This window comes from Castor canadensis, chromosome 2, assembly GCF_047511655.1.
Source record: "Castor canadensis chromosome 2, mCasCan1.hap1v2, whole genome shotgun sequence".
NCBI lineage: Eukaryota > Metazoa > Chordata > Mammalia > Rodentia > Castoridae > Castor > Castor canadensis.
In genome coordinates, this window is record NC_133387.1 from 177,050,332 (window position 1) to 177,122,420 (window position 72,089).

General features: G+C 34.8%; 2 protein-coding genes and 1 pseudogene across 2 annotated transcripts; all 3 read right to left on the reverse strand.

Moving 5' to 3' along the window:
* Positions 1–10,411: 10,411 nt before the first annotated feature.
* On the reverse strand, positions 10,412–18,542 carry LOC109677213 (olfactory receptor 8B8-like). Its single transcript, XM_020153325.1, has 2 exons — positions 18,478–18,542; positions 10,412–11,354 (listed from the first exon to the last, which is right to left on the reverse strand). The coding sequence occupies exons 1-2, from the start codon at positions 18,540–18,542 to the stop codon at positions 10,412–10,414; spliced, it is 1,008 nt and encodes a 335-aa protein (XP_020008914.1).
* Positions 18,543–33,006: 14,464 nt separating this feature from the next.
* Positions 33,007–33,941, reverse strand: LOC109677203 (olfactory receptor 8B3-like; annotated as a pseudogene).
* Positions 33,942–46,407: 12,466 nt separating this feature from the next.
* On the reverse strand, positions 46,408–47,854 carry LOC109677205 (olfactory receptor 8B8-like). Its single transcript, XM_020153321.2, has 2 exons — positions 46,917–47,854; positions 46,408–46,432 (listed from the first exon to the last, which is right to left on the reverse strand). Exons 1-2 carry the CDS (start codon positions 47,840–47,842, stop codon positions 46,408–46,410), a joined length of 951 nt encoding a protein of 316 aa, XP_020008910.1. The 5' UTR covers positions 47,843–47,854.
* Positions 47,855–72,089: the final 24,235 nt, after the last annotated feature.

A 72,089-nucleotide genomic window follows, 5' to 3' on the forward strand; every position in this document is an offset into this window, starting at 1 on the left:
AGCAGTCCCCATAATTTTCCAAATGAACAAAAGTGGAGAAGAAAAACATCTGCATTACACTCACAAAATCATTAGGATAAGTAGTAGTTCATGATGATGGCAAAAAGATAATCAATTCACTGGAACAGAATATAGAATTTGGAAAAAGAAATTCAGAAACAGAAATACAAAGATCATTGTTGCAAAAGTTCTCAACTGAATAGTAGCAAACTGACTCATCAGCATATATACACTGAGTTAAATATCATGCAGTGCTCACATTTATGAAAATATAACATGGTATGTGATAAATATGTGCATTTTTATATTTCATGTGTGAATTAATATACATTTAAATTTTAAAACTGGGGAAAAATAAGAAGAAAATAATTATACACCATTACACCTGGAACTTATTTGTACATTCCAATGACAGTTTTATGCATATGACACCAAGGCCACCAGAAAAAAGTGATCTTATTTCCTTTGGGAAAAATGGATTGGAAAAGAGAAAGAAGTGGAGATTGTGTAGGGAACAGCTGAAGAGAGCCTAATAACTTTCTAAGTATGCAGTACAGGTGGAAGTTGCTCAAGAGATTGTGAGGTGAAGGGTGAATGTTAAAAGTCATCAGATTTTCAGTTGATAGCTCCAAAAATGACAGAAGAGAATGATCCAGATTGAGAGCAAGAAGAACAGAGAGAAAGAGAGAGAAAAAGAGAGAGAGAGAAAGGTAGTACTAGAATTTTTGTACAAATGAGTGCTTTCAGACCAGTTCCTGGGACGACAACACTGTATGATTGAGGTATCTGGAAGGAGACCTACCTGGAAGAAGAACAAAACTTCCGTCATGTCTTCCATCTAAACTGAAGTTGCCCTCATGGCTGACCGGTCAACAGAAGAAAGATGATTTCTTCCATGAACTACAGATGTTGAAAAGCAACATGTTTTCACACTGCTTGCCTAACATAAGGATGACAAAACGGTGATTACTGAATACCCCTACTTAGGTTCGATAAGCAAACTGAAAGAAAAACTAAATTTTTCTAGATTTTGAACTGTGAACACATGGCAGCACAGACTGCTGCTGTTCATAGATTATATCCATATAGTTGGGTATCTGCACCACAGGCTTTGGGCACACTGGTCATTCGGTCCATCAATGACTTGCTCCAAATACTGTCACATTTTCTGTTGACACATGACTTAGGCATGTGGCATATGAATCAGATGCCTTGTTCCTGGTGACTCATCTCATAGCTGGATGACATTTATTACATGTGGTCATGGGAGTTTTGTGGGAATCTTGGGCTATTGAGCAAATGTGGTCCTTTTGAAAAGACCTTTTATAGAAGATATCTTATGCTTATGTGATCACAATATCAACATCTGGAAGAATCTAGATGTCTCCAGGTTCCTTTGCAGACATGACCAAAGGAGTGATATGGAAAAACCCACTATTGAGGATATTCTAGACAAATATCAGTGGGTTGCGAATACTTTTAGAGATACTGTGATGTTTCAGACAAGAAATCACACAAAAGTAAATTAAATATCGAAGGATGATGTTAAGGATTGAATAGATTTTATAGCAGTTCTATTCTGATAATTGAGTTTTTAACTCAAGTTTACCATTTTATTAGTAATTGTTACCATATTTTTTTAAGGTTTTTATACCATCTAGAAGATGGAAGTTTGTAAGTAACAAATGGCCTAATTTAAATCTGGCTTCAACTTTCTAATGCTAATTCCTTCCTAGTGAAGATTGAGGGAAGCAGTGAATATAGTCAATATTTGAAGACGCTAACAAAAATGTTCCTCAAAAAAGATCAAAATAGATTTCATACTTCTACCTCTAAATGTATACCAAGTGCAATTGAAAATATATCTCCACATGAAAGAAAACATATGTCTCCATTGTCTCTCATTGTTCATATCTTGCCATAAAAGACAAAAGGTAAAAATATTCAAATTTTCATCAATTAATGAATGAATAAACAAAACATGGCATACCTATTCAATGGAATGTTATTCAGCCTTAAAAAGATGATGTGCTGATACATTCTATGACATGGATGAATCATGAAAACATTATGCTAAGTGCAAGAATGTAGAAAGAAAAACACATGATGTATGATTCTATTTCCATGAAATTCCAAAATAGGAAACTCCATAGAAATAGAAAGATTAGAGTTTCTAAGGGGTTGTAGAGGATGGGAGTCAAAGAATAATAATTTAGCCCTAATGAGTCCAGAATTTTTGTGGGTAGTGATTAAATTTTTCTGAAATTGCCAGACAAGGAGGTGTATACCTGTAATCCCAGCTATTTGGGAATTGGAGGTAGGAGGATCACAGTCTAGGAGCAGTCTTGGCAAAAAGGAGAGACATTATCTTAAGAGCAAAAAGGATGGAAGGAGTGGCTTGATTTATATAACACTTGCCTAGCAAGCATGAGACCTTGAGTTCAATCCCCAGTACTTCCCAAAATTTTGGAAAATATATAGTGGTAATGATCACAAAACTCTGTAAGTATATTAATTATCCTGAAAGGATAAATTTTATGGTATGTGAATAATATATCTATAAAGCTGAATTTAAATCAAAGCATGGTAAACATCACATTGAGAGAATATAGGGAAAAACATGATTATCTTAATGGATACAGAAAAAGCATGTGATAAAACTCACATAAAATTCATCATTTCATCACAGTATATTAATAAAATGAGAATATAAAGGAAGTACCTTAACATAATAAAAGCCATTTATCATAATTTATATTAAAAGACTAAAATCTTTTCCTTTAAAATCAAGAACAAAGCAAGGATACTTCTTTTATCATCTATTTAGCATAGTACTACAAGTATCAGCAAGTACAATTATGTTAGTAAAAGATGTTGAAATTGGGAAGGAAGAAGAAAATTATATGTTAGCAGATGAGATATAGGGATCTTAAATAACTCACAAATGTAAGAGAACTAATAAATAAATTCAGCAAAGTAGCAGGATACAACAAAAAAAATCAGTTACATTTCAATACAAGAACAATGAGCATTTGAAAAGACAATCACCATCATTTAAATACTTTAAAAACAATGAAAAATTTAGGAATTTACTTAAAAGGAAGTGAGAGACTTATATAATTGAAACTATAAGTATTACTAAGATAATTCTAATAAATAAATAGAAACTTGTGTACTCTATGTTCATAGATTGGAAGAATAAGTACTGCCAAGATATAAATACTAACCAAGGAAATCTAGAGATTCAGTGCATTCCCCTCTAAAATCCAAATGATATTCTTGGCAAGAGTAGAAAAATGATCATAAAATTTGTATGGAATCTCAAAGAACTCTAAATAGCCAAACTCTTAAAAATAAGAGCAAGGCTGGAAGACTCACACTATCTGATTTTATCCTTCAAAATTAAATGACATATTAAAACTTCCTCTAATAAACAAAAACCAAAGGAAATCATGGCCATCAAAGCAGCATGTCAGAAGATACTTAAAGGAATCCTACACATAGTAAATGAAAATACAAGAAAAACAAACATCACTAAGCAAGTACATTTCCAAATGAGGTATGTAAAAAGAAAACATTACAAAACAAAATGACAGAAAATACTATATACCTTTCAATATTAATACTGAATATTAATGATCTCAATTCTTCAATCAAAAGATATCAGGTGGTAAGCTGGTTTAAAAAGTATGACCTAACCATTTGTTGCCTGCAAGAAATGTGTCTCACTGACAGAACTAAATATTGGCTTATAATGAAAAGGTGGGAAAAGATCCTCTACCAAATGGACCCCAAAAGCACTAAGGAATATCTATACTGATATCTGATAAACCAAGTGTCAGACCAAAATTAGCAAGAAGAGATGAAGTTCATTTCATATTAATAAAAGGAACAATACAGCAAGAGAAAATTCTATTTCTTAATGTCTATGCACTGAATGTTGGTGCACCCAAACACTACTAAACTCAAGGCACAGATAGACACAGACAAAAAAATAGTGGGACTTCAAGGACCCACCAATAGAAAGGTCATTCAGACAAAACACTCAACAAAGAAACATCAGAATTAATGAAAGACCAAGTGAATTTAAATGATATCTACAGAGTGTTTCAGAGGCTACACAATATACATCCCAAAATTCCATGTAACTTTCTCTAAAACAGTTCATATTTTAGGATATAAAGTAAGTTATAACAAATTATAAATTTCTATAAAAATTAGAAATAGCTCCCTGTATTCTATCAGGCCACAATGGAATAAAACTAGAAGTCAACAGCAAAAGAAACTTTAGAAAATATTCAAACACATCAAGACTGAACAATACATTGCTGAAAGGTCAGTGATTGAAAAGATAAAGGGGGAAATCCAAAGTTTCTAGAATCTAATGAAAATGAGAATACAATCTACCAGAAAATTTGGATACATCAAAGGCAGTGATGAGAGGAAAATTATCAGCTTTGAGCACATATATTTAAAAAAATACAAAGAGAACACAAATAAATATCCAAATGCACCTTAACTTTTTAGAAAAATGATAAAAGCTCAATCCCAAAGTAAGATCGTGAAAAGAAATGAAAGGATTAGAGTGGAAATTAATAAACTAAAGACTAAAGACACAATACAAACAATTGAAGAAACTAAAAGTTGGTTCTTTGAACAGATAAATGTTTAGCTAGACTAATCAAAACAAGGTGAGAGAACACCTACATCAAAAAACTTAGTTAGACTTGAGGAAAGGGATATCACAAGCAACATGAGCATAATCCAAAGGATCACCAGGGGATACTTTGAAAACTTATATTCTAATAAATTGGAAATGTCTAGAAAATGAACACGTTTCTAGACTCACATGATCTTCCTAAATTGACTCAAAGATAGCAACCACTTAAATAGCTATATAATGAGCAATAAGATTAAAGCTGTAATAAAATTTCTCCCCAAAATGAAAAGATCTCAGGACCAGATGTATTTACAGCTGAAATTTGGCAGACCTTTAAAGAAAAGCTATTGCAATTGCTATACTCAAATTATTTCATAATAGAAAGGAAAGGAACACTACCAAAGTCATATTAGGAGACAGTATTACCCTGGTACCAAAACCAGACAAAGGTACAATAAAGAAGAATATTATAGATCAATTTCTTTAATGAATATAGATGCAATAATTCACAATAGAATATTTTCAGATTAAATTCAACAGCATATTAAAAAGATCATACACCATGACAAAGTTGATTTGATTCCAGGAATATAAGGATGGTTCAATGTTTACAAATCAATAAATATAATATGCCACATAAGTAATATCAAGGGAATGTCACATGATCATCTCAAAACATGCAAAAATAGCCTGTGACAGAATTATACTCCCCTTCATTATGAAATCCCTGAGGAAACTGGAAATAAAAGAAATGTACTTCAAAATAATACAGGCTGCATATGACAAAACTATAGCTAACACTGTTCTAAATGGGGAAAAAACTGAAGCCATTTCCTCTAAAGTTATGAACAAGACAAGGGTGTACACTCTCCCCACTTTTATTCAATATAGTGTTGGAATTTCTATCCAGAGCAATAAGGCAAGAAAATAAAGAGATACAATTAAGAAAGGAATGAACCAAATTTTGCTTATTTGCAGATGATAGGATTCCACACTTAAAAGACTCCGTAAAGACTCCACCAAATTCTCTTAGACCTGATAAGCATCTTAGGCAAAGTAGCAAGATATAAAATTAACACGCACACACACACACACACACACACACACAAAATCAATAGGTATTCTATACACCAACAATGAAGAGGTAGAGAGAAATCAGGAAACTAGTTCACTTCCATAGCCTCTAAAAAATAAAATACCTAGGAATCAACTCAAATTGGTGAACCCCGGCAGGCATTCTAGCAGCTCCAAGCCCATGCTCACTGCACACCCGACCAGAGCCATAGTGCCCTGAGGGTCCCGGAGCCACCAGCCAAGCTAGCCCGGAGCCTGGCGGGAAGGAGAAATCATTCTGCTCTGAAGGCAATCATTACCAAATGAGAAGGAAAGGATGATATCATCCAGGCTCTGCAGCAAGACATCCTCCCTCCCCATGAAGTGTTAAACAGTCCCCACTAGAGAAACACTGACCCACGCTCAGGATTGGCGCTTTCTGAGTGGAGTTAGTGCACCTGGAGCAGTGCTGCGTGGGCATCTGTCTTATCAGTTGAGCCGCAGCCTCACTTCTTTGATCTGTAGTTTTCGAAAAAAGACTGCTGAATGTTTAGTAATTTTGTAAATCATGTTCTTTAGAGTACCACTTATTTAGTAAGTCAGGATGTAAATTTACAATCACAAATGTGTATTCTAAAAAGGAAAATGATTGTTTTGAATGGCATTTCTGAAGAGAGGAGGGGAATAAATGCATGCTGTGTGCACCACTTGCAAATCCCGAAAAACACTCTGCCAGCTGAAGCCAGACAGGGCTGCTCTCTTTGTCTTGCCTGTCCAGCCCCTGCAGGAGAGGCTCCCAGAAAATTATTTATGGTAGAAAGTGTGCCCATTTTGTTTATAATGAAAAATGAATTTGCAAAGGTATATTGAGATGTATTTTTATACAGGCACATAATTCAACTTGGTTTGAGAGCAGAATGTGTGGCATGGTTATATAAATTGACTTTGGCCTGTGTGTGTTTTAATTTTGTAACTTGTAATCTTTTGTTTACAATGAGGAACTTTCTGTAATTTGTTTTAATTTAAAACACTTTGGTAGCAATTGAACTTTGGATACATTTTTTTTACATGTGATGTATATAGAATTAGTACCTTATTTTTATTTTTAAGGGTAATAAATTATGTTAGGGGGAAAAAGCAGGGTGGGTTTCCAAATTTGTATTTTTTATATTAAAAATAAAGAGGAGATTTGGATTGTGTGGCCATTTCATTCTTGTATCAGTAGGAGGCTGGGCAGGCAAGCACTTAAAACACAAGGCAAACCTCTATGCTGTTGGATTTGGTAGTGAACACACATTCTTCATGTGTTTATTAGCATTTGTACTTCTTCTCTTGAGAACTTTTCAATTCTTTTGCTCATTTATTAATGGGATTATTTGTTCTTATGGTGTTTAATTTTTTGAGCAATTTGTATCTTCTGAATATTGTGCATTTCCCTATTGAATATCTGGCAAAGATTTTCACTCATTCTGTGGGTTGTTTTGTGTTTTTGGTAACTGTTTCTTTTGATGTGCAGAAGCTTTTTTAATTTGATGCAATCTTATTTGTCAATACCTACTCCTATTTCCTGTGCAATTGGAATCTAATTCAGAAAATAATTGCCCATGAAAATATTTTCAAGGATTTTTCCTGTTTTCCTGTAGTAGGTTAAAAGTTTCAAGTCTTATATTAGATTTTTGATACATTTTGAGTTGGTTTTGTACAGGTTAAGAGATAGTGGTCTAGCTTCTGGCTTTTACATATGGATACTGAGTTTTCCCTGCACCATTTGTTGAAGTGGCTATCTTTCCTCACATGTATAGTTTTGACTCCTTTGTCAAAAATCTGATGACTATAGCTGAATGGGCTTATTTTTGAATCTGTTGTTCTATGCCATTGGTCTTTGTGCATGTGTTTTAGTGTCAATGAAATGCTGTTTTTACACTTTGTCTCTAGAATAATTCAAAGCCCAATATTGTGATACCTCCACCATTGCTCTTTTTGCTCAAAATTTCTTTTACTATTTTGTATATTTAATGTTTGCATATGAACTTTAGTATTGAGTTTTTCCCCATTTCTATGAAGAGTGTTGGGATTTTGATAGAAATTTCACTAAACCTGTAGCTTGGTTTTGGAAGTATAGCCATTTTCACAATATTAATAGCCATGGTAAGCCATGAATACAGGAAGTCCTTTCACTTTAGGGTGTCTTCTTCAATTTCTTTCTTTAAGGTTTTATAGTTTTTGTTGTAGAGATCTTTCACTAACTTAATGAAGTTTATTCCTAGCATTTTTTCTGAGGCTATTGGGAATGGAATCGCTATTCTGATTTCTTTCTCAGCCTGTCCATTGTTGATATCAATATTATTTTCTTTCTTAAGTACACATTTATTTAATTTTACCAAAAGGGACAGTAATAGAAAACTTAAAAAGCTTCCAACCAAATTCATCTCTTTTATATAGGTAAAACTCAATGAGGAAAAATCAAGCATGGTGATATTGGATCCATTTGATGGGGAAAAAGTGGACATTTCAAACCATAAATCAAGCATTTAGTAAGTCTGTACAGTTAGCAAATGAGTCAACAAACCACTTATGCTAAATTTCACAAAACAGAAGCACTGAATGAACAGTACAAAATGGGATAGTATAAACTATTATACTTAGGAAATATTTAAAATATCACTTGGAAACAGAGTAAGAGTTTTTGGGTTACTAATCTTTTTGCCTATTTTCTCAAAAGGAAAAATTAAACTACTCTCAAAAGGCTTTTTCACAGTTTCATTCAGCAGATATAGCTTTCAAATTCTCATTGCTCTCCCAGCTCTCTGAAATACAAGTTTTTAATACTTTAAATTCCACATGGGAACAATTTATAAAAACTAAGAAAATCAGGGAGATTGAGATATTTCTAGGTCTTTCTGCCCTCTCAGCATAAGAAAGCTTTCTTTTTTTGTGTTTGTTTGTTTTATTATTTTGCTAGGTGGGTGTACATTATGGCATCTACAAAAGTAACTTTATTTAGTATCAAATAACATAAGCTTATATCATATCCACAGAAATCCTGTAATTCCTAAATATTTCTTGAGCTTTCCACAAAAAGAAGAGAGAGCATGAACTCCATTCTCCCATTGTCTTGCTCTCTAAGTTCCTACTTCCTAACCTAAGTTTTAACTGGCCCTCTCCATTTTATCTCCTGAATTGTCCTCTAACTTCATTCCCTACAATGTCCACAGCATTTTTACTCTCATTCCCCCAAAAACTGTTAACCTATAGATATCATGGACTGTGTACCTATCATAAACCAAAAGCTTATGAACCATGGAGTGCAGCTACTGAACTACAAACTCATATAAAAATACTGTGAAAATTTTCATTGATTGTTCTCAACAGAGAGATCTCTGATATATTGAACATGTTTCTCTTTGGTTCCTGGATTATGAGACCTATTTTCACACAAGCTCCTATTCTTTCTACTAGAAGACCCTGAATAAATTTTAAATTTATTTCTCCAGAAAAGTCAGTCCTGAAGCCCAGTATATTGGCTCATTCTTTTAATGCTAGCACCTGGGAGGTGGAGGTAGGATGGTTTAGAATTCAAGGTCAGCTGGCTATGGAATGAGACCCTGTTTCAAAAAGCCAAAAAAAGTCCATCTTAATTCTAGGCTTGTCTGGTGGTACATGCCTTTCATCCCAGTGTTTTGGAGGTTGTGAGAGAAGGATTGCAAGTTGCTGAGTAGCCTTGGACTCTAGAAAGATAGCCTCAAGGAAGAAAAAAGAAAAAGAAAAGGAAGGAAGAGGGAGGGAGGATGGAAAGAAGGAAGGAAGAAAGGAAGGAAGGAAAGCATAAGTTCCCACCTTGAACCAATCATCTTTCAACAGTAATTGTGATGGTCCAACACACTTTCTCTTTCCCAAGAAAAAGAACCATCAAAAGGTTTACTTAAACAAACAAAAAAAATTAATGCAAAGAAAAGCCTTGGATTAATTCAAGAACCATTCAGGAATAAAGCACAAATTTCAAAGTAGAATTGTTACCTCAGATTTTGTTCTCAGTTAAATAAAACCAATAAAGTGAAGTACACAGAAAATAGATTAGAAAGGGTGGTAGAATTGAAATCAAGACACTAACAGTTTATTCTGGACTTCTTGTTTAGAAAGCTATATGGCCATAATTAAATTTTTAATCTTTTTGAGCTTCAGAATCTTATTTACACATTATGTTCATGGTAAATATAACATGAATGGCAAATATTTAATGCATAGTATTGACAGCTGCAATGTGGGATGTATTTAATAATCCACACAGAAACAACTGTATTGTGAAATATTCACATGTGAACATAACTGATTTCTGCCAAGCAAAGGATGCCAGAGCAGAGGCACACTTTCTGACTAATGCTTGACTTCAAGTGGGAAATGAGAACTGTTCTGCCTACTGTCAACTAATACTCTATCTAATCACAGGTAGAACTGTTCATTAGTTTTTAGGATGTAATCCATAACAGCAATACAAAAAGAAATGAATGACATACTTATTATTTTTGGACAGGTAAAATGGTGAAAAGAAGTTGTAAATAAAAATGAAAAATACACTGCAAAATTAAAACAAAACAGTTCCCAGTTACCCTTCATGCAGTAAGAAAGATGTAAGGTAAAAATCTCCCAATAAAAAGGTGTTAATTAAAAACACAGAACCTGGAGAGATTCAATTTCTTATCAAAACTTTCTTCTGCTCAGGGTTTTTCTCAGAGCAATTTTAACATCTTTATTCCTCAAGCTATAGATTAAGGGGTTCAACATGGGAACCACAATAGTATAAAAGACAGAAGAGATCTTTCCTTCATCCATAGATAGAGCTGATGAGGGTTTGAGATACATAAATGCACCAGATCCAAAGAATAGAGAAACTGCAATTATGTGGGAACTGCAGGTGCTGAAAGCTTTGAACCTACCCTCAGTAGACCTTATTTGGTAAATGTTGGGAAGGATGAATCCATATGAGATAAAGATTATGAAGGTAGGCACAATGATGTCTTTTCCTCCGACAATGAAAATTTCTACTTCATTGACATAGGTGCTGGTACAAGAGAGCTGGAGCAGGGGAAGCATATCACAGAAATAGTGGTTGATGATGTTTCCATCACAGAAGGTCAGTGTCAGCATGCTTCCAGTGTAAATCATGGCATCAAAAAATGCCATCAAGTATGAAGCAAATATAAGGTAGGAACACACTTTAGGAGACATGGCAGTGTTATACAAAAGTGGATTGCAAATGGCCACATAGCGATCATAAGCCATTGATGTCAGCACATAGCATTCAGAAATGGCAAAAAAACAAAAACAGTGAAGCTGGGTCATACATCCCATGTAAGAGATAACATTCTTGCTTAATAAGTTTACCAGCATTTTGGGTGTAGTCACAGAAGAATAACAGAAGTCTATAAAGGACAAGTTAAAAAGAAAAAGGTACATTGGGGTGTGAAGGTGTGTATTCATCACAATTAGGATTATCAAACTCAAATTTCCCAATGCAGTGACGATATACATCACTAGAAATAGGATCCATAGGGGAATTTGGAGGTCAGGTTCTTCTGTTAGCCCCATTAGAATGAATTCCGTCACAAATGAACCATTTGTAGGACCTATTCTGTAAAAGAATCTGTGAAGATAGGAAAAAGTTTGACATTAGAGGACAATTCAGCCCATCCAACAATATCTTCTCCCACAAATGTGAGAGATATGCTGAAAATGACTGAAACTATCAAGCTGAATGGTGAGAACCTATCTCTACTTCTACCATGATACTTAGTGACATTGTCTTACCTCTCTTAATGTTTCAACAACTAAATACAGTTAAAAGCATCACCAAGTTAACTTAAAGAGTAAAGCCAGTGCTGTCATATGGAAATCAATTGTTAGAAAAACCAAAGAAGAAGATGAAAGAAGCTGGGCCAGGATTGGACTGCCCTTCTCTCACCTCACATTGATTTCATTTCTTCAGTCCTCCCTTCTCTAATAAAATTGCAGGCAGAAGCACTAGAAACCTGATGCTGACCTCCAATGCAGATCACACTCTTGTGGCATTGGACCATGAGCATTGCTTCTAATCTAAAACAAAGGAAGCTGAGTCTAGAGAAGGTTAATTTACTTCCCATGTCTCAGAAAAATACACAAATCTAAAAAAGCAGGAGGTTTGTCTGTGGAGAGGGAACTTATGATTACTTCACTGCAATCCCTGTGTCTGTCCACTGATTCTCTCAACATTCTTTGCTCCCCATTCAAAGGGATTCATCTACCAATTTTACTTGAATCATAAAATCAAACAAAATGGAAAGAAAATGCAATATCTCTTATTCCCTGGACTTCATCTTAAAAGAGGAGGGTATTATGCTAACATATAATAAGCAAGATACTGGAGGAGAGAAATTGTGCATATCTCTCCTATATGTACAATCTAAAACAGTTACATTTGTTTAAGCACAGAGTAAGATGTTGGTAACCATGACCAGTGATAGAGAACATAAGTGATATTGCCAAGGGTAAAATGGTTCATTTATTAGCATCATTAGGTGTGGTGATCTAATGCACAACATGTTAACAGTAAGTAAAAACACTCTATTGTATACTTGGAATTTAATAAAGAGATATATCTTAAAATTAAAATGTGTATACACACTTACAAGAAATACACACCAGGATAATTACACAGAGGTTATGGATATGTTAATTAGCATTGTTTTTCTGTCATTTCACAATGCATATACTATTCAAAACAACTTGTATTATTTCATAATAACATTTATGTTTCAATGACAGCTCAAGTAAGCCATTAATTAAAAAGTAAGATATTAATACAAATAGATTTCAAAACTTACCCTCCTTAATAAGGAAAACTTTGGTGCTTCCTTGTCACTGTGATTTACCCCTGTGGGGTTGGCAGGGCAATATCAGACTCTAAAGCTTTATTTCTTTTGTTCTAAGAAGAGCAGCAAAACATACTTTCTCATATACCCTGGAAATCTTTCTCAGCTACTGGTAAATAATTTATAATGGTAACTCTTAGTCCGTTAAAGCATCAGTGAAAAATGAACAGCTCTTTATATTTTCACATTCACCATCTGATGAGACAACAGAACTTTTTACAAGAATTTAATAACATAGTGGTCTTGGCTACAAGCAAGGTAAAAGTATCCCCAGTCTCTTTCCTGAGGAAATACTCCAAGTTTAAAAGGTAAATGAGGTGATTGTGTTTATGTATTAGTCCACGATGTGTCCTTTGTTCCTGAGGGACTCCATATTTCATTCAAGTATTTGACTCTCTTTAGAGATTGTACATCCTCTAGGGTTGAGACAATGTTAAACTCCCATTGCCCCATCACCTTGATCTCTTAAGGGAAATCTACTGTTTTTACTCTTTCTCTGTTCTCACACTTTTAATGACAATATTCTACAGAATTTACCCCCAGACTTCCTCAGATCTTGATCTAAACATTCCAAGAGTTGCAGCAACTCACTTCAGGTATTATCTGTCCTGAGATATCTTCAGAATCACCTCTAATTGTTGCATTCCTATTAAAGGTTATTTAAGAAGACTTAACTGAAATTTTCCATGATAATCCTGCTGAATCCTCATTTGTAACACTTTAGTGATGAGGTCAGCAATTTCTAAACTCCTCATAGAAAATAATGCAGGATAAAAAGTAACAGAGTCTCTGTTTCAATGTTTCCCCTACACGTCTTTATTATGATAACTTGGACAAATTATATAACATCTCTGTTCCTCATGCATACCTTTGCAAACCTGGGATGACAAAAATAGTCTATCTATCATTGGTTTGTTATAGCATTTAAACAGAAAAAGATGAGGATATGATTTATATAATAGCCTGTATATGAGGAAGAGTCAAATGTCATTTATAAGTACAGGTGCTCTTGCACTTATGAAGAGGTTATGTATAGAATGATTCATTGACAATTGAAAATATCCTAAATTCAAAATGTTTTTACTACCTCTAACCCACCTACTTTAAATGTGCTCTGAACACTGATGTTACCACATGATTGCATATCACAATATTATATCACTTTTCACTAACCAGGGAAATGATCAAAATTAAAATTCAAAGTACAGTTTCTACATTTAGTAGAAACATGCATTTAGCATGCTATTTTCACTCTATCACAAAGCCAATAATTATAAATAGAATCACTGTAAACTGAGGATCATCTATTTTTTATGTACTCATTCTTTCCCAGACATGCTCCATCATATCACTTATTAGAAATGACTTTTCCCTTTTAAATCCCTTTGTTATTCTAAAAAGTATAACTCTACAACTCTTTAAAGCATTTTATTTGTATATGATAGTTATACAGGGGTTTTCATTGTGTCATTTCCAAATGTATATGTATTATACAACTATTTGGTTCATTCTCTCCATTATTCTCCCTCCCATCTCATCCTCCTTTTTAAAGTGACATCGACAGATATCAATGTTCCATATTCACATTTTTATAGAAAGAACATCAATTATATTCACTGTCTTCATTTACTTTTCTCTTTCCAAAAGTGCCCCCACCTTAACCTGAACTATTTTGCATTCCTGACCTTCATTGTTTTTAAAAAAGTCTGTTCTTTGTTCAGTGAGGATTTTGCATTGGTACTTTACCTGTAAATATACTGTGCTTAAATAAGCCTAACTCCCTTGACTACTATGCCCCACTCTTTCCCTGCCACTCTGCATTGTTCAACAGTTTTCAGTGTGTTTTGTTGTTCCTTATTCCTACACAGATGTGATGTATTTCATAATTTTTCACTATCATTCTTCTTTTCCTCCTCGCTTAGGCACCTCTAAAAGTTTCACTTTTGGAAACATCTTTTGTATATGTTTATATACAAATTAAGCAAAAATTGCATCAAATATGCACAAGGCCTAAACTTATAAAATCCTCTTAAAAACCTTATAAGGCAAAACTTTATGCTATTGGATTTGTCAGTTATTTGTTGTGCAGGACACCAGAGTTACAAGCAATGAAAGATGAATAGTCAAGTTAGACTTCTTGAAAATATTTTATCAGGATCAATAATCATTAGAGAAATGTAAATCAAAACTATAATGAGATAGAACCTTAATCCCAGTAGGGTAGCCACTAGTTTTTAAATGGTGGAACATAATTGTTTTTTAAATCATGGAACATAACATTGTTGGCAGGGATATTAGAAATTGGTACCATTTTGCGTTCTTTGGTGGAACGTAATATGGTACGCAAACTTTGGAAAATTTATATCATAGCCAAAAGCCTGCAAAGCTATTACAATGTGGAAAATAATATGGCAACTCCTTCAAAAAAACATAGAATTAACTCTTGATTCAGCAATTCCACATTTAGGTACATGTTCAAATGAATTAAAAGAAGGTATTCCAAGGTGTATTTGTACACATGTTAAACAGCATTATTCACTATAGCTAAAACATAGAAGCAAACTAAGTGGTACTTTTAACATATGAAGAGATAAGCAAATGTATAGTATGATATGTAGCACATGGATAAGCTTTGGAAACATAGCAAGTGCACTAATCTAGCCACTTCTATGAGGTTTTTATAGTAGTCAGTCAAAGAGTCAGAAATTAGAATAGTGGTTGCCTTAGGCTGGGAGGAGGGAGGAAAGGAAAATTAATGTTTAGTGGATACAGAGTCCCAATTTTGCATGATAGAAAGAATATTGCAGTTGGTTAGTGGTAATGATTGCACAATATTATGGATATATTTAATGCCACTGAACTATATATTTAAAATTGTTAAGATGATACATTGTATATAAAATATTTAATCACAATTTAAAAATTGGAGCAAAAAGAAAGGAACATGAGAATGATAACAAATAATATTTTAAGAATTCCTTTTCATTGGATGACTTCTGAGAAATATTGAAAGGGTAGAAAAGATGAAATTACCTAATGTGCAATAAGAAATATATCCTCTTTACTCTATCACTAACCTAAGCCCAGTGATATTTAATGCCCTAGAAATCTACACCATCATGGTACACTGACTTTCACACATCCATAAAACCCACATTTGTGGAGTTTCACATTTGATATGGTAAAGGGAATAAACAGTCCATGTCCTGGCCCAGTCTAGATTTCTTTGTATATTTTACCTGCTGGCCATGTCCTAAATGAGACATTTTCTATGAGGAATGCATTCCCAGAGAACCTTATTCTCATTCCTTGTTTATGGATTATTATATTACTCACATGGACCAGAGCCCTAGTCAAAGTTCTATAACCTATTAATTGTGAAATTTACAATAAATGCAAATAGAAAGGCACATTAATTTATCCATTTACTATAAGTACCTAAAAATCATAATACATATCTATAAATAGAATATTGTGAGTAACCCATATCCCTTGATTTGTCCATTCTTGATTGTGGCTCTATCCATTCTTCCTTGTCCATACTGGTTGTGTTAAGTCTCTGGCTTTGCTTTATAGCTTCTTTACCTACATGGGGTTCACATTCAGCACACAGACAGAAAAAGTGAAAGGGACACCACCGGGTTCTGGAACAATGTCCATCAAATTTCAAACTGTCTTAGGCCACATCACAGAAGGAGACACTGGGGAATATGTGTTCTAGAGGATGAGGTGAAGAGCAGTCATCTCTGCAACATTGGACCACTCATGTTGGTGCCAAATGTGATGTGAGATTTGATGAGATATTGAATGCATGGATTTATGGCTGCCCCTATGACTGAATAGACACGCAAAAGCAAAAATGATGACAGAGGTCATTCATCTGTTTCTGTTTAATGGATAGGCAAGTATGAGATAATGCTGTATTTATACATTCTAAGTCAAGCAATAGAGCTATGAAAGACGAACTGTGGAGAAGGCCTTCTGGACATGTTTTAAAGTGGCATATTTAGTGCTTATAGGGTTTTTTATTCATTAAATCATTTTTTCATGTTGCACTAAATTAAAAAAAATATAAATTTTCTATAATTGTAAAATACCTTCTTTGTGTGTATATACTGTATTTTTATTTTTTAATTTTTTTCTTTATTCATTTATTCATATGTGCATACATTGTTTAGGCCATTTCTCCCCTCACCCCCCTCAGCCCAGTATCAGCTAGTCAGCACAATAGCTTGCAAATTATGAGTTTCAATAAGTCATGAAAATATCTGAGCATCAAGATTATTGCATTCTAAATGGGAGCAATGATCCCTGCCCTTGCTATTTTCCACATCTGACCTAAGGAGCGTAGAAACTGGCAGATGGGACAGTGAAGAGGAAACTGTGCCCAACACTGCTCATGGGGGCACTGTACCATAGGCACGTGTATCAGCACTGAGTTTAGAAGTTGGTTAACACTATGTTTGAGAAGATTTTTAATCTGTGCAGGTGATTCTACCAGCCACACACACTCACTGAAAAAGATGAAGTCTCTGCCTTCAGAAGAGATTTCAATGTTAAAGGTGCATGTTTTGTATAAAACAGACCAGCAGATGAACCACTCCCTTCATCTAGGTTCTGCTAAATACTGAGATATCCCAATGATAAAAACAAAAACCAGTAGAGCCAGACTTCTGGAAAAATTCCATGTTGGTCCTCACCATGATTATTATGCCAGCAGAATTAATTTTCATTAATACTGACTATAAAACCATTTGGAATTTGTCCCATGCAGGAAATCACTGTATTATGTGGCATTATGAAAATTTACCTGTGAAATTTTCTCTGACCACATTTTATTTTTGTTGGTGGCATACATACCCAAAGTGAAAGGTTTGATGATATATATATATAGAAAAATTAAAACAACTAGTAGGAGGATACAAGATGACAATTAGTAGCAAGCAGCCCTTTCCAGCTCCTCAATAGCTCAGGATCAAAACAGCCAAGAAAACAGATTCTTAGAGAGATAGCCGACTGAGTGATGCAGCAAAGTTTAAAATTGAGCAAAAACTTGGACAGACCCAGAGACTTCAGTTATTGGCACAGAGGGCAAAAAATAGCACCTTAACATTAACCTCAAGTGATCAAGCGTCATGGCAGAGGGGCACAGTAACAGAAAGGAACCGAACTAAAGACCTACTAGGGAAAAACTGACACAGACACAGAGGCTGAACAGAAATGCATCTGAACTCAGCTGATCTGAGAGCTACACAACATGCTGGTACTTGAGAAGTACTCTGTGTACTTCAAGGCAAAAGCCTGGTGCTGTAATTGGGAAAATTGCACCCAAGTTTGGTCTTCTGGAAAACAATACCATACATTCTTCTCTCATTTGGAACTCACATCCATTATTGCCATATCATCCCAGAGAGCATCTACCTTGTGACCAAGTATAGCCCCAGTAGAACATAATCAAGGAAAGTTCATTGACAAGTTATATGAGTCAGAGACAGGAAAAGGAGTGGAGCCCACTTTCCCTTTTATGACTGGCAGCTCTGGCAGCCAACTTAAAAGGATTGGGAAACTGTCCAGACAGACAGGATTGCCTTCAGGAACTGTGCCTCAGAAAACCATAGTGGACAGGTGGAAAGCATAGGACCTCCTGAACAATTTCCACTTTTAGTTGCCTCACTGTGGAATCTGAGATCCAGGCCCACAGTGGAGCTTGATGTCAGTCATGCCCTGGGAGTATGTAGAGCTGATCTGTCTGAAGTAAACTCCAGTGTAGGAAACTGGTTCCACACTACTTATGCTAGGAAGCAGGGACTGAATGCTATTCTCACCATATCTGGTCTCAAAGGATTCCCATTGACTTACTGGTGATCATAAAAGTCAGAAGAAGGAGTGAATTTCTCACCCTTTGCTCTGTCTAAGAGGCGCATAGCCTGAGAAGCAGAAACAAGTGGAGGTTGGAAGAAACTGTGCATATATACTCATGATTGACTGACCAGCCCAGTGTAGAAAATGCCTTCTTGCCTTTATATGTTTATTATTTTTTATTAAGACTTTTTATTGTATTTGCTGATTGGAGATTGGTATATGTATGCAAATGTGTGTGTGTATGTGTGTGTGTGGAGAGAGAGCGAATGTAATAGATGTACAAAAAAGTAAGATTATCTAGATAGATATCAGGATAGATAGATATCTAGACAGATGATAGATAGATAGATAGATAGATAGATAGGTAGATAATCTTTCTTACATTTTTGCAATTATGGCCCTCACTTTCCACTTTTCCTTCTTTCTCCCTCTTCACTGTTTGAATATTCAAACATGTCTTTTGTTTTCCATTACATAATTATTTTTTCTCTAAGCCTAAACTTCATTATTTTTGGTGTCAAAGAAAGAGCCCGGGTACAGAATCTCAAAGTATGCAGGAGTAGCTACACTCATGTTGGGAAAAACAGATTTCAAGTCAAAACTTGTCAGAAGAGCAAAAATCTCATTAAATATTGGTAAAAGAACAATACCTCAAGTTATGTAAGGTTTGAAAATGAAAGCTGCTGCACATAATTTTCTAATACAAACCAAAATGCATATAAAAAGACAGAAAGCCTCCACCACAATAACAGTGGGTGAATTAAAAACCACACTCACACCAATAGATGGGTCATCCTGACAATAAATCAACCAAGAAGCTTGAGAGCTAAACTACAATGTAGGACAAATGGACTTAACAGACATTTAAAAAATATTCCATCCAACAATTATGGAATACACATTTTTTTCAGCATCTCATTGAGCTTTCCCCAAAATAAGCCACATTTCAGGCTATAAAACAAATCTTAACCAATACAAAAGAAAAGAAAAAATTTCTGATATCTTATCATGTAATACTGGAAAAAAACTAGAACTCAATAGCACAAGAAACTGCAGACATTGTACAAAAGAATGACAATACAACAATATAGTTTGAAATGACCAGTGGGTGACTGAAAAAGTCAAGATGGAAAGCAAGAAATTTCTAATATTAAATGACAATGAAAACACAAAACATCAAAATTGGATGGAAACAGCAAAGGGAGTTTTAGGATAGAAGTTTGCAGTTTGGAGTCTCTAAATTAAAAGAGAGATTTCAAATAAAACACCTCAACATCTTAGGAAAAGAACAAGTAAAAAACAAAAACCATCAATAGAATAGAAAGAAACAAAATCAGAGCTGAACCTATTGAAAGTGAAATCAAAAGAATAACGTGGAGGATAAAGGAAATAAAGAGTTGGTTCTTTGAAAGTGTTAATAAGATTAACAAAATCTTATCAAAACTAACCAAAAGAAACAGAGAGGAATCTTGAACTATAGAACTAGAAACAAAAAGGAACTATTACAACAAGTATCATAGAAAAAACAGAAGATCAGTAGGGATTATCTAGAGAACTTATGCTCCAATAAATTGGAAAATGTAGAGGAAATTGATAAATGTCTGCAAGCAGAGCCACTGATAATTTCTAGGCACATAGATCCAAGAAAATTAAAAACCAAACCAAATCAGTAACAAATAATGAGATTGATATAGTAAGAAGTCTCCAAACAAAGACATATCCAGGACTGAATGTATTCACTCCTGTACCTTACCAGATCTTTAAAGAAGAACTAACACTAATATTTCTGACACTGTTCCATGAAGTAGAAAAAGAATGCTTCCAAATTCGTTCTATGAATACAGCATTACCCCAATAACAAAAATGAATAAGAACACAACCAAAAAATGAAAGCCATCTACCAAAATTCTTGATGAGCATGGACATAATTATCCACATTAAAACACTTTCAGCCTAACTTCAACAGTGCATTAACAAATCAATAAGTGTAATGATGGGAATCAGTGTGGAGTTTCCTAAAAAATTATAAATAGAGCTTTCATATGATCTAGTCACACCACATCTGGATATATATCCTACAGTGTCAAAGTCAGCTTATTGCAGAGATTCCTGCAAACTCCTGTTTATTATGGCACTGCTCAAATTGCCACATGGAATCAATCTCAGTGTCTATCAACAGATGAATAGATAAAGAAAAAGTGGTATAAACACACAATGTAGTTTCACTAAGCCATAAAGAAGTATGACATATGTCACTTCCTAGAAAATTGATGGAACTGGAGGTCATAATACCAGGTGAAATAAGCCAGTCTCACAAAGGCAGGCACTGCAGTTCTTCTCCAATCTGTGGAAGCTGGGGTAAAGAACATAAAACAAGGTTATGAAAGTAAAATGGGGAATACTGTGAGGTAGAATGGGCGGGGAGAAGCAGAAGTGGGATAAGAAACAGTAATAGAGGGCATGAACGTGATCTGAGTGCATTGTATGTGTGCATGGGTACATCACAATGAATCCACTCAGTTTATACAATTAATATGCACAAATAGAACAAAAAGATGCATGAATGGGTCAACATAGGCAAACCAATAAATGTAACACAGCACATAAAACAGAATCAATGACAAAAGTCACATGATCATCTCGATGCAAAAAGAAGAGCAGAATAGTGACAAAATTTACCAACCTTTCATGATAAAAGTCCAGAGTAAACTACAAATGTAAGTTTCACAGCTTAACATAGTAAAGACTAGCTATGACAAACCCATAGCCAAGATCATACAGAATAGGCAAGAGTAAAAGCATTTCTTCTAAAATCAAGAAGACAGTGTTTATATTCAAGCTAGAACTGGAATTTTTAATAGAACAATACAGAAAGCAAAAGATAAAAGGGAAGCCAGACATGAGGGTTCACGCAGGCAACACATGTTTCTTAGGAGGTTGACATCATAAGAATTATAATTTCCCAGCCAGCTCAGGCAAAAGTTAGTGAGACCCAATCTCAACTAATAAGCCAGGCAGGGAGGGAAATGCCTGTGATTTCAGCTACATGGGAGGCTATAGATAGGAGAATCATGGTCTAGACTAGCAAAGACAAAAACAGGAGATGCTACTAGAAAGATAACTAAAGCAAGGAATCAAAGAAAGGCTATGGGCAATGGTAGAGCCCCTGCCTAGCAAGCATGAGTCTCTGAGTTCAAATCCCCATATTGCCAAAGGAAAGAAAGAAACAGGTAAAAAGAAATAAAAGTGAAGCAAACAGAAGAGGAAGAAGTCAAATTATAGTTACTTGTTGATATGATCCTGTATTTAGAAGGCTGTGCAAAGACTACACCAAAAAATTTTTAGATCGGATAAACAAATACAAAATAAAAGCAGGAAAGAAACCCAACATACAAAAAAAATGGTAGCTATTTTATAAGCCAATAACTAAATCACAGAGATAGAAATTGGTAAAATAATCACATTAACAATAGTTTTAAGAATGAAAATACTGAGCAGTAACCCTAATTCAGCAGGTAAAATTCCTTTAAAATAGAAACTACAAAGCAAAGCAATAAGTAAATTGATGAAATAAGACACAAGAAAAATGAAACTACTCTTCTGTTCATTATTGGCAACATTAATACTGTGAAAAATGGTTATATCACCAAAAGTGATAGGTAGATTCTATGCAAAACTCACAAAAATTCCAATAACATTTGTCACAGAATAGCAAACCAACACTAAAATTCATATAGAAGCACAAGAGACCCTAAATAGCCAATGCAATCTGGTGCAAAAAGACTAATGTTGGAAAGTAAAACAATACCCTATTTCAAAGTATACTACAGAGCCATATTAAATAAAATATCATAGTACTCTCAGAAAACTAGATAATACACTAATGGACTAGAACAGAGGACTGTTCTATTTCTCAATAAAGTTGTCAAAAACATACATTGGAGAAAAGACAGCCAGATTTGCACATGGTGCTGGATAAACTGGATGTTCACATGTAGAAGACAAAAACTAGATCCCTGTATAAAAATATATTAAAAATGGATCAAATACCTTAACTTTTAAAATCACTACAAATAAACATGGAGGGAGCATTTCAAGATAAATCAACAAATCAGATAAACTAAAAATGGATAAATTCCTGGGAACCTGTGATCTACTAAAATTGAACTATGAGGAATTGGGAAAATCTAAATAGACAATCAGTAAGATGATTGACATACTAATGAAATGTCTTCTAAAAAAATTCAGGATCTGATGGCTTTACCACTAAATTCTACCAAATATGTAAAGTAATAATAATGATTTCTCACAAATTTTCCAAAAACTGAAACAGAAAGGAAAATTTCCTAATTCATTTTATAAGGCCAGTATTATTAATACCAAAACCAGTTAAGGACATTACAAGTAATAAAAGGTCTGGTCAATATCTTTCAGCTTAATAAAATAAACATTCTCAAAAAATGCAATCAAACTGAGTTCAACAATGTATAAAATAGACAGTTCACCATGACCAAGTGAATTTTATGTATGGGATGCAAAAAATATTCCAATGTAAGTGTATTAATAATGTTAAACAAAAATTAGCAGAATGAATGACCAAATTCATATAATTATTTCATTAGAGGAAGAAAAATATTTCCCAAAATTCAATAAACTTTACAACAAAAGAACTTTCAAGGAATGAGACATAGAAAGAATGCAACACAGTAAAGACCGAATAGGATAAACCTACAGCTAACATCATACTCAATTTTGAACAATCAAAAGCCCTTCCTCTAAAATTCCACATGGGACAGGGATGCCTACTCTTGGCACTTCTGTTCAATAGTCACTAAGAGGTTCCAGTAGAGCATTTGGGAAGGAGAAGGAGATAAAAGTAGAAACAGAAATAGAAAATGAAGAAATGAAATTATTATAGCTATTTGCTGATAATATGGTATTTTTATTAGCATATATTATTTGTACAAAGGTGTTTCATTGTGATATTTCCCCAGATGTGTACAATGTACTTGAATCAAATTCACCACCTCTATCACTCCTCCTCACCTTCCTCCCCTCTTTGTAAAACAATTTCAGCAGGATTTATAGCTGTTTTCAGACAAGGGCATCAAGTTTTCCACCGTATTCACCCCCATTGCAATCCTATTGTCAGTTCTTCTCTTTCCTGAACAATTGCAATCCTGTTCAAAAAGTAATTGCATATGATTATATCTTTAAGTGTTTTCCCTATGTCGTCCTGTAGTAGTTTCAATGTTTTACATCTTATGTTAAGATCTTTGACCATTTTAACTTGATTTTGTTTAAAGTATGAGAGATGGGAAGTCTAGTTTCAGTTTTTACATTTCCCAGCATCATTTGTCAAAAAGTTTGTCTTTTTCTTCAATTCATGTTTTGTGCTCCTTTGTCAAGAATCAAATGACTATGTAGGTTGATTTCTGGGTCTTCTACTTTGTTCCATTGTAGACCACACATTTGATGGTACATGTCAATGGCCTGGCTTTAGAAAATCTTCATATGATCCTTATGAAATATCAAGGGCTGATAAATAACAATTTTGTTTCCTTCTTATGTTCCAAGTAAATTGGGAAAAAGCAGAAAAAGAAGGTGCCAATCCTAGACTTAGAAGACCATGTTTTTAATTTTCATTCTAGTGTGCCATGGTTTAGATCTTGAATGTCCCTCAAAAGCCCAAGTGTTGTAGGCTTGGTCCCCAGCTATTGAGCAGTAGTGGAGCCTTTAGGAGGCATGGTCTCATGAAGGAAGTTAGATTATCAGATGGTGTGACCTTGAATGAGATATAGGTATGTGTGTTGCTTCCTCTATCTCTTTTGCTTTCCACCCACTATGAAGTGAACGGACTTCTTCAGCCAGTTCAACTTCATGGGCTGTCTCACCATAATGAGCCAACTGACCATTGACTGAAATCTCCAAAACTGTCACCCAAAAGTAACCTTTCCTCCCAATAAATCAATTATCTCAGGTGTTTTATCACAACAATGGAAGCTAATGGTACACAGGTCCTGTTACAAATCAAGTGGACACATCAAAAATTTCTCTTTCCTTCCTTTAAACTCACCATAGGTTAAACTGTGCACCTGCTGTGTATAGATGCAATGCACACTTATATTTCTGGAGAGTAGGACTCAGAAATGTGTCCTGACAAACTCTACAATGTGACAAGTACACATAGTATTGAACAGAGCTCAAGTAAATTGACTGTAATGTGAATACTGATTGACTTATCAATGACCCATTTCCAGAAGAAATTTGTTACCCCAAAGACTTTACTAGATTGCAAATTACCTGCTCATTTTAACATACAACTCTTGGCAAAGCATGAAGGGCACAGAGTTATCATCAGAAACATTTCTTACAGTTTTTACTTGCAGTCAGAACAAGAATTTTCTTCTGTACCAAGATTGGTACATTGTAAAAAAAATAATTCTAAGTTACTTTCCTTATGAGTTAAAGAATATAATCATGTGCTCTAATGAATTCCCTACTACAGTATGGATGTTTCCATTTGGAAATAAATGTTTCAGTGATAATCAAGGTAAAAAGGGTCCTTGTTGGAAACTTTATACATATATAAGATTTGTACTAATTAAAAGAAAAAAATTACTCCAGGAATATAAATGAAAGCTAAGAAGAAAATATTTAAAACATTCTAAATATTTTACTTTAATTTTAACAACTGCAGAGGACAGTAGCAATTATAACACAGTAGGAGAAAATATTCATTATCTGTTTGTCACTATCCTTTCACTTCTCTTTATGCCTCTGTGATAAATGTTTAATTTCTAAGGCTGAAGCATAAAAAGGAAGGAATAAATAAATATATTAGACTTCATCAAATTTCTATATTTTCAGATTCCAAGGATTAATAAAAGGGATAACAGAGCACTCAGAATGAATAAAATATTTCTAAATCACATACCTGATAAGGACTTTGTATATAGAAAATACATCATTCTGCAAAGTATCAAAGTGTATAAAGAATACTCATTTAAGTATCTAAGTAGACATTCCTACAAAGAATATATGAAATGTTGAATAAGTACATGAAATGATTTCTAATGTACTAGATGTTAGGGGGGGTTGAAAATCACACTAAAAATTAAATATCATCTCACATGCACTATGACAACTGTAATAAATAGGCAAATAATACAATGGTTTGTTGATCATATAAAGAAATTATAACACTGCTGGCATGTCAAATGATGCAGACACATGGAAATTCATTCTAGCAGCACTTTAAGTAGTTAAAAATAGTACCATGACCTCAAAGTCATTTAGTCTCAGTTTTACTCTTTGAGATTCATAGATGAAAAGTTCAAAAAAAGTAGTAATACCTATGACCCAAAGTTTCTTCCTCAAAGCATATATAAACCAATATCTGCCCTAGATATTATTGTTCATAGCACCAACATTCAAAGTTGTCAGGAACTAGAAAAATACAACAGCTTGTCAAATAATGAATGGGCACATAAAATGCCTTATATTCACAGTGGCACACTGTTCAACAATAACTAGGAAGCATTATACCTTTACAGATTTATTCCATGAAGAAAACCAAGAACACTTTGCAAAAAACAAAAATGCCAGTCACAAAAATCACATAATATGCTATTTCATTTATATAAATGTTAAGAAATTGTGAAGGTAGATCTTGATTGTCAGCTTGATTGATTTCTGAAGATCCTAAGAGACTAGTAAAACAAACCTCTGGGAGTGTCTATGAGGGTGCTTCCATAGAGGACTGATTTAAGGGAAACACAATGAATATGGGTTGCACCATCATTTGAATAAAAGTGAAAGAAGCCTGCTAACAAAACTTTCTCTCTCCCTGCTTCCTGACCACCTTGATACAACATTCTCTGCTCACCATGATGGACTAAAATCCCTGAAACCATGAGCCACAATCAGTCTTTCCCCCTTATGTTTATTACCTCAAGCATTTGTCACAGTGGCAATAAAGGTTGACTAGAGGTGGGTATGACTAGATAGAAGGGTGATGGCTAATCGTTTTGGGTTTTCTTTGTGGGTGATGAAAAATCTCTAAAAGCAAATGTTATAAAAGTTACAAAATACTGTGGGCAAATTAAATGTCATTGAAATTTTACATTTAAATGTGTGAATTGTATGAATTATAAATAATATCTAAGTTAATTAAACACCAGAAAACAGTAAACTCTACAAATAATAATAATACCTGCACTGGCCCTCAAACAGACAACCCTCATAGATCCACTAACTCCTAAAGATACTAACTCTTAATACTGTTATAATGGCAATTAAATCTGAACATGATTTGGGGAGGGAATTCTCAAAACATAGTAAAGTAAATATTATTCTTTTTATTAGTGCAGAACACTTGTAAATTAAAAATATTTAGAAAAGTTTGTACACTAAACTAAAAACACTAATGAAAGAAATACAGATCTACAAATAAAAAGGTACTCTTTATGAATTTGAAGATTTGGCATTGCTAAGATGTCTATCCTGTCTAATTGATGTTTGTATTCCATACAACAGCATTAAATTATTAGAAGAATGTTTTATAAGAAATGGATTCCTGAATTTATATGAAGAGCCAAACAAGAATAATCAGAATTCTTTCCCAAAGGAACAACATTTTCAAGTTATTATAATGCTATTATAATCAGTTCAATGTACCAGGATACATAAACCAGAGCAAGATCTACATATATTGACTTTGACAAAAGTACAAAGGTCATTTATGCAAACATTTTCAACAGAACACCTTGAAACTGATTTAACAGAATATTTACCCTATATTAAACATTACAATATGCTGGCATGTATCAGGAGAGACCAGAGAGGAAAAGAGAATGTTCAACAGTGAACAATATTGAAATACATTGCAACTGTGTATGAAGATAGTATAATGAAATATAATTAAAGCTGTTAAATGATAAGGGAGCAGAGTCAAAGAAAAGTGTAAGTAATAGAGAGCACTAGTAGGATTAAAGTATGATATGTACATGTATGTGAAATACTAAGGCAAAATCCCCTTATATAATATGCACTTAGAAAAATGATGGGCAGCAAGGTAAAACAGGTCTTGTCCAAGGGAGGATACTGTGAGAGGAGAGAGAGTAAGCAGAGAGGGTGACAGAGGGCAAATATGCTCTATGTGTGCATGTGAAAACTGAACAGTGAAGCCTGTTGAAATTATTCTAAGTGGGGAGGGGTCATGAGGGAGCATGATGGAGTGGTGAATCTAATTAAGATGCAGTATAAGCACACATGTAAAGGTCACAAAGACACCCTCTTATACAACTTATACATGCTAATAAAAATTTAAACATTAAAAACAAACATTACTTTGTACCACATACATGAATATAACATCAATGTTTTTATGATCCATCAAAAAAATTTAAATTTTAAAAATGATTATATACTATGATGTGGGGGATTTATTCCAGAATTCAAGAACAATTCAACATGCCAAAATCCAACAATGTGCTATGTTTATAAGGGACTCAAGCCTACATATAAAAAAAATCTTATATGCAGTGTGGAGAATGCATTGGAAGAGACAAAGAAGGGTACCACATAGAAAGCTGTTGCAGAAGTCCAAAGTACTTTCTAGAAAGCAGGCACAAATGGAAAAATACTCAAGAGGCTGTGAGGTGAAGTCTGAGTGTTAAAAGTTGTCATGATTTCTAATGAAGTCCCTGAAAGTGACAGAAGGAAATGATCCAGTGACAGCCAGATGTGAGTTTGGAATCTTTGCAGAAAAGAGTGTTTTCAAACCAGTCCTAGGCCAAGCAGAGCACTGAATGACCCAGGTATCTGGATGATGAACTAGCTGAGAAAAGGACAAAGTTCATCAAGATTTTTGTGTCTCAGTACAAAGAATGCAAAGTTGCTCTCATTGTTCACCAGTCTCGAGAAGAAATATGATTTCCTCAATAGACTATAGGTGCTGAAGTCTCCACAAAGCAAACATCTTGTTACACTGCGTGGCTAACTAAGCATGATAAAAATACACTTACTGAATGTCAACACTTAGTTTCCTTGAGCAACCTGAAAGAAACACTAAATCTTTCTAAATACTAAAATGAGGACACATACCAGCACAGGTTGCAGCTGTCCATAGTTTTTGTCAGCATCACTAGCTACCTGTACCACAGCCTAAGCATAACTAGTTCTTTGCTACTCCAATGACTTACCCTTAATGGTGTCCCAGAATCTGTTGACATGTAAATTCAGCATGTGTCCTATGAGTTGAATGCCTTCTTCCTGGAATCCCACAGCCCCAAGAGTGGACCAAAGGGAACTTCGTACATGTTTTGTGGCTTCAGAGCAGTTGGGTCCGTTTGGAGAGGACCTTTTGTAATGATCTCAAACTGTCATGTAACCAGAAGATCAATTTCTGGAAGATTTCATTTATCTCCAGTTTCCTTTTGAGGCAGGCAAAAGGAGTGATGTAGTTCAATTCATTCATTTTATAGTTTAAGACATGTAAGAACAAATCTCCTGAAGAAAGAACCCTGCTAATAATATTCTGGACAATCACCACAGGGTGACATAAAAACAAGTCATTAAGTGATGGGACATATCTTCCTGAGATTCCTGAACAAACTAAAAGTAGGTCTACCATATAGCCCAGCTGTCTCACATCTGGGCATATATCCAAAGGAAGAAGATTCCTAAATGGCAGTACATGACAGAGATACACAGTCATAATTTTAAAAATATTTCCCCTAATTTTTAAGATGGTGTTGAACATAAAAGGGTACCGGATATTTGTGATCTATGTCATGTCATCTTTACCATTTTAAATGACTATTCTCTGGAGTTTCTCAGCCACTCTATTTCCAATGAAATAAAGAACTATGAGACCGTGTTCTTTGAAGTTTTGAAAAGAATGAAATATTTACAACAGCAAGTGTGAGGGAAATTAGGTTACTTCCTGGGACATTCATTGGTTCTTTGTGGAATTCCTATTTACTTTCCACCTAGGTTTCACATGTTCACAATTAATTGTAAACATTTTACATCAGTAATGTCACTTATTATTAGACAGTTCAAACCTTCAAGTTTCATTATTGAGTCCTTCAAAAACTTCTTTCCTGGACTGGGGACATGACTTAAGAGGTAGAATGCTTGCCTACCATAAGGTTTGATACCTAATACTGCAAAAACAAAGAAAGAAAGAAAGAAAGAAAGAGAGAGAGAGACAGAGACAGAGTGAGAGACACACAGAGAGAGAGAAAGAGAGAGAGAAAGCAAATAAGAAAGAGAGAGAAAGAGAGAAAGAAAATAAGAAAGAAAAATTGAGAGAGAAAGAGACAGAGACAGAGAAAGAAATATCTTTCCTATGGATTTATCATCTTCATTTTTATAAATAATGTGTTTGGTGAATATTATTTACCACAAGTAAAGTAGTTCAAAGGCAAAAGTTTTCTATAGGGCCTTTGCCTTCCCCTGACCTTGAGGAGTCATTACAGTAATCTGAAATCACAGAGAGCTGGGGATCACCTCAGAAACTCTGAAACGGAGTCAACATTTTGAGTTTCTAACTGATTCCCAAGATGATGCTGATGATGCTGGTCTGGGACCTGCATCTTGAGAAACCCTGTCCTTGACTCATCAAGGAAAGAAACACAGGTAGTAGGAACAGGAAAGTGCCAGCATTGACCCATCATCTACAGCCTGTGCTGTTGTGCCCTGTGGCTAATTAGAGAGAATGTTTGCTTGAGAATTTTCATTAACTCTGTGAAAATCAGAGGGCAACCCTGTCATCTTTGTTTGAGTTTGTTATAAAGCTTCCAACATAACCCACTAGGACTACAGATGCTGTAATCAAAAGGATGGCCAATAACAAGGGTTGATGAAGATGTAAAAACAGTGGAACCTTCACAAATTTCTGTTAGGAGTGTAAAATGTACAGCTACTTTGAACAATACTGTGTAAGCTCCTCAACAAATTAAAAATAGAGTTACCCTGTGATCCAGCCATTCTGTCTCTGTCTGCCAAATGAAAACATATGTCCACACACAAATGTATATATAAATATATAAAGCAAATGAAAATTCTTGGCAGCATTATTCATAAAAAACAAAAAGTAATAATAGCCCAAATGTCCAACAATAAATAAATTAGTGACAAAGTTTTAGGTTAACACAGTAGAATATTATAGAGACTTTAAAAGGAATGAATTATTTTACATTCTGAAGCATGGATGATCCCTGAAAATATGTGCTTTGTGAAAAAAATCACAAAAGACGAAATAATTCATGGACCCATGTCTATGAAATTTCCAGAGTAGGAAAATTTAACGAAATAGAAATATTAGTGCCTTTCATGGACCAATAGGGGATTGGATTTGAAGAATAAGTATTGACTGCAGACTTCCTTTTATTAACATTTTTATTAACATGGATTACTTGTACAGTGGGGTTTCATTTTTATATTTACATAAGTGCTTACAATGTAACTTCATTACATTCACCCCCTCCATCATTTTCCCTCATAAACCCTTCGCCCTTCTTAGAATAATTTCAATGGTTGTCAGTCTTCTGTTTCCATGGATGTATGCAAAGTATACCAACCATCTTTGAGTAGTGATAAAATTGTTTTGAAATTATGTAATGGTGATAAGTCACACAATTCTGTAAATATACTGATTATACTTACTGATACAAAAATTAAGTGGTATGAAAATGTTTCAATAAACCTGTTTTTTTAAATCGAGTAATGTAAATCATCACAGCAACAGAATAATGGAAGAAAGTGTGATCATTCCAAATGCTACAGAAAAAAGCAGGTTATAAAATCAACATAATTTTAGCAGAAAACACTTAACAAAATAAGAATGGCAACTCAACAAATAAAAGTCATATATGACACAGTAAATATCATAGTCCATGCTGAAATACTGAAAACTTTGCCTAAAGATCACGAATAAAGCAAGGTTGCCCACTTTTGGCTCTACTGTTCATCATAGTACTGGAGGTACTGGATAGTATGACAAGGCTAATAAAGGAAATAAAAGGCATTGAAGTTAGAAAGGAGCAGAAGTTTACCTGTTTGTGTATGATATGATCTTATAGGTAGAAATTCTAAAGTTTCTACAAAGAAATGTATTAGAACAAATGAAGAATCCAGCATATTAGCAAGATACAAAGTCAATAAGTAAGATAGCTGCATTTCTTTAAATCAAATTTAAGATTTCTACTATAATATCATCAAAAATAATAGACAGGAATTAACCAAGGAAGTTAAAGTCATTTATATGAGAAATAGTAGATATTGCTAAAAGAAATCAAAGACAGAAATAAAAGTAACTTTATACTCATAGATGACTCTGTTACACAGATATTTCTGATTTATTGGATATGTGTCTCTTTGGGTCCTGGCCTAATAGGTCCATGCTGACCCAAGTCCCTAGATTCTCAAATATAAGATAGAAAAATATATCAGATTCATTTTTTCCTTTATTCCTCAATCTCAGTGCTTGAGAGAATGAGGCAAGAAAATTGTAAGTACAAGGCATGTTTGGGCCTCCTAAAGGACATAGTGTCTCAGAAAAGAAAAAACAAACCTGAAAAGTCAATGACAAGACAATTATCTCCCAAGTGTCCCATTCCAGCAGCGTTCCTCTTTCACAACCAAAAGGACCATCAAGTGGTTTTCTTGATTGAAAAGGCAATGCAACAAAAAACCTTAAATGAATTTATGTATCATTCACAGAAAAAGCACAGGGAAATTCCAAAGTAGAAATGTAACCTCATATTTCATGTTCAGTGAAATAAAGCTCATCAAAAGAAAGTATCCAAAACTATTCTAGAAAGGGTGGTACTTGATTTCAAAGCAGTTTATTCTAGACTTTTTATTTAAGGAGTTCTGTGACTTTTGTAAAATATTAATCTCTCTGAGCTTCAGAATCCTATTCATACAAGAAATATATATTAGCATTCTGGTATGTGCTGATTAATCTTTTAATGGCACATATAGCATCTGACATTCAAGCATTTAATGCAAAGTATTAACAAATTTAAGGTGGGCTGTATCAATTAGTCTATATGGAAACATCAGATTCATAACACAGGCCTTTTAAAGAGATGTATTACTGCCTATAGAGGATAGAAACGTAAGAGTAGAGATAGATTATTGAAATCACTCTTCACGACAAAGGGCAGATAGCAACTTTCCTGCCCAACAGCAAACTATTAACCAAGTATTCTTTTGTTTATTCTTTAGCAGAACCAATCTTTAGATTTTAGTGTCAGATCCATGACAATTATAAAGCAGTAAGAGAATTCCTCAATGTTATTCTTAAACACATAAAATTGTGCAAAACGAAATTGTACAAAATGTATAGGAAAAGGAAAAACATGGTTTAAAACTTTTCTGGAAACAATTTCCAAATTTCATTCTCCATAGTAAGAATGAAATAAGATAAAGAAAATTGCTCCTAAAAATATAATAAAATACAATGAATCTCCCTCGGTTTTAACTACAGGCACTAAGAGATTCAGTTTCTGATCAAAACTTTCTCTTGCTCAGGGTTTTTATTAGGGCAATTTTAACATCTTTGTTCCTCAAGCTGTATATTAAGGGGTTCATCATGGGAACCACAATGGTATAAAAGACAGAAGAGATCTTTCCTTCATCCATAGACCCAGCTGATGAGGGTTTGAGATATGAAAATGCTCCTGATCCAAAGAACAGAGAAACAGCAATTATGTGGGAACTGCAGGTGCTGAAGGCTTTGGACCTGCCCTCAGTGGATCTTATTTGAAAGATGCTTGAAAGGATGAAACCATAAGAGGTGAAGATTATAAGACTTGGCACAATGATGTCTTTTCCTGCTACAATGAAAATCTCTAGCTGACTGTCATAGGTACTGGTGCAGGAGAGCTGGAGCAAAGGCTGAAGATCACAGAAATAGTGGTTGACAGTGTTTCTATCACAGAAAGTCAGTCTCAAGATGCATCCTGTGTGGGCCATGGCACCAGAAAATGCCATCAGGTATGAAGCAAGAATAAGGTAGGAACACACCTTAGGACACATGGCAGTGTTATAGAAAAATGGATTGCAGATGGCCACATAGCGATCATAGGCCATTGAAGTCAGCATATAGCATTCTGAAATTACAAAAAAACAAAAAAAGTAGAGCTGGGTCATACAACCCATGTAAGAGATAACATTCTTACACACTATGAAGTTCATCAACATTTGGGGTGTAATCACAGCAGAGTAACAGAGGTCTACAGAGGACAAGTTAAAGAGAAAAAAATACATGGGGGTATGAAGGCTTGAATTAAGTCCAATGAGAATTATCAGTCCCAAATTTCCCAATACAGTGACCATATATACTACTAGAAACAGGAAAAACAGAGGTAGTTGGAGGTCAGCCTGCTCTCTGTTAACCCCAGGAGAATGAATTCCGTTACCAAAGAGCCATTTGCAGGACCCATTCTTCTGTTAAGAGAATCTGTAAACACAGGAAATAGGGCAACATCAGAGGACATCCCAGATATTTCAAAATAATCTTCTCCCAAAGTGTGAAGTATACACTTGAATGACTAAAACAAACAAATCTAAATCCACAGAACCAGACTTTAATGCTACTACAATACCGAGTAGCATTAGTGACTACAGACAGTAAAGGGTATCACCAACCTAACCTCCAGATACAAGGCCAGTGCTGTCATATGCAAACATAACTCTTAGAAAAACCACAGAATGGGGAACAGATTGGATGAAGATAGGATTGCACTTCTCTCATCATTTCCTTGTTGCTTCAGCTCTTGCTTCACTGGTAAAATTATAGGCAAAGGCCTTAGCAAATCTGGTGCTGACCTCAAATATAAAACAGACTGTGATGGAGTTAGATCCATGAATACTGCTTCTAATCCAAAACAAAATAAGTAGAATCTGGGAATGGAAAAGTTCCTGCCCTGGGGCTCCAGAATCTCCTAAATCTAGAAGAAGGTATGATATGTCTATGGAAAGAAAACTTGCTTATTAAAATACTGCAGCCACTGTGACCACGCACCCTGAATATTCTCTGCCCCCCTTTGAAATAGAATCTTTGGATCAATTTCACTTATTTTTAAACAAAATGGAAAGAAAATGGCATATGTTAGAACTTCATCTCAAAACATGAGGACATTATGCTAAGCATGAAAAACAAGACATTGAAAACAACCGTGCTGCATGACCTTTCCTATAGGAGTCACTCAAATCAGTTACACTCACATAAGCAGAGAGCTGGTTGCTGGTTGCCAAGGCCAGGGGAAGAGAAAATGATGTGATGCTGTCCAAAGGCTACAAAGGTTTACTCGTGCAACACAATCAGATTCTAAAGATCCGGTGTATCGCATGTTAACAATAGTTAACAATACCTTATTGTACACTTAGAATTTGTTAATGGGATATGCTAAAAATTATTGAATCACTACCATGTGCAAATATTCAAAAAACATGTACAAAGATGACTACCTAGAGATATTATGTATGTTAACACATTAGCATCATTGCTAATGTTGGTCAAAACAACAGCTTACATAAATCACATTTACCATTTTACATGTTAATCATATCTTAATAAAGGTGTTAAATAAAAAAGTAAGACATTAACGTAAATAAGAATTCAAAACTTACCCTCCTTAGGAGAGAAAACCTTAGTGCTTCTTTGTCACTGATTTACTCCTGTGATCCCAGGGCAATATCAGGCTCTAAGGTTTTGGTTACTTCAATTCTAGGAAGAAGCAGCAAAAATTAAATGTTTCATATTCCTAGAAATCTTTCTGGGCTGCTGGCCATGATTTGTAATGACAATTCTTAATCCTCTGATGCATCTGAAAAAAATAAGCCGTCCTTATTCTCATCACATTTGCCAATGAGTGAGACACCAGATGGTTTAACATGCATGTAAGGACATAAAGCTTCAGACTATAAGCAAGGTAGTCATTTTCTCAGTCTCTACCCTGGGAAAAGATTCCAAGTGTAAAAATGAAATGGTGATTGTGTTTACATACTAGACACTAGACCATGCTTGTCTTTACTTCCTTAGGGACTTCTCTTTAGGGGTTGTACATCCTCCATGTTTGAGCCAATATTAAAAACTCCCATGTGCCCAGGACTTTTATCTCTTATGGGAAATTGTTTTGTTTCTTTTTCTCTTGTTCCCAAATCCTTAATTGTATGTTTTTGGCTTTCTATTTCTTTATCTAATTTTTAAAGTGAGTGGAACAATTTATTTTGCATATTTTCACTATTTAGAAATCACCCAAATCACTTCTTATGGGTTGCATCTTTGCTAAAAATTTTTATTATCATGTACTGAAAATTTCTACCTGAGTATCCTGCTCAGTGTTTAACTATAACACAATGGTCTGACCAGACAGCATAACCCAGCCACCGTTCCATGCAAATTTACAGGAATGGCACCACATCTACAGAGCACAAATCCTGGCAGTGGTTGCCTGGGTCCGTTGCTCCCTGATTCATCCAGAGTCAGAGTAAAAGGCTCAATTGAATGCTAAAGGATTCTCTCTCTCTCTCTCTCTCTCTCTCTCTCTCTCTCTCTCTCTCTCCCTCTCTCTAAAGAATAAACATCAAATTAAGTGATGTTGTTATACTCAGAAATAGAAATATTGCATTCTCATATAGGGATATCTTGAACAAACCATGAATATAAAATGGAGACTATTGGTGTGTGGGGAGAATGGTAGGAGGAGAGAGGGTGAAAGAAGAGGGTCTTAGGGTAGGTGAATATGGTCTCAATCTATTATAGGAAAGTATTTATAATAGCAATAAACCCGACTAAAATTATATTAAATAATAAATAAATAAATAATATGAAAAGCCTGAAGAGGCAACTACTTTACATTCACAGATTACAATGTAAGGACATATGGATTACAGAGACCCAGGAAATAATGTCATCACTCAAAAAATGACCAAATATTCACCAATGTATCCTAGAGAGATAGAAATCTAATGTGCATCCAACAGCAACAGATTATATGCAATAATACACAGAAAATCCTCCAGAATAGATCATATGGAAGGTCGCAAAACAAACCTTAACAAATATAGGAATTTTGTCCCAGGTGTGACTCATGCCTGTAATCCTAGCTATCTGGGAGGCAGAGCTCAGGAGGATTGTGGTTCAAGTCCAGTCCTGGCAGAGTTTTTGTGAAACCCATCTTAACAGATGGCAGGACAATGTGTCATGTGCCTTTCATCTCATCTATAGAGGAAGCACAAAGAAGATAATTATGGTCCAAGTCAGTCTGAGAATAAATTGAGACACCTTCTCAACAATTGCCAGTGCAAAAAGGAATTGTAAAACAGCTAAAGTAATAGAGTGATTTCTTAGCAAGTATGAGGCCCAGAGTTCAACTCTAGTTTTGCAAAAATAAATGACATCATAACAAGTACCTTATCTGACCAAAATCCTGGGAAAAATGAAATCATAAAAAATGTGCAAAACTCACAAGTGTACAGAAATTAACATGCTTCTAAGCAACCTACAGGCCAATGAGGAATTGAAAGGGAAAATTAAAAGGCATCTTGAGACAGGTGAAAATGGATAGGTAACATCACTAGTTCTATGAGGAAATTTTATAGCAACCAATGATTTAATCAAAAAGTAAACTACTTAACATTATACTTCAAGAAATCAGAAAAAGAACAGACTAAGTCCAAAGGTGATATAAGATAGGGAATAATAAATTTTTACAAAACCAACTAGAAAATCAATGCAATGTTCAATAAAATAAGTTTCAATTTCAAACATAGAATCAACACTTAGCTAGGCAAAAAGAAGTCTCAAGTAAAAGCAGAAATGAAGAAGCAGGCATTACCATTAATACCACAGAAGCACTGTGAGATTACTGTGAATAGTTTAAATCAATAATCCTATAATTTATAGGATCAGTCTTGGACATATGAAGCTAACCAATATTAAATCAAGAAGAAATAGAAAAATCTAAACAGATCCTAAAATGAGTAAGAACTCTAAATCACTAATAAAATGTCTCCCAATGACAACAATTCTAAGACTGAATGGCTTCACTGACCAATTTTATCAAAAGGAACAAAATGATAATATCAATTTTTAACAAACTCTTTGAAAAACTCAAAGAGCAAAGAATACTTCATAAATCATTTAATGATTCCAGCTTTACCCTGATAATGAAAGCAGGCCAGGATAGTACAGGTTAAATATTCTGGTGAATATCTTTGGTCATATTACATTAAAACTTCTCAAGAAAAATATTAGCAAACTGAATTCAATAACAAATAAAACAGATAGGTCACCATGACTATGTGAGATTTACATGTGGGATGTGAAGGTTGTCCACTAGCAGCACATTTTGTAAATACCACAATGTACCCCCACCAATGAAAATGAGAAAAATAAATTAATAAAATGAAAACAAATTGAAATCCCTCTTTTGAATTCAGAACAGGTCAAGAATGTCCACTTTTGACAGTTCAATTCAACACAGTTTTTGAAGTTCAAGCCCAAGAAATTGAGAAGAGAAGAAGAAAAGCCATAAAAATAAAAAATAAAGAAGTCAAGCTATACCTTTCTACAGATGACATGACACAGAAAATCCTAAATATTTAGTGAAAAATATCTGTTAGAAATAATAAATGAATGCAGTAAAGTTTCAGAATACAAAATCAACACACTAAAACCAATAAATTTGTATGCAAAAATTAATGAATTAAGACTGAAATAAATACCACAATTATACTTAGGAATAAATTTTAACTAAATGATTAAAAACATGTTAATCTTGAGCCAAAGGAACAAATGTAGAGTATTTATCTACCTGATTTCAAAGTGTAGTTCAAAGTAACTGTTATCAAAACAGTATGGTTCTCGCTTAAAAATCAACACATTGACCAATAGAACAAAGCACAGGGCCCAGAAGGAAAAGCATGCATATGTGATCAATTTTGTTCAGAAAACTGCCAGAGGATAGGACAATATCTTTAATAAATGGTGCTGGGAAAACTGTACATCCTTATGAAGAAAGATGTACCCAAAACAAAAATAAAGCAAAAAGGATTAAAGGGCTAAAACTAACACCTGAAACTGAAATACTGCAGAACAAAAATTTAAAGGGAAATCCACACAGTGCCATGCAATGATATTTTGTGCGTAAGGTATTGAATTCAAAGTGCAGGCAACAAAAGTATAAATAGACAAAAGAAATTATATAAAACTAAGAAGTGATACACAACAAAGTAATCTAATACCCAAAACAAAAATAAAGCAAAAAGGATTAAAGGGCTAAATCTAATACCCAAAACAAAAATAAAGCAAAAAGGATTAAAGGGCTAAAACTAACACTTGAAACTGAAATACTGCAGAACAAAAATTTAAAGGGAAATCCACATAGTGCCAGGCAATGATATTTTGTGCGTAAGGTATTGAATTCAAAGTGCAGGCAACAAAAGTATAAATAGACAAAAGAAATTATATAAAACTAAGAAGTGATACACAACAAAATAAATGACACAGTGAAGAAACAATCAGATTTGGAGGAAAAATATTTTCATACAACTAATAAGAAGTTAATATCAACAATACATAAAGAAATGAAACAAATGTATAAGAAACAAAAATAATACTTTTACCAAATGAACAATAATGTGAATAAGGAGTAAAGAAAATACAAAAGCGGCCAATATATATATACACACATTAATTCAACACCATTAATTCCTAAAAAGATGCAACTGAAACCCACAACGATATATGATCTCATACCTGTCAGAATGGCCATTATAAAAAAGATGGAAGATAAGCATCATTGAGGATACAGAGAAAAGGAAACCATTGCCTAGTGTTGGTGGGAATGTATAATAATACAGCTTTTAGAGAAACTAAAGTTACATAAAATCCTAAGAATAGATATACCACGTGATTCAATAATACAACTTTTGCAAATTTACCCAAAAAATTGAAATAGATTTGATAGAGACATGTTTGCGTTCACATATTCACTGCAGTATTATTAACGATAAGTCAACACAGGGAATCAAACTAAGTTTCCACCCAGAGATGAATGGATAAAGAAATATGGTATATATATGCAGGATGGAATACTACTCAGTATTACAATGGAAATTCTTTCCTTTTCAACACAGTGGACTGAATTGGAGAACATAGTACTAATTGAAACATACCAGACACAGAAAGAACTACCAGATATTCTTACTCATGTGTAGAATCTAAAACAGCTAAACTCCCAAAGCAGAAAGTGGAATGATGAACTCAAGAAACCAGAACATGGGAGAATAAAAGATTATCTCAAAGGGGTGCAAAGTGTCCTACAGAAAGTAAGAAGACTTTTAGATTTATTGTACAGAATCATGAATATGCGTTATAATAGTGTATGGCACATTTCAAAAAAGCTAAGAGAAATTTCAAATGGTTGTCATGACAAAAAAGTATTTTGAGAGGTACATGTTAACTTGATTTAGTTTTTCCATATTGTATTCAGAAATCATAATGCCACTTTTCACTCCATAAATTATATAAACATATGATTAAGTTTTAAAACACTAAAACAAAATCATGAAGAACTTTCTGTGTATCTCCATTTCTACTGAATAATCATAGGTAGCTAATAGAAATATCAGTGTCAAAGTCATAATGCAACCATGGTTAAAAATGAAGTTCTCTTGCCTAGCATTCACAAGGACCTGAAGTGAATCCCTAGTACTGAAGAAAAAAGAAGTAATCAAGTCAGCATTTTATAGATGAGAACAACCATCTAATGCATACAGATATTTCTGTCAAGAGCAGACCACATATCTGATGGCATATACTAAATGGCCTAAGTTGAGAAAATAAAGCTTCACATGGACCTTGTAAATTACTAAGAGCCAATAAAACTTAACTCTGCTTCACTTTTAGATCATTAGTAATTCTGGAAATCCCAAAAGAGTATCCTCTGATCCATGATTTAGATGACCATGCATTCCATTTACATCTCAGGTTACTAGAGTTTGATCTTGAATATCCCCACAAAGTTTTTGAAGATTTGGTCCCTGGCTATTGAGCAATAGTGACCCTTTAGCAGGTAGGGCTCTATGGAAGGAACTTAGGTCATTGGGCCCTGTACTCTTGAATGGGTCTTTCTCTCTCTCTCTCTCTCTCTCTCTCTCTCTCTCTCTCTCTCTCTCTCTCTCTCTCACTCACTCTCTCCTGCTTGCTTTCCAGCCACTATAAGGTGAATAGTCTTTTTCAGCCACCTCAACATGATATGCCTCCTTACAACATTCTTAAAAGCAGTGGGACAATTGGTCTTGGACTCGAACCTTCAATACTATGACCCAAAATAAAAATTTCTTTATTATAAATTGATGTTTTAGTTATTTTTCACAATAATGGAAAGCTGACTAGTCCACATGAAAGCAGTCCCTGAGGGGAGGAGCTGACCCTCTGTGGTTAGTTCACAAACAGCCAAGGTTCTTAGGCATGCCAGGAGGGATGCACCCCACCCCTGGGTCACTATAGGAAAGATGCTCGCCTTGTGGTAGATACACATGGAGGTAGCCTCTCAGGGAATACCCTCAAGCCCTTTGTAGTATGTTATATGCCATCTTCTTCTCTCTTCAAGACATGGGAAACAAGTTCTTCAAACCAGGGATTTACCCCTAGACTGTATTTTTTACCACTGAAAGGAATTTGACCTCCCCAGTTCACCGCATGGCCCCAATATATACTAGAGATGGGTTATCTTAGCCTACTAATGTGTAAGAATACCATCCAATAATTAGATTTATTCTGAAGAAGGTTGGGGGAAAAGTTAAAGATCACATATGCCCAAGGATACTGGTAGCTTTATGCTTGAATCCAGAGAAACATCATAAAACTCACAAGAAAGTTTCTACTCTGGCCATTCTCTCATCTGACCACTTTCACCTTCTAATATGAAAATTCCCTACACTGAGCAGAGATAAACTCGTTCTCTTATCTGAGAGGGAGATAAACTCCCTACTTTAACTATTCTTCTTGGTAACCTAAGCTCATGTCTGCACACCCAAGATGGATTGAAATGCTTACTCTCCCTCTTCCCAAGGAGGACAACTTAAGATCAATTTCTTCCTGAGCCTTAACCTAATTCTCTATATCTGTAGCAAAACACTTTCCTAAGAATGTTGTTCTGCTCTTTGTACCATTTGCAAAAATAACCTGAAAACTTGTGCCTTTCTATTTTATCAACATGACTGCTAGCATTTTCTGCTGAATTTTGGTCAGGTGTTGACTGTTTAAGAAACTGAGTTTTAACAAAGTCCAAATTCACTAAAGTATCTATGTATGTAAGCCTTTTAAATAGCCACTTTGTTTTAGATATTTTTAATGCATTTGACATCCTAGGTCTGTGACGAGAAAGGTGTGGGCTATGTATCTAAGTGTTATCTAAATTATACATTTAGATAACACATGCAAATTGACCAGCAAGGACTCTCATTAATACAATGTACAAAATTTCATCTGGGCCTTATAAAAATGAGATATTTGTCATTCCTGCTATTTGTAATCAGTACAGTTCAGGTGGAAAAAAAAACAACTGGCATTTGGCAGTCCTGATGTTTAAAACCTGTCCTGCATCTACTTTTGTTTTGTTCATGGTACTTTTTGTAGGCTTGTGCCCATGTGCTCCTCATTGTGACATGACTAGCCATGCCCAAACATTACATGCCAAGAAACACCTCAATAATAATTGAAAGGGATCAGATGTTGCTCATCTAGAGCATGTATATGCACACAGCTGTGTTCTTTACACTAAAATTTTAAATGCATTCTGTAAAGATAATAAGGAGAGCTTGACAGTGCTGGTATAATGCTATCAATCATAATTATATAAAAATAGACTGTTTTGTCAATTCCTAAGCTGTTTTTCAAAATACTAACCATGATTAGTCTTTTGTCATCTATAATTTGGTCCTTCTCTAGAATATTTATAGTCAGGTTTATAGAGAATGACTTACATGTAATTATTTGTCCAAATAGTTGTTTTTCTTTAAATATTTCTCTTATTGTTTTTTTTTAATTTTTCCCTTCAAAACTTTATAACTGCTGTCTGCTGATGGCATTCTGCATAAGAACAACTTCTAACAATAACAACCTGAGGAATTCTATAAGACAGAATTACACTTAAGCATGGACTTTATTTAGGTAACTCCACTCTGACAGTCATTCCTTCTAAACTTCTTAAGTTTCTTAAATGTCAGTAAAATGTTTATTGCATTCACTTCCACCTGTATGTCACTTCGCCCACATGAGGGATCAAATTAAACCAACCAGGAAATGTCATCCTGGTGATGAGGGGCCATGAAAGCCAACTATTCAAAGAAAGAGTTCAGAAAGTACAGTTCACAGACAAAAGGAGATGTTATAAGAATAGAAATGGGATCATTTTAGCCTGGTAGGGAAGCATATGTTTGTAATTCCAGAACCTGGGAGGTTAAAACATTAGGATCATGCATTCTAGGCTAGCCTGGGTTGCACAGTAATTGAAGGTGAGCCTGAACTGCATGGAGGCCCTGTCTCAAAATGAATACCAAAAATGAAATATAATGTGTGATCCCTTCCAAGATTAACTAAAGCTGAGAACTTATGGAGAAAGGATTCTAATGCATAGGTATTGATACTAAAGCCTTCCATATATCTCTGACAAAAGGCAAATATATGCCTTTGGCATAAAGCCTTTTATTTAAGTACATACAAAATTGAATTCCTACTGACTCTAAGCAATTATACAAGTCTATACTCAGGGAGATATTTAACAAGATGTTCTCTGCATAATTTATTTAATTGGATGTCTTCTTACTTTGGCTCCCTCTTGTATTCTGCTTTATGATAAAGTTTCTAATTGTAGGCTTAAAACATGGGCTCTTTTCACTTGTATATTTTGGCTATTATAGCTTGTCCCTTTCTCATGTCTTAGTTTATCCCTGGCAAGGATACCTACAAAGCCAGATTGGCTGACACCCTGAATCACTCAAGATTAAGCACTGGGCAGAAATTCTAACAGGTATTTAAAACTGCTCTTACTGAAAACAGTAACTCTTCACATGAACCTGCAAATTCTCTGCCTCCATTTTGTATCTGTCTCCTTTACTCTGAGATATTCTCTTCTTTGGTCACCTTATATTCCTAGAAGAATGGAACTGATAGATAAACTACTAATGATAAGAGACAAGACCATCCCAGACTAATCTTGAACAAATGGATCAAACAGACCACACCTTTGATCAAGACCATTTAATTACACATACCAATTCCCTCACTCCTAATCCTGCTATTTGTCTTATTTTAACCTCAATTTTTAACATTTTTTGTCAAATTTCTCACTTCCAGGTTATACAGTATCCTTGTACTCAGACAATACCAACAACTTCCCACTAGTACCTCTTCACCATTGGACACAATGGCTGCTTCATTTCATGGCCACTCTAGTCCTGCTGGTATAACAAAAGAAAGGACATTTCTCAACAGCCACCTCTACCTGAGCCTAACCAAATTTCCCAGGTCCTAACAGAGAGTAAGATTCTGGACTCTGAATACTTCTCTCCCCCACCACCCCATCCCCAGATCAACAGCAAGTACCTAGTGATCTTGTTGCCTGGACCCCTGAAATAATTTATGGTCCTAAGTCATTGGGTAAGGAATATTAAGATAGGAAGAAAGGAGGGAAATTCAAGAATAATTTCCTTTGAGAAGACAGAACCATACTAATGATCCAATCTGGATAAAATTGACATAATAGGCTATGCCTGAACCAATGACCAATATCCAGTATCAATATTAAGATAATGTTTCCTTATATCCTCCCTATAGAGCCCCTCTCCATATCAAGGTTTAACATGAAAGGGCAAAGAGAATGAAATGCATGCACCTATAACTGCCTCACCTCTTTGAGGTATAGTGTCTCTGTTTAGGCAGTTGGCTTTACCTAACCTGCCTCATGCCTCGAGCTGTACTTATGATTTGCTAATAAATCACTGTTTATTATTCCTCTATTTGTCACAGTTTATTTACTATACTAGGAGTAGTGTCCTGAACTTAGATGCTGTATCTAAGCACTAAGAAGCAGCTGTAACATTCTAAAACACTGATGACAATATCTCTCAAAACTCCAACAATGTTCTCTGCAAAAATAGAAAACTCCATCCTAAAATGTGCCTGGAATCTCAAAGAATTCTAAAAAGCCAAAACAATCTTAGAAAAGAACAAACAAGGAGGATTCACACTGGGCTACAATAATGCCCAGAGTGTGGAACTAGCCTAAAGACTGGAATATACACCAGTAGAATTACACAGAGACCCAGAAATGGATACATTCTCCTATAGTCAAATGGATTTTGATGCAATACAAAAATGACTCCATGAGGAAAGAAGACTCTCTTCAACAAACAGTGATGGGAAATTGGCTATATAGGTGAAACAAGGTGTTTTTGTTCCCATTCATATATATAGATTATATGTACATATATATATATATTTCCTGTAGCAGTTTCAAAATTTTTCCCATGTCAATCCATAAGCCTGGGATGTGGTATGCATCGTGGTTTCAACTAGGCAGGAGTCAGAGGATCACAGTCTGAGACTGAGCCCGGCAAATACACGAGAACTTGTCCAAAAAATAACTAACACAAAAAGGGGTTGGGGCATGGTTCAAGAATTAAAACACCTGACTAGCAAGCACAAGGCTGTGAGTTCAAACCTTAGTACTGCCAAAAAATTGAAACATAACTAAAAAGTAACACGTTAGCAAGTATGTTTAAAAAAATGGAACCCATATTTGTTGGAAGGAATATAAAATAGTTCACACACTATGGAAAATAGTATGGCATTCCCTAAATTAAAAATAGAATTACACATGATTCCGCATTTGCACATCTGTGTATATCTTCAAAAGAATTGAAAAGGGATTCCAGGGTACATTTGTACATACAGGTGGATACAGCATTATTTACAATGTAAAACAAGGAGGTGACTCAAATGTCCTTCAACAAATGAATACAAAAGCCAGTACAGTGTAAATATACAACAGAAAAATATACAACCTTAAAAGGGGGGAAATTCGGATATGTTACAGCATGAATGAATACTACTAACTTATAGTCATTATGGATTATAATTTTTAACAAAGTATTATGAACTATTGTTTAAAGTACTCTATGGAACAATTCAACTTCAGATAAAAATGCTGTGTCCTTTTTTTGCCAATTCTTTGCAAGGCAAGTCTGATTTATCTGTGATGTGTCTCTTTGGGTCCTTTCTCTCCCAAGCCCCAGTTACCTCACTAAAATCCCAAAAGCATTTCAAATTCTTTTTTTTTCTTTGTTCTTCAGCTCCAAGCTAATCCAGGCAGTACTCATGTATCATCACAGTACTTGGCAGGATGAGACAAGAAGATTGGGAATACAAGGCTAGCCTGTACCTCTTATGGAGAGTTTGTGTTACAAAAGAGAAGAAAAAGTCAGCTCCCAATTTGAGTCAATCATCCTCCAACCCCACACTTCCAAAGACTTCCTCTCTCCCAGGAAAAGACCCAACAAATGGCTTTCTTTTGCATAAAAGTAATGCAACCAAGTCCTTGGAGATTAATACATGTGTCTTCCTGGAACAAAGCACGGTGAAAATCCAAAGTAAATATATAACATCATATTTCATGTTCAGTGAAACAGAATGAATAAAAAGAAGCAGACTGAAAGTATACTCGAAAAGGTAGTAGACTTTTTAGTTAAGAAGACTTTCCTAAACTATTAATCTCTGAGCTTCAGAATCCAGTCAGTATAATACATGTTTTTACAGCCTAGTATATTCTGATCAATCCTAAAAATGTAAATATAACATATTTGACCAAACAATCATTTAATGCATAGTATTAACAGCTATAAGAGGTTTGTATTAAATAGTCTATGCAGAAACATCAGTATCATGATACTGGCTTTGAACGTGACATACTCCTGCCCAGTAATGATAGACAGGCAAATGCAAAAACAGAATATTTAAGAACTCTGTGCCAAGTGGAACACTATTAGTCAAGAATTACTTCATTTAATTGTTGGCAGAACCACTCATTATCCTTCAGTATACATAACAATTACAAAAAAGAATTCGTTGATTCATTAATTATTCTTATTTTTTATTATTGTGCTGGGTGAGAGTACATTGTGGCATTTATAATTTTTCTTAGAATATATCTTAAATATGTAAAGTGTTAAAGGAAATTATGCAAATATGAGCAAACATAGAAAACTTCTATAAAAATCCTGGAAACAAGATAATTTACATATTTCACAACAAAAATATGAAAGAAGAGGGTACTGTCACTAAAATATATTAATTAACTCAGAACCTCCAGGTGCTATAATACAGGTACAGAGTTTCTATTCAAAACTTTCTCCTGCTCAAAGTTTTTCTCAGGGCAACTTTAACATCTTTGTTCCTCAAGCTGTAGGTTAAGGGGTTCATCATGGGAACCACAATAGTATAAAACACAGAAGAGATCTTTCCCTCATCAATAGACTTAGCTGAGGAGGGTTTCAGATACATAAATGCACCTGATCCAAAAAACATAGAAATAGCAATTATGTGAGAACTGCAAGTGCTAAAGACTTTGGACCTGCCCTCAGTGGACCTCATATGAAGGATGCTGGAAACAATGAAACCATATGAGATAAAGATAACAAGACTTGGCAAAATGATGTCTTTTCCCGTTACAATGAAAATCTCCAGCTGATTGATGTGGGTTTCTGTGCAGGAGAGCTGAAGTAAAGGGATGGCATCACAGAAGTAGTGGTTGATGATGTTTCCACCACAGAGAGTCAGTCTCAGGATGAATCCAGTGTGGATCATGGCACTAGAAAATGCCATCAAGTATGATCCAATTATTAGGTATGAACAAACTTTAGGGGACATGGCTATGTTGTACAAAAGTGGATTGTAAACAGCCACATAGCGATCATAGGCCATTGAGGTCAGCACATAGCATTCAGAAATTACAAAAAAGCAAAAAAAGTAAAACTGGGTCATACATCCCATGTAGGAGATAACATTCTTCCTTAATATGAAGTTCATGAGCATTTTGGGTGTGATCACAGAGGAATAGCAGAGGTCTATGAAGGACAAGTTCATGAGGAAAAAGTACATGGGGGTGTGAAGGTGTGAATTCAGCACAATAAGAATTATCAGTCCTATATTCCCGAAGGCAGTTACCATATATATCATTAGAAACAGGAAGAACAGGGGTACTTGGAGGTCATTTTGGTCTGTTAATCCCATGAGAATGAGTTCATTGACCAAAGAGCTGTTTGCAGGATTCATTACTCTTTCTTTTGTTAAAAAAAAAACAAAACCAAAAACCTGTGGTCACAAAAAAAAAGCATGACATTAGATAACAACTCATAACTCCCAAGAATATCTTCTCCTACAAGTATGAAATGTATGAAATACATGCTGGGAATGAATAAAATTAACAAACCTGAAAATTAACAAACCTGAATCAGAGAACCTGCCTCAAATGCTGCCATGAAAATCAAGGGTATTACCTTTCCCTTTTTCAAGGCTTAACAACAAAGTATAGGTAGGAACATCACAAATTTAAAGAAAGAGCCAAGACCCATTCTATTACTTATAAACATGATTGCTAGAAAACCAAGGGAGGAGGAACAAGAGTTTGAACAAGTATATGATTACCCTTCTTTAGTCTCATCATTCCTTTATTGCTTCAGCTTTTCCTTCAAAAATAAAATTGAATTCTGAAACTTTAATGACATGGTGCTGACATCCAATGTAGAACAGACTGTGATGGAGTTGGATCCATGAACACTGTTTCCTATCTAAGACAAAAGATACAGAGTTTAATAATGATTAAGTTACCACCCCATGTCACAGGAAACTCCTAAATACAGAAGGTGAGATCTGTCTATGGAGAAGAAACTTATTGATTCTAACACTGCAGCCCCTGTTGACTGTGAATACTCTCTGTTCCCCTTTCAAAGAGATTTTGGACCAGTTTCACTTAAATCATATTTTTGAACAAAATGTAAAGAAAATGACATATGTTAGGACACTGGACTTCATCTCAAAACATGAGGATATTATTCAAAACATAGTAAACAAGGCATTGAAAGAGAGGTACTTCATGATCACGCCTACATGTGCCATCTAAAATAGCTATATTTACATAGCAGAGAATAGGTTTGGTGATTGTCAGGGCCAGTGAGAGAGAAAACGATGTGTGTGTTCAGAAACTACAAAGGTTCAGTTACACAGCATGATTAAATTCTGAGGATCCAATGTACTGCATGTTAATAACAGTTAACAATACTGAACTTTGTAAAAAGAATCAGGTTATGGGATACTTCTTAAAATTGCCTTCTTGTTACACATAAAACATATTCAAAACTCCAAAGATAACTATGTAGAGGTGTTTGCTATACTAATTACATCTTTGTTGGGTCATTTTCCTAATGGAAATGTTTGTCAATAAAGCAGGTAGTGCCCTTTTTATTTACCACTTAACATGTTAATTGTACCTTAATAAAGGTGTGTTTTTTAAGGTAAGCCATTAATATAAATAAATTTTAAAACTTACCCTCTTTAGCCATGAAAATTTTGGGTTTTCTTTATCATTTTTTACCTCTGAGTTCCTGAATGGGCAATATCAAGTCCTAAGGCTTTATTGTTTTTCAAATTTAAGAAGCAGCTCCTACTAAGTTTTTCATATTCTGTGAAAATCTTTCTGAACCATAGGCATGATTTATAATAATAATTCTTAGTGGTCTGATGCATCTGAGAGAAATAAACACCCCTTATTCTTACCACACTTGCCATCGGATGAGACACAGAATGTTTATCATGAATTTAATGACATCAAGCTTCAGGCTATATGCAAGGTGGAAGCTTTCCCAGTCTCTACCCTGGGAAAAGATTCCACGTACAAAAGAGAAATGAGGTGTCTGTGTTTGCATGGCTTGTCTTTAGTTCTTTAGGGACACAAAATTTTACTCAGGTATTCCCTTCTCTTTAGGGATTTTACATCCTTCATGCTTGAGCCAATATTAAATTCCCATTTTCCCATCACCTTGATCTCTTAAGGGAAAATGATTGTTTCCTTTCTTTATCTTTAACAGTGTGCTCCACAGAGTCCAACTTCAAGCTTCCTGTATCTTTACCTAAATTTTTAAGGAGTGTAGCACCTTACTTCATGTGTTTTCACCCTTGTCATATCTCCAAAATCACTTCTTATGGGTTGCATTTTCAACAGATTTTGGGTTAAATACTTACTGGGAATTTCTAGCTGAGTATCCTCCTGAATTCTTAACTCTGAAACTTCAAGGATAAGATCTGAGATTTCTAAACTCTCAAAAAAGAACAGGGCTATAGAATTACAGAATCTGTGCTTGAATCCCCCATACACTTTAAAATCATGATTCACTGGACAAGTTATATAAAATATCTGTGCCTAGGGTTCATTTTTTGTGTATGAATGATGGTAAAAACAGCATGTATTCATTGTATCGTTGTGATGTTTCAATGAAAAAAGTATAAGGTAAATAGTTAAAACAGTCTTCAATATGGGAAATAGAGAAATGTCAGCTGTGAGTTCAGGAACTATTTCATGTATGAGAGGTTTATCTCCAGATATATTTCTCATTAATTTGAAATATTCTAAGTTGAAAACACATTTGTTTATTTATGTATTCATTCATTCATTTATTGGTAGACCTGGGTTTTGAACTTGGGGCTTTATGTTTACTGACAGTCACTCGACCACTTGAGCCTTGCTTTCAGCCCTTTCTTTTTCTTTCTTTCTTTTCTTTTTTTAAATTTTTAAACTTTTTTATTCATTTATTCACATGTGCATACATTGGGTCATTTCTCCACCCTTTCTCCTTCCCCCACCCTCTCCGCTCTCCCCTACTCACTTCCAGGCAGAACCTGTTCTGTCCTTATCTCTAATTTTCTTGAAGAAAAGACATAAGCATAATAAGGAAGACAAAGCATTTCTGCTAGCTGAGTTAAGGATAGCTATACAGAAATATTCCTAGCATTGTTTTCAAGTACACATGTGTTATAATCCATGTTGATTCATCTCTAACTGATCTTTACACTGGTTCCTGATCCCCTTCTCATGTTAACCTCTGTCACTTTAAGGTTTCTATATTAGTTCCTCTGGAGTAAGGACATCAACCACTTTCATGTTTTGAGTTTTCTACCTATTCCTATAGCTCCCGTGTGCTCTCCCCTTGTCATGTGATCCAAATCCAACCGCATTGCTGCACTTGCCCTAGATCTAAAGTCCACATATGAGAGAAAACATATGATTTTTGGTGTTCTGAGCCTGGCTAACCTCACTCAGAATGATGTTCTCCAGTTCCATCCATTTACCTGCAAATGATAATATTTCATTCTTCATGGCTGAGTAAAATTCCATTGTGTACAAGTATCACATTTTCTTGACTCATTTGTCAGTAACGGGGCAGCTTGGTTGTTTCCATAACTTGGTTATTGTGAATAATGCTACAATAAACATGAGTGTGCAGGTGCCTTTGGAGTAACCTGTGTAACATTCCTTTGGGTATATTCCCATGAGTGGGATTGCTGGATCATATGGCAAGTCTATGTTTAGATTTTTAAGTAGCCTCCAAATTTTTTTCCAGAGTGGTTACACTAGTTTGCATTCCCACCAGCAGTGTATGAGGGTTCCTTTTTCACCACATACTCACCAACACCTGTTTTTGGTGGTGTTTTTGATGGTTGCTATTCTAACAGGGGTGAGGTGGAATCTTAGTGTGGTTTTCATTTGCATTTCCTTTATGGCTAGAGATGGTGAGCATTTTTTCATGTGTTTTTTGGCCATTTGAATTTCTTCTTTTGAGAAAGTTCTGTTTAGTTAGTTGCCCATTTCTTAATTGGTTCATTGATTTTAGGAGAGTTTAGTTTCTTAAGTTCCCTATATATTCTGGTTATCAGTCCCTTGTCTGATGTATAGCTAGCAAATATTTTCTCCCACTCTGTGGGTGTTCTCTTCAGTTTAGAGGCCATATCTTTTGTTGTGCAGAAGCTTTTTAATTTTATGAAGTCCCATTTATCCATCCTTTCTCTTAGTTTCTGGGCTGCTGGGGTTCTATCGAAGAAGCCCTTGCCTATACCTATTAGATCCAGAGTGTTTCCTGCTCCTTCCTATGGAAACTTCAGAGTTTCATGTCTGATATTTAGGTCCTTGATCAATTTTGAGTCAATACTACACAAGGTGATAGACACAGATCTAATTTCAGTTTCTTGCAGACAGGCAACCACTTTTCCCACCAACATTTGTTGAAGAGGCTGTCTTTTCTCCATCGTATATTTTTGGCACCTTTATCAAAAATGAGGTGGGTATAGTTGTGTGAATTTATATGTGAGTCCTCTATTCTGTTCCACTGTTCTTCATGTCTGTTTTTGTGCCAGTACCATGCTGTTTTTATTGCTATTGCTTTGTAATATAGTTTGAAATCAAGTATTGTGATACCTCCAACATTGCTCTTTTTGCTGAGTATTGCCTTGGTTATTCGCAGTCTCTTGTTTTTCCAAATGAACTTTAAGGTAGATTTTTCAATCTCTGTGATGTAAGTCATTGGGATTTTGATGGGAATTGCATTAAACATGTAGATTGCTTTTGGTAGTATAGCCATTTTTACTATGTTGATTCTACCAGTCCATGAGCATGGGAGATCTTTACATATTCTGTAGTCTTCCCTGATCACTTTCTTCAGAAGTTTGTAATTCTCCTTGTAGAGGTCATTCACATCCTTTGTTAAATTTACTTGTAGAAGGAATGTACCTCCACATTGTATATGACAAACCTACAGCCAACATCATACTTAACAGTGAGAAACTGAAACCATTCCCCCTAAAATCAGGAATAAGACAAGGGTGCCCACTATGCCCACTCCTATTCAACCTAGTACTGGAATTTCTAGCCAGAGCAATTAGGGAAGAAGAAGAAATAAAAGGAATACAAATAGGTTAAAAAAACTGTCAAAATATACTTATTTGCAGACGATGTGATCCTATACCTTAAAGACCCAAAAAACTCTACTCAAAAATATTTATGCATCATATACAGCTTCAGCAAGGTGGCAGGATACAAAATCAATTACAAAATTCATTAGCTTCTCTATACACCAACAAGTAACAAACTGAGAAGAAATATATGGAAACAATTCCATCCACAATAGCCTCAAAAAAATCAGTCCTTTCTTCTGTTGCTTTTTTTTTTCTTTTGAGATAGTGTTTTGTATTTTGCCTATGTCAGCATTGACTGTGATCTGCTACTCTAAGCTTTTTTTACTTTGAAAGTAAAATAATGTAATCTGAGCTGCTATAAAATAGGAAACATATTGACTGTGCATAGCTTTTTAATTACTGTGTTCCTAAATAGACTATATGTTTTATAACCTAACTCTTTTGTAAATAATATGTAAGGCCATAACATACATTCTTCCATCTTGTAAGTACTTTGTTCCTGGTGGTATCTGTAGTACAGAATATTAGTAGACATTCATCAAATATTTCTGAAAATCCATTACTCTTTAGCTGGAGTTTTCAAAAATTTTCCTAATTTTCACATAAACAGCAGAGTATCCAGTCTAATGACTTCCAACACTTTCCTCAGGGCATAGGCATTTCAGCCACCTATTAAGTTTTTCTTAACCTTCACACTTTATTGTATTGGTTCTGAGCCCTTATTCTAACATTTCCCCTTATAGTCACTCATGTGTACCCATCTACATGTTGCTAGAATAGTTCTGAACACAGTTCGGTTCCTCCACAGCTCAAGAAATTTTATCAAGAGTGACATAAGCAAGATGGAAGAATATAAGGTCTTAGGTTTCACTAACATCACAAAAGGTAGAATAAGCAACTATTCAAGAAGAGAGTAGTTTGCTGATTCCAAAGCTTGGGAAGTGGTCTGACACACATGAAAATAAGCACTGGAAGTGTCAGAGAAATGATCTCACTTTGAATGTATTTCTCCTCCCCTTCCCTTTCTGTGTGCATGGTCAGCACAGAGAGAATTCCTTAGAATCCATGTTTTTTTTAGTGGAAAGCTCACAGTAGCAATTGCCTGAATCTTGCTGGTTGCTCTGTGTACTTACCAGTGGATGTGGCTGATCACAGGTACCAGATAACACTACAGCACATTTGTACAGACAAGCTGGTAACTCCTAGGAGCATTAGGAAATTCTAAATGACCAGCTTCAGACCCTTCCCAATGCTCCATCCAGAGAGAAAGACAATCACTTCTGCACATTTTAACAGAGACCAGAGATAGTTCTGCCATGGCCTGGAATTTAAGCAGTACTGAATCAACCTGCAAACTCACTCAAGTGCTTTGAGTAGGCAGGGAAGCAAGCCTCAACCACATAGTTGGTCTGGATACTTGCTGAGCAAGGACTCCATTTATCTTTAGGCTTCCTCTATCACCCTTTCTAACTACAAACTCAAACAGTAACACTGGCTGGGAAGTACATACTGTAACCTGGCCTAGTCAGGTGAAAGTGGAGGACACATTCAGCATCTGTTCATCATTGCACAGCAGTTCAGTCTCTCCAGACAGCGGAGCCCAGTCAGCTGCTACATGTAAATCCATAGCAAAGGCAGGATAAATATCTCAACTATACCATGCTCTATTTCTGCAAAAAGTAATCATTATGTTCAACAAAATTAAGTAGCCTCAGAAAGACAAATATTTCATGTTTCTTCTTATACAGGGAATCTAGAATCCACACAAAGACATGAAACATAAATGTAAAATAGGGACTGTTAGGGGTGGAGGAACAGCAGAGGGGAGAAGGTGAAAAGAGAGGGTTATGAGCAGATGGACATAATCAAAGTACTTTATATACATGTATGAAAAAATAATGAAAGCCAATAAGGTGTTAGAAATAATAAATACATAATAGACTAAAGCAGGAGACTATACCTTTAAATGCACAGGCTCAAATACAAGAATTAGAGAGTGAGGAAATCATCTCCAGCAAAGGACCATAAAGAAATGTCAATGTATGAAACCACAGGCAAAGGACAAATAATAAGTTCAATGAGTCTAAGTGAATTCAAAGAATTAATTTAAAAATTGAATTTTTTTTGGAATATATTATATGAACAAAGTGAGAAATTAACAACGAACTAGAAAAAGTAAAACAATGAGTAGGAGGGGTCAAGATGGCAGAGTAACAAGCAGCCCTTTCCAGCTTCTCAGCAGCTCAAAAATGAGACAGTCAGAAAATGTGTTCTTAGCAATGTGTCTGACTGAGGGATTCAGTGAAGTCTAATATTGGATAGATATATGGAAAGATTCAGGCACTTTCATTTTTGGAACAGAAGGTGTAAAATTGCATGAGAGCTCAAGCCCAGGTGGCACAGAGGCATGAGACGGGGGAGTAACAGGAAAGAAAAGAGGAAGAAATGCAGCAGAGACAAAACTGACACACAGACAGAGGCAGAACTGAAAGATCGACTAAACTTAGCTGATCTGGGAGCTGCAGAGCGTGCTGGTGCTTGCGAAGTGCTCTGTGCTTCTCAAGGTAAAACCCTTGTTCTATATTTGGAAGCCATATTAAGAAGGTCAGTATTAAATAACATAATATTGGTGAACATACAAAGTTCAATTGTGTAAGAACTCTAGAGCATCACTCACAATGTTCCATGACTGTAATACTGACATGCAAATGATTGTTCTTGCTAGTTTGAGAGCTAAGAGAGAAAGCTACTAATAATAACAGTAGTAAATAAAATTGTCAACATATTACAAAATTTGATCTTTATTAACTATATTATTTTCAAATATTTCTCATTCTTTATGCCGTGCTTACCATTCTTAACTCCTTTTAGCTGTGGACTGGCAAAGTGGCTCAAGTGGTAGAGTGCTTGCCTAGCAAACACAAAACCCTGGGTTCAAACCCCAGTCCCATCAAAAAAAATTGAAAAAATATTGCCCAAAAAATGTGTAATAGGGACTGAACATCTAACAAGACGGTATGTAATAAAACTGTCATCATATTGAAGTAGACTTTTACAGGATGTTTTGTCCAAGTCTCGTGGCAACCATGAAGCAAACGTCTATACCAGTTGCAGAAAGCAAAAGCAGAAACAGTGCAAAGCATCCTGTTAAAGGAAAACATCAACCATAGAGCATGCAGCAAGAGAGAGAAGGAAGCATAGTAACTGCAAAAAGCCAAAGACAATAAACAAAACGTCCACAAGTGAGTTCTTACCTGAGGATAATTATCATGAACATAAAACAAATTTTCCAAAGCAAAAAGGCCAAAGAGTGAGTGAATGGATAACAAAAAACGCAACAGTATTCTCTGTACAAGAGTCATGTCAATTTTGAGTGCACACACAGACTTAAAGTGACATTGTAGAAAAAGAAATTTTATGAAAATGAAATCAATGAGATCAGGGATCACTATGGTTACATGAAACAAAATAGACATTAAGTTGTAAACTATAAAATCAGATAAAGAGATTCAGAGTCAGTGGTTCACACCTGTAATCCTAACTACTCTGGAGGCAGAGAGCAGAAGGATCATGGTTCAAGCCAGCCTAGGCAAATAGTTCCTGAGACCCTACTTCAAAAAAGCCCCTCAGAAAAGAGGGCAGGTGGAGTGGCTTGAGGTGTAGGCCCTGAGTTCAATCTCTAGTACATCAAAACAAACTTAGATTAAGAGAAATACTATATAATGATAATATTGTCTATTTTTCAAAAAGTTTTAAAAATTGTAAGTATTAATGCCTGCCACAGTGAAGCACCTTAATGTATAAAGCAAACATAAAGAATATAAATATAAGTAATAAGAGAGATGGTAATAAAATAATAATACTGGTGTACTTTAATATATTATCTTCAACAATGGTAAGATCATTCAAACAGAAAAAATGCGGAACAAATAGACTGAACACACTTTAGATATAAGAGATCTTATATCCAGGAGCAAAGAGTGTACAATTTCTCAGAAACACATGGAATATTCTCCAGAATAGATCAGATATGAGGCCTTAGACAAGTCTTAACAAACTTAAAAAAATTGAAAAGTATCTTCTATGACCACAATGACAGAAGTTTGAAATCAATGCACAGAGGTTTGTGGGAATTTTATGAGAAAGTGTAATTCAAACAACATGCTCCTGAACACCTTACAGGTCAATGAAGAAATTGAAAAGGAAAATTCAAAAAGAAGCTCAAGATAGATGAAAATGGAAGCAAACATAAATTTTGCTACAAGAATATTACAAAAACACTTCTATGAGTTCAGTTTAAAGCAATTAATTCCTTAATCATAAAAGAAAATCACAAACAACACTATACCTCAAGGAAAAAAAAAGAACAGACTAAGGCAAACATGGCTTAAGAAAAGAAATAACACATGAGGACAAAAAAATAAGGACAAGAAAATCATTAAAAATGTTCTACAAGATAAAATGAATTTTGAAATGATAAAATCAATACAGTTTTAGCTGGACATAAAAGAGAAGTCTTCAATAAAATCAGAGATGAAAGAGCAGATATTATAACTAATACCAAAGAAGTGCAAAGCATCGTAAGAGACTGCTATGAACAATTTTTAATCAACAAATTTATGACCTATGGGAAATTGTGAAATCTTGAACGTATGAAACTCATCAATACTGAATCAAGAAGAAATGAAAAATCGAAATGGACCAATAATCAGTAAAGAGATTGAATCACTAGTAAAATGTCTCCCAACAACAAAAATCCTAGGACCTGTTGCTTACACTAATCAATTCTAACAAAAGTTATGAAATACTAATACCAATGTTGACATACACACAAACTCCAAAAATCAAGGAGAAAAGAATACTTTCTAATGAGTCCAGCATTATCCTGAAACAAAAGCATACAGGGAGATTACAACTAAAATAAAATCTACCTCAATATCTTTGATTAAAAACCCTCATAAACCATAAGAGGGAGACTAAAGTAAAAGGAGAAAAACATAGGAGATGAACCAATTTGAGTTATAATACATAAATACATGGAAATGTCACAAATCAACTCCCTGTATAGCTATCTTAAACAAACAAAAATGTCATTTTTTTTTTTTACAAAATTGGAGAACAGGAGGGTAGAACAGGTCCTGTTTGGTGGTTGGTTCCAGTGGAAGGTTAAGGATATAGAGACAGGGTATAGGAGGGTGAATATGGTGCAAGTACTGTGTACAAATGTATGTAAATGGAAAAATGAGACCTATTGAAATAGTTCCAGGAATGGGGGAGGGTAGAGCAAAGGAGAATGATGGAAAGGGTGAGTTCAAGCATGATATATTTGATACATTGTAAGAACTTTTATAAATGTAACAATGTACCATCAGAACAGTAAAAAAAAAAAACAAAGACAAGAACAAAGAAAAAAAAATTTAAAAACCCAAAAGGCTGAATACTAAAAACAAAAACAAAAAGGCATCAACAAAATACAAGCAATCTGAATTCAATAACAAATAAAATATATGGTTTACTTGATGAAGTGATATTTATATATGGAATGCAAAATTGTTCATTATAAACACATTAATAAATGTGACATTTCAATAGATGTAGAATGAGCATTTCACAAAATTTAACATTCATTTATTATAAAAGAATTTCCAGAAAAATAGGTGGAGAATGAAAGTTCTCAACATAATAGAAGTCATACAGGAGAAGACCATAGATAACATACTCAATGTTGAACAACTGAGAGTCCCTTCTCTAAGATTTATAACAGGACAAGGTGCCCACCCTTGAAACTTCTATCCATTATAAGACTTAGCCAGAAGTCTTAGGCAGAGCAATTTGAAAGTGGACATAAAAGGCATAGACATAGGAAGTGAAAAAGTGAATTTTCAGCTGTTTGCTGATGACATGGTCTTATTCATAGAAAATTCTGAAGACAGAAGACCTTTGGTAGTTTGGGTTAGACAAGAGCATTTTTACATGAAAACTTAAACACAAGTGGCAAGACAAGAAAAATAAACAAAGTAGGCTTCACTGACATTTAAAACGTCACAGGCTCACAAGACTTAAGAAATGGAAAACACACATAAAGAACGAGAAATATTTGAAAAATAATGTATTTAATAAGTATCAAATTTCCAGAACACACTAAGAATATTGAGAAGTATAAAAGTAACTAAACAACCCTCAGTTTTAAAATGAGCAGAGGATTTAATTAGACATTTCTCCAATGAAGATATAAAGTCAGTAAATATGTAAGGTGATGCTCAATATCACTTGAAACCAGAGGAAGAAAAATAAAAATCAATTTTTAAATATCATTTCACAGATACTCATATATAATAAAAAACAAATGGTATCATGGTTTGATGATGGTATAAATAAATCATAAAATTTAGTGGGATGTCAAATGATGTAGACAGTGTGAACATCATTCTAGGAATACTTTAAAAATAACTTAATATTATTACAATGGTAATTAAATCTCAACATGATTTTGGAAGGGAACATTTAAAGCATGGTAAGATCAATGTTATTTCTTGTTATTAACAGTGAACACTTGAAATTTGAATTTTAAAAAAAGAAAGTCAAACTTTTAATAAGGCAACCAGTTATAACAACACCAAAAACTAGGAAACCTTGAGTATGAATCTAATAATATCCCTGACATATGCTCACTCCAAATGAAACACTAGTGAGAGAAATAGAAGAACCTTTGGTAGAAAGAAACCCTAAGTCTATCACTTACTAAGAGATCTATCATGCCTAAATTGATGTCCTAGCAACTTCATTAAATTCTATGCAGGCTATTTTATAACATGATTCTCACATTTATATGAAAAGCTATATAAAAATAGTTGAAATAACTTTCCAAAGGAATAAATTGCAGAATCAACCAAAAACTTAACTAAAAGTAATTTGGGCTTTGTGATTTTGGAAAAACAATAGACAAGCAGTTCAATAAAGGAGATTATAGAACTCAGAAATAGACATCATTGTGGCAAAAGTTCAAAGGCCATTGATTTAAAATTTCCCTACAGGGGGTTCCAAGATGGTGACTAGAGGGAGGAAGCAGATAGCATGAGCGCCATAAAGTAAAAATCTTGCTGTGACGCTGGAGACACACCTGGCAGGAAAAACAACCAATAAGAGGCAAAAATCTGACAGCTCTGAACCCCTAACCCACACATAGCTTCGCTACACCACGTTATATGGAGAAACCAGGAGGGTTCCTGTGCTGCTAGACACTGGCTCCTAACCTGCTTGGGAGACATAGACCAATAGGTGAGCAAATAAGTGGAACATGGTATCCCCACAGCCACCCCAGGATAAACCAGCATAGATAGCCCCCTGGATAGACTGACCTCTGCTCCCCACCCCCACAAAAAAAAGAAGATGCAGCTGGAAGGACTTTTACAAAAGGGTGCTTTCTTACCAGTCCGTGGACCATCCAGAGCATGGAATTACCCAGGTGTCTCCATGGAGGCTTTGGTGGGAAAAGGAAGATGCAGCTGGAAGGACTTTCTGTGTGAGCAGAAGGAATATGAAGTTGCACTCATGGCTTACCACTCTGGAGTTGAAAGGAGAATTCCTCCATGAACTTCAGATGCTGAAATTCCTGCAAAGTAAACAGGTTCTCATGCTGTTTGGCTAATGGGAGGATATAAGACTATCCTTACTGAATACGTCCTGTTAGGTTCCCTGAGCAACTGGAACAAAATGCTAAACCTTTATAAATTCATAAATGTGGACACACGATAGCACAGACTACAGCTTTCCACAAATTGTGTCAGTGTCACTAACTACCTGCACCACTTCCTTTGGGCATATTGGTTATGATGCTACTATAGTGACATCCCCAAATGCTGTCACAGTCACTATTGCCACGTAACTTCAGCGTTGTCACAAATCAATTGGATGATTGATTGTCCCTGGTGACCTCACCTTCTTAGGGATTTTGTGGCTCCTAAACTATTGTGGATCTTTAGAGAGGACCTTTTCACAATGGTATCATACCCTCCTATGAGGAGATGAGCAACATCTGGAAGATTTCAGATGTCTCCAATATCCTTTTGAGGAATCCAAATGGGATATATGTTTTATTTCCATCTGTCTGATATTCATAGAGCAGGTAAAATCAGTTTCCTGAAGAAAGACTAAAAATGATATTCTGGACACTCATCAAAGAGTTTTGAACTAACTCAGAGGTAACATGGAGTCACAGACAAGAGAAATGCCATAAAAATTTATGTAATCACTGAAGGATGGGATATAAATTTCCTGAGGCTCCAGAGAAAACTGAAAACAGATATACCACATGACCTACAAAAGATTTTTAAGTAGCAATATATGAAATGATTCAACATTCATATTTCACAGAACATTTAAAGTGCATGAACATAGTGGGGCACCAGTAAATTTTTGGTCTGTTTTCCATGGTTTCATGAGTTCCATCATCTTCACTATTTTAAATGATTGTTTAATGAAATTCCTTGTGTTAATCTTTTTGCAGTGGGAAAAATGTATGAGAGCCTGCTATGAAATTTCTAATTGATACATATATATGTATATACTATATATATATATATTGAACAGCAAGTTTAAGGGAGCCACATGCCAGTGGTAACTCACACCTGTAATCCTATCTATAGGGGAGGCTGAGATTGGGAGGGTCACAGTTGGAGGCCAGCCCAGGCACATGGATTGTGACACTTATTCTCAAAAAAAAGACCCCAAATGGACTGGAGGTGTGGCTCAAGCAGTAGAAAACCTGCTTTGCAAGTGTGAAGCCCCGAGTTCAAACCTCAGAGCCACAAATAAAAAGTTTGGGAGAAATTATGTTATTGCTTCAAAACTTCCTTGGGATCCTTCAATTTACCCTCCATCTGAATTTTTGGTGTCCAGAATTAGTTGTGACTATTTCACATAAATAAATATCACTCATTATTGCAAAGTATCAAATCCTTCCATACAAATTGCATTACTAAATCCTTCAAAGAGTTCTTCCTGTGACATTATCACCCTTTTTCGTGGGGTTAAGGATTTGATCCATGTAAATTATTACTACAAAAGTGATTAAAGCTGATGGTCAGAGGAAAATATCTTCTGCAGCGGACTTTGCCTTCCCTTGAACTTGAGCAAGCTTCAGAATCACTGGAATCAGAGAGCTGGGATCTCACCTCAGGGTCTCTGGTTCAGCAAGTCCTGAGTGGAGCCCAAAACTTGCATTTCTAACTGGTTCCCAGGTGATGCTGCTGCTGCTGATCGGGGTACTGCATTTTGAGAACCTTTGCTCTTAACCCATCAAGAAGGTAGCAAGCAACAGGTAGTGGAAACGGCAATATTATCAACAGTCCTGTTTCACATCCTGTGGTGTACTGGCTCCTGTGGTTGTTTAGAGAATATGTTTGTGCAGAGAATTTCAGCTGTCACTGTGCTGTGTATATACATCACATTTGCTTTTGTAGTTATTTCCTGAATGTCACTTAGGTTGATTCCATGTTTTAGCTACTATAAATATTGCTGTATATAAGTACTGCTACTATAAATATTAGGTACAAATGCCCCTTGAAACTTGTTTCACTTCTTTTTACCATATATTCAGATGTGGAATTGCAGAATCATATGGCAATTTTAATTTAAGTTTCTATGGAACAGTCATACTCTTCCACAGTGTATGCATTCTGTTATATTCCCTCTATCAGAGCACAAGGGTTGCAAATTCTAAACATCCATGTCAACAAGTGTAATTTTTCATTTTTGGAAAACAGCAGCTATTTGACTATGTTGGGTGTTGCATTTCATCATATTTTTACTTGTATTTCCCTGATGTGATGTGATGTGGTTAATCTTTTTCATGTGCTTCCTTAAGTATTTGTACATCTTCTTTGGAGAATGTCTATTGAAACCCTCATCCAATTTTTGAATATGTTTGCTTTGTTTCTGTGTTTTATGTGTTTTAATATATTCTGTACATTAAATCTCATATTTAATGTCTATTTTGTGCTTTTGAAAAGATACACATGGAAAATGAAAATATTATTTTGTAGCTCAGGAGATGAAACCCAGGGCTTCATGCATGCTAGGCAAGTCAGAGACACCAAACCCACAATGCAAGCATGATTTCAGCTCTTTTCCACTCTCTTTCTGCTGTACGTTCTCTGTGTGTCTCTCTCTCTTTCTCTGAATCTCTCACTCTCTCTAGCTCTAGATTTTTCTGAGGATTGAAGCCAAGGCTTCACCAGTGTTGCACAGCACTCTATTAGTGAACTACATCTCCAATCTCTCTCCATTTGTCCTTTGTTACTTGTACCATAAGTGTCATGTAGAAGTAATTGTTCCAAATCTGCTCTATGTTTTTTAAGAGAATCATAGTTTTGATCTTATATTTAGGTAATGGATTAATTTTGAAATTATATTAAAGATCTATAGTAACAAAAACAGCATGGCACTGGCACAAAACAGAAATGGAATAGAATAGCTGTCCCAGAAATACACCCACACAGCTACATTCATTTGATTATTGACAAATAACTGAAAACCATGCTTGGAGAAAAGACAAATTCTTCATCAAATGGTGTTGGTGAAACTGGAAGTGAAGAAGATTGAAAGTGGACTTTTACTTTTATGTTGTACAAAACTCGAATGATGGTAATTTAATAGAAACATTTGATTTGCATTTGAAAGAGTCACAGTTCCTGTACAGAAATATAACCAATTTATTGCTTTCACTTTTTCTGTTATTAATTTGCAATATTCACAAATTTGTATTTATATGTTTTTGTTGACTCTTTAGGATTTCTACATGTAAGATCATACCATTTGCTAATAGATAATTTCTCCTTCCTTTTATATTACAAAGTCTCTTATTTCTTTTATCAGCCTGATTGTACTGGCTAGTACTTCAGTACTAGGTTGAATAAGAGTGGTTAGAGTAGGCATATGTACTTTGTTCCTTTTTAAAACTCATTTATTGTTTATTCTTTGTTAAAATTCATATGCATACATTATTTGGGTCATTTCTCCCCCTGCTCCCCTCCCCAACCCTCTCTTCCCCCTACTCCCCCTCAGTTCCAGGCAGAAACTGTTCTGCCCTTATCTCTAATTTTGTTGAAGAGAAGACATAAGCATAATAAGGAAGACAAAGCATTTTTGCTAGTTGAGTTAAGGATAGCTATACAGAAATATTCCTAGCATTGCTTTCATGTACACATGTGTTACAATCCATGTTGATTCATCTCTAACTGATCTTTACACTGGTTCCTGATCCCCTAACCTCTGTCACTTTAAGGTTTCTGTATTAGTTCCTCTGGAGTGGGGACATCAAACGCTTTCATGTTTTGGGTTTTCTACCTATTCCTATAGCTCCCGTATGTGCTCTCCCCTTGTCATGTGATCCAAGTCCAACCACATTGTTGCATTTGCCCTAGATCTAAAGTCCACATATGAGGGAGAACATACAATTTTTGGTTCTCTGAGCCTGGCTAACCTCACTCAGAATGATGTTCTCCAGTTCCATCCATTCACCTGCAAATGATAAGATTTCATTCTTCTTAAAACTCTAAACATAGACCTGCCATATGATCCAGAAATCCCACTCCTGGGGATACACTCAAAGGAATGCAACACAGGTTACTCCAGAGGCACCTGCACATCCATGTTTATTGTAGCGCTATTCACAATAGCCAAGCTTGGAAACAACCAGGATGCTCCACTACTGATGAATGGATCAAGAAAACATGGTACTCATAATTTGTTCTTGCTATAAATGAAAATAATTTAGTGTTTGAGAATGGATTGTGATACTTGCTGGTTCAGATATAGCTTTTATTATATTGAGATAGTTCCCTTCTATTCTTTTTTTTTTTTTTGTCTTTTTTTGTTTGGTGCTGGGATCGAACCCAGGGCCTCAGGCATGCTAGGCAAGTGCTGTGCCACCAAGCTACATTCCAGCCCCTCTATTCTTATTTTCTAAATTATTTTGTCATGTAAGGATACAGAATTTGTAGCATGCTTTTTCTGAACAAATAGAGATGATCATGCTTTTTTTCCTTATTTCTGTTGATGTGATATGTTACATTGTTCAATTTCTTTTCAAATTGGGCTTAGCAAAATGTTCTCACATCGTTAAATTTGCAATATTTATATCAATAAAAGTAATTAATGCATTTACAGAGTTGCGTGACCCTCACAATTTTATAATTCCAGTCTTATCTATAACCATTCACACTCAATTCTTATTAGCTCCAATCTCCTCATAGCTCATGGCAAACGCTAAGGATTTTACTATTCTGGAAATTTTACAGAAGTGGAATCATAAAGTGTGTGATCACTTGGGACTGCCTTCTTTCACAAAGTATAATGTTTTCAAGGTAATCCATGTTGTAGGAAATGTATCAGTACTTAATTTTTTGCAGGACTCTATCATATTTCATCACATGGATTTATTTCATTTTGTTAATTCATTCATTAGTTGTTAGATATTTCTTTTTCATTATCTTTCTCTATTATGTTATCATGAACACTTATTTACAATGCAGAATATTTTGCATGTGTAACATATGTTTTCAATTGTCTTGGTTATATAATTAAACGTTGAACTGACCACAGAGTAACTCTATTTTCAACATTTTGAGGAAATGATGGTTTTCTAAAGTGACTGTACCATTTCAAATTCCCACCAGAATTTTTTGAAGGTTCCAGTTTCTCTAAATCTTCACCAACCTTTTTGTTATCCATTTTTTGGGTAACAACCTTCCTGGTGAATTAAGGTGGAGTTTTTATTAAAAAAAAAAAGAGCAGGCCAAGATGATGGAATCCTCCAGTTAACTAATGGAGATGGTTACACAACATTACAAATAAGTTTAATACCACTGAATTATAGGTGGTTTGTCAGAGTGGGAGGGGAGAAGATAAGGAAAGGGGGTAAGAGGATGAATGTGGTGGAAATATTAGTCATTTATGTATGAAAAATGGAAAAATGAGACCTGTTGAAACTCTTTCAGGAATGGGAAAAGGGGGATAAGTGAGGATGAAGGAGACAGTGAATTCAACTATGATATATTGTGAGAGATTTTGTAAATGTTACAATGTACCTCCAGTGCAACAATAATATGATAATAAAAATGTAAAAAAGATAAAAATAGCAAGAATAAAATGAAATAAAATAAAATGGGTACAAGATGCAAACACAAAGCCCTGAGTTCAAACCCCAGTATTGCCAAAATTGGATAAAATGAGGAATTTTATTTTTTAAATACATATATTTATTTATTTGATTATTTTATTGTTTATTCATTTATTCATATGTGTATATATTGTTTGGGCCATCTCTCCCCCCTGCCTTCCGCCCCCCTCCTCTCCACTCCACCCCTCTCTTCCAGGCAGAACCTGTTCTGTCCTCTTTTCCAATTTTGCTGAAGAGAAAACATTGCATAACAAATTCAACTACATTTTATCAATTAGATAATGAAAGCAATTGCATATAATGATTGGAAAAATTGTTTATGAATGATTTACCAGAATCATTGGAAGGGTTGAGAAAATGAAATTACATGATATGGAGTAGGAACTATAGCCTCTTTACATTAGTCTAATGGCAATGATATGCAACATAATACTAATCTACACTATGGCACCGTACAATGGCTTTCATACTACCACAGAGCCTGGTGGGAATCCTACATCTGGTGCAGTAAAGGGAATAGGCTATGCCCAGATCTAGACTGGATTCTCTGTATGAGTTATCTGCTGCAACTCTCCTAGATATGACACTTCATAGTAGGAAGACAATTCCAAAAATGAGAGCCTTATACTCAGTCTTTGTTCATGTGTTAGTACATTGCTCACTTGAGCTAGACTGTAGTTACAGTTTGGGAACATTTAATGATACTATTAAATTTGCTGTTGATACAAATACAACATTTATAAATTATGTACACTTGGACCTATTATAAAAGTAATACTCTTAACCACTGTTCAGATCTATAAATAGAATATTGCCTGTAACACAGAGCCTTCTGTGTGTCTCTTTTTGATTGTGGCTGGATCCATTCTTCCCTTCTTTATTCTGACACTGTTGAAATCAGTTTCTGACTTTTCTTTAAAACTTCATAACATAAATGGGGTCTCATTGCCATCAGCATCTAGCCCACTGACAGACAAAGTGGAAAAGGCACAATCTCACCCTGTACCTTCCTGTCTGCAACTGTCACAGGACACATGACAGCAGGAAATACTGGGGACAATGTGTACTGGGGGCCAAGTAAAAAGCAGCCACCTCTAAGATATAGACATGTCAAAAATCAGCAATTATTTTTAAGATATAATGAGATATTGAAAAGAGGGATTTAATGTTTACCCCAGGACTGAATAGATGCATAAAATCTGGAACTATGACATAGGCCACTTTTACCTGTTTCCATTTATTGTATAAACCATTATAAATTAATAAAATATTCACACATTTTAAAATTTTATAGTTATAAAATATGATGTATTAAGGATTTTTCTTTCTTTTATGTGATATCTTGCTCTTATTTGTGCTACAGGAGCTTTCAATTCACAAAATCTGTTAGCATATATATTTTTAAGTATTTTTTTTAGAAGTGTGCTTGATTTACATTCAAAACACACAAGTCCCAATCTCAGCTCTATAACTTGTGAATTGTGATGTAAAACAAGCCATGAACATCTCTGAACATCAGACCTATCATCTACAAAGTCGTAACTAAGATTTCCTCCAGAGATGAAACCCAGTTCTTCCCCCAGGAGAGCAGATACCACAGGCAAGACCACGCAGAGGAAACTGTGCTCAATGCTCTTTCTGAAGACAATGGTGACCCTCTGCGCATGTCTCTATAATGATTTTGTAGTAAGTTAATTAAACTTCAAGTCACTAGCCTTTCACTCATTAAGGAAGGAGGGATCTCTGCCTCAAAAATAAAATGTGCTCATTTTAGTGTATAAAGATGTACTTGCATTAACTTATACATTAAATATAAACTACTTCATCTGATGTTCAGCTGAAATAACTGAAATATCCCCAGATACGCTACACAAAGTGAAAAAATAATGTCAATCTCTCCAATATACATGATATCATAATCAAATTTCAGTAGTAAATTTATTGTATAAGACAATTTTAGATACTTTGCATTCATAGGTTGCAATTGTGTGTTGCACTTTGAAGATACACCCTACATCTTCCTCTTACTTTGCCTTATTTATGTGAGTTATGTATTAAAATACTGCCACAAGTTGCTAAGTACTTAACAACTAAAATCCTGTGTGTGGGGGGAGTGATGTAGTGTAGGGAAGCAGTGAGCAGTGTACACAGGGAAGCAAAGTGAAGTTCCAAAAGACTGAAGTATATTGTTTTGTTTTGTTTTTTGGCGATACTGAGATCTGAATGCCGGTCTTCATGCTCTACCACTGGAGACTCTCTGTCAGTCCTAGCCCTATTTGCTCTGGTAATTTTGAAGATAGAATCTGACATTTTGCTCAAGTCACCCTGGATGGGTAGGATTCCTGTCACAGCTGAGGTGACAGGTGTGCAATATCACACCCAGCTTTTGTTTTTTTGGTTGAGATGAGGTGTTGAAAACTTTTGCATTGACTGGAATGGAACCATGATCCTCCAGATCGCAACCTCCTGTACACCTTGTAATGGCAGACACACACCAACTTGCCTAGCTATCACTTGAGATGGGATTGCACAAAATTTTTACCTCAAACCTTTTTTCTCCCTATCTCAACCTCCTAAGTAGGTAGGATTACAGGCATGAGCCACTGGCAGCCAATTATAACCAGAAATTTTTCTGAGTGAGAATCATGCAAATTAATATTGGGCTGAGGTATGGGATATGAGTGGTCACTTTAAACCATAAGTCAAGGATTTAGCAATGCCAGCCTCCAAAAACAGGCAAATGAACCAGTAAGAATCTTATGCTATATTTTATAATACTTAAATATATTGTGAAGATTATAAAATGGTAAAGTAGTAAACATTATTACATAAGAAAGCATTTTAATTGTTTTATTAAGGATTATGTTTTTTCAGATTAATCATTTTTATTTGCTTTATATTGTTAAATGGTATTTAGTTCTTTATTTCTCTGAGAAAATGCAACAGTAACTATGATTACTACCAGAAAAATATGTTTAGTTGACCATGTTGCCATAAGAATAATTAAGGTTTAAGGACTGTCAAATAGACCATAGTGTGTAACAGACTAATTGACAATAGGAAGACATTAAGTCTTTGTTCAACATTGCAGAAGAAACTCATGTGGACAAGAAAGGAGTATTATGAACAGAGCAATGGGGTGACTTCAATCTGACACAAAAGGAATGGGGTAGAGCTTTGAATGGGCAGTGAGTGGGCGCTTATGATGTAATGGGGAGGTACAGATGTTGAATAAATAATCACACAAATACATAACAGTGATATATTTTACTGTTTTCTCAAAGGGTAAAGAACACAGCATCCTATTCTTTAAATATATTGTCAAAATCTAAGCTCATTCAAAATATTTCTATTGGATTATCATTGCTGTCCCAACTAAAATATGATCCTCTAACACATAAAAATTCACATGAATTAGCAATTGAAAGCCCACAAAAAAAGCAGTCATTTAATTTTTCCAAGGTCCTGCTGCCCTTAGGATTAAACATTTCTTTATACCAAGAAAAGTAAGCCTTAATGTGTCCAGAGAAATCCCGTGGTCCTTAAGAAAGTTATAGTGCCTTTCAATTCTGAGAAAAATGTTATAGCTAAGACCTTTAATTTTCCATGTCTTATTTTCTAAATTCTTAACTTAAAACCTTCCTAACTAGAATCTCAGTCACTACTCATCTGCTTCCCTGAAGTTGCTATTTTTCTCTTCCTCATTCTCACAAATGTGTCCTTTTTTTCCTTCATTGATTTTACCAATATTATTAATGTATTGCCATCATATATGATATTTTTATCAGAACTTTATGGCAATTAGGATATTACAGTACTCTACAAAAAAACACAAATTCAGATTAAAACTCAATTTCTCAACCCTCAATTACCATTTTTCCCAGAGAGACCTTTTATTACTGCCTATGGGTCCCTCAGTGTTCTGGCCTGAAAGCATGTTTGTCAGGCTCCTGTCTTTCTTATAGTCATAATTTCTGAATTACAGAAACATAAAAATTTCAAATTTTTTTTTGCACATTAGTTAGTTCCACACATGAGCAAATTAACTCTCAACTATCCTAGATCAACAGGCCTACTCTTCTGTCCAGAAATCTTTGCATTAAATCATTTTCTGGAACATGAAAAGCAACAGCCAAATGAGATAAATTTATATACCATTGAGAAAGAAAGCATAATCAATTTGCAAAATGGAAATATTTTACTCATTTCATATTTAGTTAAACACATAATAAAATATGATAAACAAATTTTGTCATAAAGAGTAGAAGATTGAAATAAAAGAACTATTATTTTACTCTTGGGTTTTCCACTAAAGGGGTGTGACTTTAAGTAAATTGTTGATCTACCTGAGTTTCTGTATACTATCCATGTAATAACTATGTATAGATTATCTACTATGAGGTATTTGTTGAACAGAGGTAAATATGAAATTTATGCCAATAAAAGGCTACTCTATATCGTACAAGTGCACAAGAGATTGTTTGAAATAATTCTTCTGAAACTTTGTATATCTGTGAAATACTGGTATTACAAGAAGACATATTCTTGCTTTTTGAGGACAGGAAATCAATGGTAGAGATATATCATCCCATTAGTGTTTACAATGGAAAATTATAAGCAGAAGAAGAAAAAAATCAAAACCCTCTGAAATGACAAAATGTCATCCTACAGCTCAATTGTCATTTTCAGAACAGTTCATTGTTACAAGAAAAAAACTCCACAATAACACTGAAAAATATGCAGATAAAGTTTTAGTTAATTATATTATTAACAGGGAAAAATAATGAAAAATAAAACAAATCACAAGTAAAAAGAAAAACTACTCTTGGTGAACATTTGAAGCAAATGGAGAGGATGCTCAACTAATAGTAACACAACAAGAAACAAGAAGAAAATATATTCCCTTCTTGACTATTTCAATGAAACAGAGATGCCATACCTTGGAAGTACACAGACAGAGACACAATTTGTGATCAAAACTTTCTTCTGATCAGAGATTTTTCTCAGAGCAGTTTTAACATCTTTGTTCCTCAAGCTATAGATTAAGGAGCTCATCATGGGAACTACAATAGTATAAAAGACAGAAGAGATTCTTCCTTCATCCGTAGACCCAGCAGAAGATGGTTTAAAACACACAAATACACCTGAACCAAAGAACAGAGAAACAGCAAGGTGCTGCCTTCACTGGACTTTATTATAAGGAATGTGGAGGGAAAAAACCCATAAGAGATAGAGATGGTGAGAATAGACAAAACAACATTGATGTCCACTACAATGAAAACCAGCAGCTCGTTGACATAGGTGCTGGTGCAGGAATGTTGGAGCAATAGGAGGATATCATGCTTCAGCATGAACCTTGTGTGGGCCATGGCATCACAAAATGCCATCAAGTATGAACCAAGCATAAGACAGGAGCACAGTTTAGGGGACATAGCAATGTTATACAAAAGTGGATTGCAGATAGCCACATAGCGATCATAGGCCATTGACATCAACACATAGAACTCAGAAATAACATAAAAACGGTAAAAGTTTAGTTGGGTCATGCACCCCATATAGGTGATAATATTCTTCTTTACTACAAAATTCAACAGCATTTTGGGTGCAAGCACAGAAGAATAACAGAAATCTATAAAAGACAAGTTAAAGAGGAAAAAGTACATGGGATTATGAAGGTTTGAGTTTTGTCCAATTAGAATAATCAAACTCAAATTTCCCAGTGCAGTGACCACATATATTACTAGAAAAAATGCTTTGTCTTTCTTATTATCTCTTATGTTTTCTCTTCAACAAAACTGAAGAGGGCAGAACAGGTTCTGCCTGGAAGTGAAGGGGGTGAGAGGGGAGAGAGTAAGGGCAGGGGGTGGGGGGAGAGATGACACAACAATGTATGGACATATGAATAAATGAGTAAACAATAAAAATAAAATAAATTAAAAAATACAGAAACACAAAAAAGTCATTTTTAAAATAGGCTGAGAATTTAAACACACATTTCTCCAAAAACAATATACAAAATTAAAGATAAATATAAAAATTGTTCAAGTTATGAATAATCAGGGAAATGCAAATAAAAATCAATCAGACTAATACCTCAGATAAACAAGATGAGTATCAAATATTAGTAAAGGTGTGAAAAAATGACATGTTTACAAACTGCTGGTTGAGAAGGTCAAAAATTTGCAGTCAGTTGGAAAACAGTATGACATATTATCAAAAATGCAGTTATGATACAGAATTAACAGATAAGCTAGTAATGACATGACAAACAAAACACATTTCTACAAAATATGTACATGAATGTTCATAGAAGCATTATCCATTATAGCCAAAATGAAAAAAATGCAAATGCCACCAATTGATTTATATGCAAATTAA

Excerpts from the sequence above, each read along its gene's own strand:
- LOC109677213 (XM_020153325.1), bottom strand. The coding sequence starts at position 18,542 with ATGCGCCTCTTAGACAGAGCAAAGGGTGAGAAATTCACTCCTTCTTCT. Across the intron at positions 11,355-18,477 it reads TCTGACTTTTATGATCACCA|ATTCTTTTACAGAATAGGTC; the intron begins GTAAGTCAATGG and ends CTATCTTCACAG.
- LOC109677205 (XM_020153321.2), bottom strand. The coding sequence starts at position 47,842 with ATGAATCCTGCAAACAGCTCTTTGGTCAATGAACTCATTCTCATGGGA. Across the intron at positions 46,433-46,916 it reads AAAACTTTGAGCAGGAGAAA|ACTATTTAATACAAACCTCT; the intron begins GTTTTGAATAGA and ends GTTTCTGCATAG.